Raw genomic sequence first — 72,089 nt, forward strand, 5'->3', positions numbered from 1 at the left:
ATCCAAGAATCTAATGCATAACACATAAAGAACAAATAATTGTACCTTTGAAGCGTGATTCCATGTGCGATCGTGCAAGAACAAAGGGAGATAAAGAACCCCAAGCGTGATTCCTCTACTTGGTCCACGGGCACAAGTTAAGACCTCCACTAATGCTAGTTAGTTGCAATTGAAACCTTCAATTGACCTTCTATGGAGAAGAGCGACAAACTAACCAATAACCACCACGATAACCACCACGAACCACCACCTATGGGCGGCGGCCGTACATACGTGAGGGGAGAGAGAGCCGCCAGTTAGAGAGAGAATTAGGGTTTAGGGATTGGTTGCCTTGATGTCAAAATTCACTGTGTGTGAATTATGACTGCTTGCTACAAACCCTAGGCATGGATCTTATTTATAGATCTCATCTCTAAATAAGAGCCCATGTCAAAAGCCCAAAACCTAATTCCAATCTAACTATGCTAGCCCAATCCAATTCATGATTAGTTAATTGCTCATGAGGCCCATTAATGGGCCTCTTACTTGCTTAACCCAATACCCTTGTGTGTGACCAATATAGGATCCATTCTAAAGGGTTTTGGACTATTTGACTAGTCCAAAGATCATCTCTCATAGTCTAGCAACAGAGGATGACGCCCCAAAAGAACGAACTTATTATCTCCATAATAGTGATCCTTGATATATCTAGTAATTGCACTTATCGAAGACATAACTCCTTTAGAGAGCACAAGAAGCAAGAGTAATTTCATAACTCTTATCTTTATTCAATTAGTTCCTTCAACTGGTACTGACTTAAGCGTTGGAGGGCCGTTGGCTATGCCAACGGCCACCTCTAACCCCTATGATGCAGGAACAACCTCAATGGGCAAAGCAACGATAAGCCTAAGCGCCAGACAACGTAGATTCACAAAACCAAAGGAAATACCAAGCATCGTCACAAGTCAAAGAAATCAAAGCAAAGCTAAGGTACCATAGAATTATCTAAAGAAAATCAATGTTCAAAAGTTCTTAGCAAAAGATGATTCAAAGTTTAAACCCTCGTTTCCATAAACGAAGTAAAACAAAAGTCCTAGAAAATAAAAGATTATTCTGATAACAAAGCTAAAAGTACTTAGAAAGCTGGGAACACTAGGAACTAAGCATCAGGCATAAGTTCATCTTCAGCCCTCTTGGGAGGAGACTTACATGATGACCTGGAGAAGACTCAGCAGTAGATTTTGTAGCTTCAGGTTCACCAGGATCAGCCTCCTCAGATACCAAATCCTTGATATAGCCAACAGATAGGTAGTCATCAACCAACTGACGAGGCTTCTGAGTACCTGCATCACCTTCAAATTTCTTCAGCAAGAAGCCATTAGCCATATAAGCCTTAATCTTCAAAGTGATCTCAGCTTCTCTGTCTTTGAGATCATCCTCAAGGTTAGCCACCCTTTTGTACAGATCACTCACTTCCTTATCCTTCTCCTTCAGCTGCGGGTCCTTAGCCTTCAAAGCTTCCTCTTTCTTTGTCATCTCTTCTTCAAACTGCTTCTGCTTGCTCTCCAGCAGGGAGTTAGCATCATCCACCTTCTTCTGGGCTGCATCTGCTTTAAGCTGCAGTTCCTTCCTAGCCTTGTCAGATTCGTACAACTTCCTCTCCAAGCCATCAAAGTGATACTTAGAGTACAGGATGTTCTGGAAGCCCTGCCAACGATCGCAACATACTAAGTCATCATAAGACTAAGCAGAAAGTAAGTAAAATTCAGCCCAAACAAAGAACAAACCTGTAGAACCAGTTGGGCCCCGTCAGCTAGAGCCAAAGAACCTCCCAGGTTAGCCAAACGCTTAGCTACTGCTGGAAACAAGAGTTTCTGAGCATCAGGCCAGATCCCGTTATTAGAACCCTCTTCAGCTAGGAAGTCAGGAGGAAGACTGACATCATATGTATCTGGGATGACCACAACTTCAAAAGGGTCAGTAGTGGACCTAGTACGATGAGCCTTAGGAGCCTCTCTGTTAGTCCTAGAAGGGATGTCCTCAGCTTGATGGACAGTAGTGTCAATAGAACCTCCAAGTGAGCCACTACCTCTCTTCCTCTTCACACGATTAAGTGACTCTTCACGTGACATAATACCAGCCTTCCCTATTGAAAACTAATAAACAAGTACCCTTAGCACACCACTCAAAGAGTTACACAACTAAGAAAGCCAAAAAAGAAATAAATCTTACCTGATGTCATAGTAACACTAATGGTAGTAGCAGAAGGAACAGAGTGAGTATTAGTAACCTTCTCAGGAACAGAGTGAGGAACCTTGACAGTGAGTTCATAACAGATTCTGAACCGTCCTCTGGTTTGATGATGTCCAAACGCAGATCTGAGAAGAAAACACCAATTCAAAACACTTAGTTAATATACCTCACTCCAAAACCCATCACAATTAGGATAGAGAGTTTACCTTTGTGCCAACCACTCCTAATCCACCTTCCAGATTCCCCTAGAGAATCCTTTAGCACAAAGAAAAACCTCGATTTCCATGACCTGTCTTGGGTTTCATATCCAAGGAAGGGGGGAGGGTTGTAGGCTCTCTTGTATATAGTGACCCTATCAAGGTCTTTCTTTCTCAATTCATAACACCTTACGAAATCAGCAGCAGTCACCCTAGTCTCCCACTCGGCAGTGGCCTCATTCACAATTGCTATCAAATTCCAAACCGCAGGCATAAGTTGCCCAGGACTCAGGTCGAATGTTTCAAGAATTTGCCTAGCCAAGTGAGAAAAAGGGTAGGTAAAACCATGTCTAAAGGGGTACTCATAGAATACAATGTTATCATCATTGCAAAACTGTGGCCTATCATCTTTTCCAGGCACAACGAGCACAGCAGATTCAGGGAACCCAGTTGTTGCTTTCAGCTCTGTCAAATCGGCCTATGTAATTCTGCTAGCTTTGTCCTCATCAGCTTTCCCCATCTTATTTTGGTTCACTCTCAAGTTCCTATTCGTATGTCTATGGCATTTTTTCTTAGCAACATGCTTAATTTTTACCATAATTGAAAACAAATTTCGCAAGAAAAATTGAGAAAACAGCAAAATTGAGGAAAGAGAAACTCGATTACTTACCAGGACAGAGGAAATTGGTGAAGTTTGACTTCCCTGCAGTAGGATCCAAGCTTAAATCGTGCTGCCTCTTCGTTGATCTGATTCCCCCAATTTTCGCAAAAGAAAACCCTAGATTTTCTGAGATTATGTTTATCGTAAGAAGAAAAGTGGTTGGAAGATTCTTGTTTATCTATTTATAATGCATTAATGAGTCTAACGGCTTGAATTTATCTTTTCAAAGAGTTTTTATCTGTTGAACCAGATTGAAGATTATCCTCGAAATAATAAATTGAATTTTTATCTTTTTTAGAAAAATGCAAATTCTTTGGAGCTTGCCTCATAGAAGTCACTGGAACATCTAAGAGACAAGCAGGGGGCGAACTGTTATGCTAAAATTTTCACCTGTAAATTCATATGTTCTACAGGTAGTCAGGTTGCAGGTTACAGGTCAAACGAAGCACAGGTTCTCTATAGCTATGAAGCTGATGTCCAACAACTAAGTAAGCTGGAAGCAGCCTTGAAGAATATTCTCCAGAATCTTCGAATCAAGTCTTTACCCGAGTAAATAGGAGCCACTTTCTACAACCTAACCGTTGGAGAAGACCAGTTCAAATTGAAGAAGCCTTTGACCAGGAAAGACGGAGAAAAAGGAGGAACCACTCCAGCCCTCAACCCCGTGATTCTAGGAGCAGTCAAAGAGTGCCTTTGAAGGGAACTTAGAAGGCTGATGAAGCATATAAAGAACAGGAGACCATCATAGAAGGCATCATCACAAATAATATAGCTATAGTTACAAAATATTACCAGAGACTTATTGTTCTAATGATTAAATTGCGATTTACATTGTAACCTATAAACCTTGAATATCTAGTGGATTGGTGGACTCATAACCACCCGCAGTTTTTACCCTTGTTCTTGGGGTTTTCTGCGTCACCATCTTGTGTGTCTTCTCCCCATTTTCCCTTTTTCGTTCTTGTTGATTCTAGTTTAGCCAATTTCGTCCTTGCAATCTAGCTGTAGTTATCGCAACCCAGGTCGAACCTGGTGATCAGTTTTTTGACCAAAACATCAACCAAACAAGCCCTTAATGAATTTTTCAAATTAAAATGTTTTTGAGGGCTTTCATTTTTCAATCACATATCGACGATCAAGATTTACTGTAATTGTGAAGGTAATCAACTGTAGCTTAAATGTAGTCGATGTTTGCAATAGAGGTGGGAAGCTATGCCACTATCCGCCCCTCCTCCCGACGTCTACCAAGAATATAATACTGCAAAATATTTTGCAAAACTTATACGCATCTACCGACATATCGTTAATTTCATTCATTAACAAAACTACATTAAACATGTAATCTATTTTTCCGAAAACCTGTAGTGTAAATAATATACAAAAAAATAATATACATGAATAATACTTGGGCTATACGCCCTCCTCTGTTCTGTTAAATGACAATTGTGTCTCTCACCATCCTTTTGTCAGGTCGACTTGAAAAATACAGTTGTGACCCCAACACATCTGGAAACATGAATTCCACATCAAAATGTGTTAATAGTCAGAAGTTATAAACAAGATAACGAGAGGCGTGAAGATGTACGTAGTCTTATACCTACTCAGTCGAGGTATAGTAGGAAACTAGGAATAATAGAGACACGGGATACAACATACAACTCAAACATAGAGAAACATCAAGTACAGAAACAATGGAAATAGCTGAAAAGTGGAGTGGACATCAGGCCATTTTGAGTCACCAAAGGAAAAAATTAACTTGCAAATGTTTGAATTCAAAGCATAATTCAAAATTCAACTGGTATGCTATTAATTTTATGCACAGATATACGACTGGGGTACAACGTAAGTCTCAAATTGGGTTAACTTGCTGTTTGTATCCTTAAAGACTTGTACAAATTAACACTTCACCAGGTACACAACAGCTAAAGAAGCTCTTTCAATCCAATGAAAGCAGAAGGTACCTGATGAGGCACATGAAGCCACAGGGACCTTGGTGAATTACCAGACCTAATTCTTAAACACAGTAAAAATAATAATAGGATTTTGGATTACCAAAACAGCAGGATCACCGAATGAATTTTCCTATCAATCAATGACACTAGGTAATACCCGTAATTTTAAAAATAAAATAAATTAAAATAAAAACAAAGCAAAAAAAAAAAAAAAAAAAAAAAAAAAAAAAAACAATATTTCTTTCATCAGCAATGAATTCAGGAAATGTATCTTTGCAAGTCTCCATGCAGACTAGGTTGAAATGTTTAAACTATAGACTAATGAATATACTAGATTGTGGACATAGGATGCTGCTTGATATGGAGAGACTCATGTCAAACATTTCATATATGCATGTCTTGTTCACAAAACATCTGGAGAAATAAAAATAATAGATTTCGCACACGAATTATGTTACCAAACTTACTGTGGCAAAATCCTTGGGTCTGTTCTACAACTAAGTGGAATTATGTTGTTAAGCAGGCGGTAAGGACCGGCGACAGGTTGGACATTCCATTTTTATGTCCATCCACCTTTGTAAACATCCAGAATGGAAGAAATGATCACAAGGGGTCACCTGCAAAACGAAAATCCTTCTCTTGTTATGCCAATTCATAATTATGTAAACACCTTGACTCAACTGAACATAAACTTTACCATGCAGTCATTAGAGTGCTCAGAGAGATCAATGCCAGTCATGCAAATGACACAATCAGTGGTACGATTTGCATCTTGATTGAACCGTCTATAGTAACTGTACTTCTCAGGTAGGATCTGCAATAACATAGAAAGTGTTCTGGTCAAACTAGTAAGCATGAAGTACAAATAATTATAAAGACAAAATAATTAAACCCAAATTAGAAACTAATCCCAAGATGAACAAAATCTAAATCATCAAATATCCATTATTAATTTCCATCCTCACTATGATAATATTTTCAAAGATATGTACAACCCATGGAGCTGCAGAAAGTAGGAGATGTAGAGCTATATCGCCTATATGAAAATTATTTGTGGAAACATTTGACACTCCACTGTTTTAAAGTAACAAACCACATTTCTATTTCAGGAAGTACCAAATTAATAAACTAATTTCTTAATTTAGGGACCTAAACAAATAGCCCAGCTTCTAAAGTGAAGGGGGAAAAACAAAAATCCCAAGTTATCATTATATCCTTGTCTCAAAATTCTGAAGGGGGTTGTGAAGTAAAATTTGAACTAGAAAAATGTTTTTGCAATGATCCTAAAAATGACCTCCAATCAAATATTGCATTCTTTTGGGGTAGACAGCACAAAACTTTCCCTTTACAACATGGCAGGTCAATTTGCAATGTACTGGGTTATCAGTTCTAATTACCAACGTCAAGCAGAAGATTGTAGATTGGTACTTTGCTGAAAGGAATAATCTTTCTGTCGCTTGACCTATGGTGGCTTTGGAGGTGACTTATCGTGTTGCCTTATAGCGAGCTGCTAAAATTCCAAAATATATTATAGGATCTCTGCAATTCAATTCAGAAACGCAAGGTAAATTTGGTTCTACAGAAGTCACTAAATAAGTCAAACAGAACAAAATTTCATACGTGTTTGTAGGGTTGCACCTCTAGAGTCGGGTGACAAAGCTACAAAGCAGACTCTAGGACTACCGGGTGACGAAAAGTGAAGTATTCATATCAGTCTTCGTCTCAAATTTTGGTTTTTGTTTGGCTCTTTGCCTTGAGATAATTGCACTTGCAAGAGTTTTAGATCACGTGTGACAGCTTGGTTTAAAATAGGTAAAGTTATAACGGATAGGGACAATGCAATAAGATTATGAATTAAGGAAAACCATTGCTGCGAAGGGAAGAATGGAATATCTTGACAAAACAATCTTTCTGAGAAGCCAACAAAGCTGATGATTGGTTGGCCAGAAAAAAGAGTTGTGCAAGAGAGCATTCACTATCCTCATCGGCAAACACTTTTTGTTCTGAGGTTCTACTCCTGAACTAGCAAAAATTATTAAAGAAGGCTTAGCCCCTCATTCACAGCAAATTCACTTTTTCCTAGACATCTAACACATTCACATTTCTAAATGGTTCATAATCCACCACAACATATTCTGGGCCTAGTCTATTATTTGATTAATCAAGATAATGAGAAACACATGCTAGCTCAATTCATCAAAAACAATAACTTTGTAACATTTCAACTTTTCGAGCACATAGAAGTCTAAAATGATTCAACTACGAAGTATCTTATTTTAATCTAATAATTTGACACAGAGATTGTAAACTTAGGAATTTGCAGGCCAAAGCTAAATCAGAATTCAGCTGAACCAATTATTATACATATGAATCCAGCTTTAAAATGGAAATTATCATTGAATAGAATCAGAAATGCAGTCTTAGATACTGCCTGCTTCCTGTTAGCAGGTGGTTTTTCTTTCATTATATTCCTTTGCTATTGGGAAAGGGAAGAGTTGAAATCGGTAGGTATCCTTTGGGCTATCTTGAACTACAGAAAGGAATGTCACCTAACAAACATGTAAAAAAGCACTCAAAAAATCAGCAAATAAAAAATAGATACGTATCAAACCTGACGAGGTATAAAACATCGTGACCCAAGGTAGTGTTGAAGTAGGAGGACCAGGGCCTGAAGCCCCATGAATGAGCACAAGCATATACACCAGTTCTTATCAGGCCCAATTCGCATAAAGTTGTTAGGGCAGCCAAATACATACAATGGAATTGCTAATCGAGTAACGGTCATGCCTAAGATGTAATGTGGGTGAAGCGATTTTCTTGAATCACGAATGACGTTGGTAACAATTTGAGGTATCCAAAAGGAATACATAAGCAGAAGGATAACTCGCAGAAAATTATGGAATTCGTACATAATCAGAATGCCTCCCAACAATATCCCATCTGCAAACAATGTATGAAAGTTGAATTAGCCATCAATAGCTGACCAACATCAACAACATATTCATATAATTCCCCTCCCCTTCTCCCTATCAAAAGAGAGAGAGAATAAAATATTACTCCCTCAGTCCCTTTTTGTTTGCTCCATGGCCCACTTGTTTGTGAGAGCTTTATGAGTCATATGGGGCAAAATAAAAGGGACAGAGGGGAATAAATACTAAGATACATGGAAGGTATCACAATAAAAGGGACTTAGAAGAGTAACATACTCGGGTGCAAGCCATTACGAATTTCACGCACAGCTATACCCCACAATAACTATTACAAGATAAATGCTGGAAATAGAACAGAAAGTTAACACCATACTAGTTACAGGCACGCAAAAAGGGGATAAAAAAACAAATATGCGCACACACAAACACAAACACACACACACACACACACACACACACACACACACACACACACACACAAAAAAAAAAAAAAAAAAAAAAAAAAAAAAAAAAAAAAAAAAAAAAAAAAACCTATGTCTGGATCAAATAGAAACGCAGGATAAACAGATACTTCAGGACAATCTGATATTCTAAGCCAAATTTAGGCATGCCTGACAGAAATAGAACAGAAAGCTAACACCATACTAGCTACGGGCAGAATAAAGGTAAAGAAATAAGATCAACTAAAGGGAAACTGTAAAAGCCCTATATCAGACACTTCAGAGAGCATCATTTTCCAAAAGTGGAAGCAGATTAAGGGAAAGGATAGAAAGCAACAGCAACTGCTGGAAAATGGAAAAGCAAGATAGCACATAGTATTCACACTTCATAGATGAACAAGGTCAGGATCAAAAGCAAAAGCAATGCAAAATCAACCATCTCAAGCTTATTTTTTCAAGAAAATGTTTCTTTTTAATAAGGAAATTTTGTTAATTACTACCTCAAAAAAAGGGTATTTGTGAATTACTACCCCTAAAAAAAAAGTTGTTAATTACTACCCTAAAACTGATTAATTCTATAAATTGCTACCATTTTCCCTAATCAGCCCCTAATTAGGTGATTTAATCTATTAATGATATCATTATCCGGCGAATTTGTAATTAGTTGCTTTTAAACGTTAAATAATTAATTAAACCCTAGAACCACCTCCATACCACCATTGCACCACCTCCGCCACCCTCCACCCACTACCGAACCTACCTCCTCCAACTCCCCACCATGACAACACCCCTTTCTTGGTCTGCACCCTAAAAACACCATCTGCCCACCCTAAAACCACCTTCCTTTCACGATACCCCCATCCCCTACCCGTGTCGGCCCTGACCCCCTACCCCTCGCCGGATAACCTTGCTCGACCATCCCCAATCTTCCTTTATCCCCTTTCCCCCTAATCACCACCCTAGGGTTTCAATTTTAGGGCTTTAGGATTTTAATTTAGGAACATTAGGGTGGTGATTAAAAGGGGGAAGGGGGTGGAGGAGGCTTAGGGAGGGCCTAATAGGGTTCTATGGCAAGGGGAGGGGGCTAGGATCGCCGGTGGGTGGGGAGGAGGGATTTTTTCGAGGGTTGGAGGGATTGTTGGGGGGTTTAGAGGTGGTGCAATGGGTGGTTTAGAGGTGGGGTGGATGCCGAGGCGAGGGTAGGCTGCAGAGATGGTGGGGATGGGGTAAGGGGTCGCCGAAGGTGGTGCACTGGTGGTGGTTTAGAGGTGGAGTTAGAATTTATTTAATTAATCATACCTTAAAAATAACTAATTACAAATTAGCTGGATAATAATATCATTAATAGATTAAATCACCTAATCAGGGGCTGATTAGGGAAAAGGGTAGCAATCTATAGAATTCATCTGTTTTAGGGTAATAATTAACAACTTTTTTTTTTTAAGAATAGTAATTCACAATGACCCCTTTTTTAAGGTAGTAATTAACAAAATTTCCTTTTAATAAAATAACAATAAAATAAAAATATAAAAAGGGAAAAACTCAACAATATACAGTATGAAAAAAGACACTCACAAAATCGGCTGTACAGTAGTGATAATTCACGTCTCATGGCTTCCCAGCCTTCGCCACTGTTTGCCGGTCTACTTGCCTTCCATATTGCCAAGAGGTAACGCATCTCAAATATAGAGAACACAACAAACTTGAAGAAGGCCGCAGTTGCAAAAGCATTAAACAGGGATTCTGAGTGCATAAGAAAAACGGAATACAATCTTAAACACAACAAGGAATATTAACAATCATGATGATTTAAGGTTGATAGCATACCACAAAATTGCAAAAGCAAAAGAATAAAATACAACATAACAGTCACAACCGTTTTACATGTATTCAATCTTGTATGAAAAGCATATAAAGACTAACAGCAATCACATGATTCACGATTTATGCCTCCATCATTGCATACACCTCTTGAAAAGAGGACAATGCCATAAAGAATGCATTCTAAAACCATGACTGGAAAAATGTTAGCTGCTTTGACAGCATCCTGCTGACATTGGACACAGTTCAGCATACTACATTCATATAATTAAATGAAGCATTTTAACTTTTCATGATTTCTAATGTAGTCAAATTCTGATTTGAATTTCTAGCCAACACAAGCATGAACCACCTCCCACTCCCACTCCCACACAAGAAAATAGTTGGGACAGCCAAGAAAGTAGAGGAAGGAAAACAATGGGAAATTCAATGTATAAAAAATTAAAAAAGGCTTAAGGCGCAATAAAGTGATGAAGGTCCTAAAGCGCCTAGGCGCACCTAGGCCGAGCCTATTTGAAGTGAGGTGCACCATATAACACATTTAAGGAAATTTGCCTATGTGTGACTTAGGTGCACCTCCTTATATGTGCCACACTGCCTCGCCTAGAGCAAAAAAGGCGCTCTACCCTAATCGTGTAGCTCCTTAGTGCCTAGGCGCGCCTTTTTATACACTGGGAAATCAGCAGCACATGACCAACAATCAGCAGCTGTAACTAGTAGCCATAGAAGAAAAGTTGTGTCAACTTCACACTTACCTTTTTTGCCTTATAAATTAGGGGGAGGGGGGGGGGATAACAAAGTTCGCCCAAACCCTTCACAAATGTGCCCACACTTTTTTCACATGAACCAAAGAGTCATATCTCAAATTAGGTTCGCCCAAACTAGTTAAAAATTCGTCCAAACCAGCCCTTGATTCAAGCACACTTCTTTAAAGCCTTGGAATTTAGGGGTTTTGCCTAACCAAACAAGCCATAATTTTTTTTAATTAGCCGGGTGTACAATGTTTTATTGTGAATTAATTGAAAAGTTACCCTAATATTCATAAAAGATACCTAACTTTTTATTGATCAAGTTTCCCTCTTTAAAGGAGAAAAAACAAATAAGAGTGTTTTACAGTTAGTATATTATCCTTATAATACTTATCCCATGGCCTATTTAAATTTAAACTATCATGTTCAAAGTTACCCTAAATTTTTTAAAAAATTACCCTAAATTTGTTTAAATTTACCTTAAAACTGTTCAATGTACACGACACTAAAATTATTGTAAACTTGATACACAAAAACTTTTGAATGAACATACCCATGGTTCACTAGATTTTAACCCTAAATTCGGTAAAACCTACCATCTGTTCATACAAACTTTCTATCGACATCCGTTCATTAAACTTCATGGGATACTACTTAAACTTCACGACTTCCCTTGTAATAAAGTTTTTTTGGACCTTTATAATTTGTTAGATTAATTTTGCCACATCGCTTTACATGAACCACAATGATTGAGAGTAGTACTAGGATGGGTGACCTCTTAAAAGATTAATTTTGCCACATCGCTTAACATGAACCACTTATGGATTTAAGGTGTTCCGAAAAAGAAGAGAAGTTAGAGAAATGAAATTAATTAAGGCTACTTTTGAGTACCATAAGATTAATGAAACTTCTTAGTAATCTTTTCCCTTTAATTTTTAATTAATTTTGTTACCCAATAAAATCTTGACAATGCAAATGAAATCAAATAATTTTAATGATTTTCTACTCTAAATACTTCAAAAAGAGTAATCATGTGGGATCTACTTAGATTTGTCTCGAATTTTAATTTCCAAATATATCTAACTATTATAAAAACAAAAACATTGTGTGCACCAAAAGAAAATAAAAACAAAACATTGCTGGCATTATAAACCCTCAAACTATCCTACGTGTCATCCTCACATTAAAAAATTTCCCTCCAATTCTATATGTGATGTCATCAATTATTAATGATTTTTTTGTTTTAATTTTAAATCTACACTTTTAAATTCAATGCATAAGTATCTATATATAATTAATTAACCAAGTTTCTCTTCTAAATAATAGTTTCACATGCTTTATTTGATTGTGATCGTGGTTTCAAATTTTTTCTTTCCTTAAATGTAAATGATTTTTGTATCTAATTCTACTCTACATATACAATGCAACAGAACTTAAATAACAAGAAAAATTAATTCTAATTGTGCATCATAAGATAACCTAGTAAATTTTTACAAATAATTATTTCAAAAAATCCCAACTTCGCCCAATTTATTTTTTATAATCCAATTTTACATTATTATCTAATAACGCGAACAATAGGGGTTTGCTTTCTTTGGGGTTTGACAAGTTGATGGTTGATCTAATGGGCAGCCTTGCCACGTGTCCGTCTATAATTGGGCTAATTGTTTTTTTCCCCTCTCCTCCCCTTCCTCATGGCAGCCACGGTACCTTTCTCTCCTTCCCTTCCATGGCAGCCGTGGCTGCCTACCTCCCTACCACCATCCCCAAAACGGCCCCAAACCCCTTTCCCTCCTGAAACCACCCCCCCCCCCCCCCAAAAAACCAACCCTCCCTTGTCCCTTCCCCCACAAAACCACCTCACCACCAATCAATGGAAGGACAGCTCAAAATGACCTTCATTGGAGGTGAAATCTGAAAGCTTCAAAAAAGCAATAAGTGGAAACTAACTTACCTACTAGTATTCCAGCTGTCAGATGTAGAAGACAGAAATAAGCATCCATAATAGCCTGTTGACCAATCATTAATATAGAAACTTTGGCAGCCCCCTGACAAGATCATGATGTCATACTCAAAGAGCTAGCAAACAACAACTCACAGTTGTAAAAGTAAAATTAAATAAAAAAATTAAATAAATAAATAAATAAATAAAATCAATCTTACAGATTGGGTATTGCTATGCTCCATTTGTCTAATCAGTAAAAGAACTTGGAGAAAAGACACCTGACGCATGATATAGTCAAGGGAACCAAACCATACAAGTGAAAATAATAGATGCAGCGCACAGACAGATGACAAGAAAATCAAATTTAACAAGGATACAAAGGTAACCATCAGTGTATAGTTGACAGCTTTGTTGTAATAGACCTCTATATTGACAGAGGTAGCATTCAGCAATAATGGAGAAAAGCAGTCTCCATCTTCTTCTGCTGATGGAGATTCCATTAATCCCTCTATATGATACCGATCATGATCTCCATCTACAAGTAGACACCAAATAATTCGGAAGCTCCATAAAGTTGACATCAACAATATCTAAACTGTACACATAAGACTATAATTAACCCCTAGTGGACACCATTAACAACAGAATACCTAGAGAGAGAGTGAGAGTTAAGATGACATGCAAAACAAAATAATAATAATAACGAGGGCCACCACATATGCATTAGCAGGACAGCAGAAAGCTCATTCGTATGGTCTCAAGATCAAACAATCAACATGGTGATACAATTATTTAAAGCAGAGGATCTTTTAACAACAAACAGTAGGAAGAGTGGAAGACACCAATTTGAATCTTTAGAAACATGCACATCATTCAAACTAATAGTTTTATAATTCAGATATCATCATACTTTGAGCTTTACACTGTAAAAAACGTCAATAAATGAATCAGATAATTCAAATACAACCTCCGTTTTATATTATTTGCAACGATTGGACATTTTTCCTCTCTACTTTATGTCAAATCGTTGCAAATAATATGAAACAGAGGTTGTAACAACGTTACATTGGACGGGATTCGATTCGAAACGTGGTACGGAAACGAAAATGCGGAACGCTACCCGTGGTGAATCCGGTATAATTGAGTACGAAATAAGTAAATTAAAAAAAAATTTATATATATAGGTGATTTTTATTGCTAGATTTTATATCTAGGTGAGTGGATTGCTAAAATAAAGTACATAAAATTAAGAGCCCAAGTTGTTCATTTACAAAAAAAAAAAAAAAAAAAAAAAAAAAAAAAAAACAAGTTGTTGATAGAGGTTTAAGCTTTTTTCCAATTACAACAAAACCCTAGCCGTCACCCTTAGTGTGCACAATTTTTTTTTTTAAAAAAAAAATTTTACTGCTAGGTAAAACAGGAGAGGGAGAAAAAAGTCAAAAACTTCATCTATAAAATAAGTAAATACACGTGAAAGAAGAAAGAGAGAGAATATTGCATCGAAAATGTCGGGAAACAAGCCGGGAAAGGTTGTAGAGGAAGAACAACCGTGCTTGCTCAGCCACAACTAGGAGTCGCCACCTTCAGTGTTCTAGTTTGTTCCGCGTTACGGTTCACATAAATCAGTTTGCTGCGATCCGTGGCTCTGTACCGCGAACCTTGTAACGTTAGGTAGTAATACCACCATTTCAATAAGATGTTAACACTCTCCAGTCTCCACTTTAGTATATTTCATAAGGAAATTGTCAGAAAAATCCTTAAGCAACCTTTTTTTATCAGAAAAAACCCTTTATATTATTTTGACAAGCAAAAACCTGATTTTAAATTATTTTTTGTTAAAGACCACCAGCCCCAACCTTTTGACGTTAACTGTGTTTTTGTTGCGTTGACTCACCATTTCTGTTGTTAGAAGACAACCAACCCCAATCTTTGTTTCTTATTCCCACCCCTTTTCTTCTCCACCCCCCCCCCCCTCTTTTTCTCTATTAATACCACTCATTTAAACCCGTCACCATTTCATCAAATATCCATCATCCGTCATACAAAGGTCATTGAAGGGTAGTTCCTTTTTTTACAAAAATTGAAGCCTTACTTATTGAATTCAACCAAGGTGATTGATAATGTCTTGTGTAATTTGTGCATACTTCGTTGAGTTGAAGGTTTTCAAAAGTTAGGGTTTCTTCCACTTTTCTTTTTTTTTAATTTGCGATAATGACAATTGATTTTGTGAATCATGCAACAATCGTGGTTCCATTTAAGTATTTGAGATGTGAGTTGCAGTGATCCTATTGCAAAGAGGACTTCATGGACCCATGGCACCATGGTAGAGTAGGCTGCAGATGAAAGAGTAATAGGGAAAAGGTAGAAAAAAAGAAGGGGGGGGGGGGGGGGTGGGGAGTGGGTGAGATTAAGAAACAAAAAATGGCACGTGACTTGCACATGAAGAGTTAACACCGGATTTAAGCAAGTAAATGTCAATAAATTGGGATTGGTTGTCTACAACAAATTAAATTTTGAATCCGCTTTTACCTTGTCAAAAATTTTAAAAAAGTCTTTTCTGATAAAAAGTTACTTTAAAAGTTTTTTTAAGACAAAATTTCCATTTTAAGGAGTTGTTTCTAACACTTTCACTTTATTCCAAATATTTTGGAAATGTTTTTTTTTTTTTTTTTGACATATATATTCCCAAGCCTATCACAACTTACGCACTTAAACACAACCTACCTCAAAATCTTCTTTTCAAGTAATTATCAACCAGATTTCATCTAGCTCCCTCCGTCCCCAAAAGATTCAAAAACAGATAGAGAGGGAAAGTAGGTACAAGTACAACCAAAAAAACATTTCTTGCCAAAAATTGGGTATACGACACGAGCGTGGGGACGGCTGGGGACTGCTAAATTGCCTAAATATCTTTATGGTCATCCACCTTCACAAACTTGAAAATTCATTCCAAAAAAAAAAAAAAATTTAAGGAAAACATTACTTGGACAGATCTGGGGCAAGCAGGCAATATTCGTTTTACATAGCTTCTCCCCAAAATAAGAGAGTGTTGCAAGTAAGGTTTGTAAAGATAAAGTAAGAAAGAGTGTGTTGTAAGTAGGATTTTATAAGAAAAAGTAAGAACACGTAGGATGTGAGATATGTGCAAGAAAAAGTTTTCCTAAACAAACTCAAAGTAAGAGTGTACCAACAAAAAGGAACGGACAAAAGTAGAACACAAAACACCAATGGAAAATCAACAAAAAGCATAGAGAGAGATGATATCACTAAAATCATTATATTATTAAAAAAAAATAAAAAATAAAAAATTCCTAGAACCAACAGTTTTTAAATTAAAACAAAAGAGGAAAAAAAAAAGAAAAAACTTTTTTGTTTGGTTAATTAATCATAAAAAAATATACTTCCTTTATTTCTTTTATTAGCAACACAACCATTGGGCATGTGTTTTTTAGGAGTTGATAAGAGTAGGTAAATAAGTGAATTTATCATTATATTTTGGAATATAGTTTAAATCCCAATGCCCAATTAACTTAAAATAATCCCAACTTTCGGTTATTCTACAAGAATCTCGACTTTCACATGCGCTATATTTCTTCAATCCTAAACCGGTCAACGAAAGTTAGTGAACTCTTATTCTAGGTAGCTTGACACGTGTCAAGTTGTAATTTATACAAATAAATTTTTTTTAAAAAAAAAAAACTAATAAAAAATTCAATTTAATAAAAAAAGGGAAAAAAAAAAAAAAAAACCAACCAAGCCAGGCAACTCCCCCCAACCACCCCCTCCCTAGGCCCTAGCCCCAACCCTCCAAAAAACCGGCCCCCTCTACCTCCCCCCACCGCCCAAAACCAGCCATAGCCAAAACCCTTGCGTCAAAACCGCCACCAATAAAACCTAAAACCACCCATAACCAAGGCCCACGTTCGTCCCCATCCCCTTCCCCCACCCCCAAAACCACATGTAACACCTGACCCTTGAAATCACCTCCACCACCCCCCAAAACCACCAAAAACACCTCGCAAAACGCAAACAAAGGGAATGAGGAGAAGGTTTCCGCTGCAGGGAGGAAGGGAGGTCGAAAAAGTCAGGTTGGGGGATCGAAGAGGGCAGTTTGGGAGTAGAGTTTGCTGGTTGGGGTAGGGAAGCCATCAGTGTGTAGTGCCTGGTGGTCTTTGGATTTTTTATTCTTTTTTTTTTAATTAATTTATTTTTAGTTTAGTGAACCAATAAGCCATTCTTCAAATAAATTGTTTTAAAAAAAAATTTAACCCATTCTTCAAGTAATCCAGATTGAAGAAAGAAAACAGAGGTGAAAATTAGGATTGTTGTTGAATAATCAAAAGATGGAATTATTTAAAGTAAATCGGGCAAAGTTGGGATTATTAAACTGTATTTTTCCTATATTTTAACATTGAGAATAGAGAAGGGTTAGGAACCACGTGTATAAATTATTTTGATTGACTTGTCCATTAACATTCCCTAATTTCTTCCTCAAAGTGCATGCAATGAACGTGTGTTGCACTGTTGCAAATAAAGGAAAACAGAGGAAGTAGATGATACTAATAAAACATCAGGACGTCCCCACCATAGGTCTATACAGACATAATGCAAATAGAACTTGAATATAAATGCTCATACGTTTAGAATTCACAATATAGCCTCAACATTTTAGCCTACATCTGAATTATCTTACATGAAGTCAAATGATGCTAATAACTTAAGGTTGTTTAGATCCAAGGCTCCTAATTTCATATGATACTTCTTAATAGTTTTTGCTTTATTCACATACAAAAACTATCATAAGAATTACAAGGGTTCTAATACTGAGGAATATATGTACATCAATCAATCAATCAAAGCCTTAATCCAAAAAGTGGGGTCGGCTAACATGAACCAAATTTGACTATTCCGTGTAGTCATCAACATAAATCTTCTTGAGGAATATATGTACATGTCTTTGTAAATATAGTGGTTGAAAAATCTAATTATTTGGCAAAATAGCAATAACAATAAACAATCGCAACCGGTGAATCTATAAGAGAAAGAATACAGCTAACTGGTTTCCACATCAAATAGAGGAGGACAGAAGTATAAAGAAAGACAAACAAATATTGGAAAGAAAGATGTCTAAAATAAATCAGATACCATTTTGCAAGGAAGCAACACGTGAAACTTGAGCTGCAATTTCAATATTGCAGTGTTTCTCTATGTCATAAACTTGAGCTGCAAAAAGGAAATGAACATACACAACAAAAAATCAACAAGTGTCAGTATGCATAGGGCCATACGCAACATAAGTGATAAATAAGAGAAAGGCTAATTACATTTTTTTCTTCTCCAAATTTTATCACGTGGTGAATCTTGAAATACTTGTGATGAGAAAACTCCAAGCTGCTCAACAAAAAAAAATAAATAAAAATAAATAAAAAATAAAAAATAGATAAAAAATAAATAAAAAAAAAAAAACATGTTCAGATTCTGGTAAAACAACCTTACCCCAATAGACAGCAATCAATAGCAGCAGTGGCAACAACAACAATTGCCACTCAACATGAATAATATTGTTAACAATTCTAGTCATCCATTATCATACTCAATTACTCAAAACATAGGGTTCTCACTTCGTAAACCTAAACGCCCTTTAAAAACTAAGGTTTTGTTCGCTTCACCTTATTATTGCTGAGCTGAAATTATTTTTACTAAAATTAAACTATTTTTTGCTGAACTTATATTTTATATCAATTTTCCTGATTAAAACTTATTTTTAATGATTCTCGATTATATTTGTTCTTTAAAGTTACTGATTTTTACTGATGAAAACATATTTTTACTCGAAGATGGAAGAGTGGGATTATGGAGGGGTAAAACAAGGGAGAGGGAGACAGAAAATGACTTGGTTGGAAGAAGTTAGGAAGGATATGAAGTATATGGATTTGCATGAGGATGAAGCATTGGATCGTAAGGGATGGAAGAGGAAGATTTATGTCGATGACTACACGGAATAATCAAATTTGGTTCATGTTAGCCGACCCCACTTATGGGATTAAGGCTTTGATTGATTGATTGATTGAAAACATATTTTTCCTAAACTGAACTTGCTTTTGCTGAATTTGATATTTTTTATACTAAACTTAACTTATTTTTACAGAATATGATATTGAATGAGGTGAGAGAACTAGGCCTAACTTCATAAAACTCCACCAAGGATAGGACAAAAAATGATATAATTTTTGATACACAAGCAAAAAAACTCTCTTGCACACTTTATGGCAAAACACGTTTTTAGATACTCATAACAATTGCAACGAATTTTGTACATCAAATTTGAATTTTAGAAACTCTTGAATTAGGAGTTTATCCCTTCCATCATACAAAAAACTCCCACAAGATATTATGAGCCTAGATTAGATCCACCTTTCAGCTTTCGGAATATGAATCTCCCGACAAAAGCAAAAGGCAAGATCCCTTAAAAGGCCATCTCTGACAATCAACATCCAGCCACTCATCCCAAATAAAAATATGAAACAAAAACAATGAGATTGTAAATTTAGAGAAAGGATATGAAGGTACCAAATGATATGGATTAGATAACAGGTAGTCTTCTTCTGGACCAAACTCGCCATCTTTTCCGCTGCACAAGAAACCATTAGAATTTTTTTAAGGTTACTAGACATATTACCCATGTGATTCTATTCTTTTTACAGTTATACATCCACAATATATATCAGTGGTGGAGCTGAGAGAAAAGCATGTCCAAATTAATCTCTGAAGTGCATTCACATAGAATATACAGATCCAGTTACAGCATAGATAGATACCTGTTTGCCACCATTCTTAGTTGCCTAAATGGCCAGATATATACACCTTCTACCCGAATTTGAGCACCACCTCCTTCATGATCATCATCAAAAGCATCATGAAATATAATAACTCCCTGCAAATTGAGTTAAGGCTTGAAAAATCAGCAAAATGATGACAAGTAGAAGATTGTAAATACATTCACAAAAAATCATTAAACACCATCTCATATCCAGAACTTTAGAGGATTGATCAGCTCCTACTGTTTTCTATAGCTTATGGTTAAATGGATATCAGTAAGGGGGAACCAAACAAGTAAAGAAAAAAAAAATTGCAGCACTAATATACTTCCTCCGTTCACTTTTTGTTGCAACATTTTGACTTAAAGTGCATGAGCTTTTTATCAAGCTAAATGTGAAAGGAGGAACTTATATTTTTTTCTTCGAAAATGGGGGAAAAAAAAAAATATTGTGAATAAAATTTGTAGAAATGGTAAGGAACAAAACCTCCGACATGATAAAGTAATACAGCCACTATCAAGTACCCAGTTAACATACTAACTAGGGAAGTAAAACCTCTGGACAACAGAAGAACATTGTGCTAAACTACTATTGCATCAAGATCAAGGATCTCAGGCATAAATTATCTAGGAAAATATGTCAAGAATAAACCACAGCACGGTCTTCCAAAAATGGAACCACCTTTAGTTTATCTTAAAGCTTACAAGTTAGCTGGGTTAAACTTAGCATTAAAGCTTTGAGTGTCACTAACTCACACTTAAATCCATAACAAATGGCTGGCGCTTATGAAATCCAGTAGTTTGTTGCCTGACAAGTCGCCAGAATAAGTAACAGAGAAGGAAAAAATGATGAAAGTGAGAACGATTTCTCATTTCACAAGGAAAGAGCCAGAACTTCAAATATTGTGCACATTTTCTTAAGAATAACCCAACACCAGTTACAATATAATACTATATAGAGCAAGGGGGAAAAATATCATTATTTTTCCTGGCATCATTCACCTGTTAACTATTAACAAAGTGATTTAGATTTGTATCCCATAGGCACATACTATGTTACTTGGACTCGGGTACCCATGTCCGACACGGGTATGTGTCTAAGTGTCCGACTCGGCTTTTTTTTGAAAAATTTCCATGATTTGAACTAAAAGTGAAGTGTCCGGTGTCATACCCATGTCCGAGTGTCGAGGGTCCGACATGGGTACATGAGGTGAAATGAAGAGTCCAAGTAACATAGGGCACATATGAAGCACAAATATATATATTTACACATAAAACATATAGATTCACAAATCGGTTGTGTCATTGCAGAAGGCTAATAATAATGGATTTGGATTTGACAATACACGAAATCTCACAATACAACACCGCGCAGAGATTAGTGTAAAGATTAAATTCGAATGGAGGGAGTAGTTGTTGGTCCAACGAAATTGCGTGTAATTAAAGGCAAGTTCAAGCTGAAGTTACTCTATGACAATACCAAGGTAACAATTGAAATTTAGAGGGTATCTGAATATGATAGGGAAGGAACCGAGAAGCAGAAAGTTGCATGAGCAGATGAATTTGGGGTATATTAATTGTACCAGACAGGTTTTTCTGGTTGGTTAATGGCTTTGTTGCCAACAGTCAGACTGCATACAAAGGAATATGTCCTGAGAAAATTTCTAATTTAGGGAAGGGTGGAGGAGACCCACCAGGCCACCATAACTTGTTCTATCAATTCTGTGAATGCTACTTCAATTTTTTCAGCCTGGTTATTATTCGTATCTTTTCAGAGAAAACAATTCCTTTGTATCTCTCCTATCAAATAAAAAGGAAAGCACTTGCCACCTCTTAGCCCATAAAGATGCCAACAAAATTACCCTAAACAAAAAACCTCAGGATATGCAGCAACTCCCTCAAAAAATTTATGACCATTCCTCTCCAGCAACCTCTCTTAAACAAATACTCCACAGAATTACCATCATACCTTCAAAGCAATTTCTTCTCTTTCTCCCTTCCAAGTTCCAATTCCCACAAACAAAACTTGTGATCATTCTTCAATAATATAAGAAAGATCCAATTTCTCGATATGCAAACAAAAAAAAGAGTTATCTTTCAAAGATTGCTTAAACTAACTAATATAAGAAAACCAACCCTAGCCTCTACTTATACAGTATATCATTCGTGTTGATACAACCTAGACTCTGAAAGTGAGCGTTCACACAAAATGTCTCACCATTAAAGCCTTTAAAGGAACTTTAGCCTTAAATAAGACGTCAAAGATGGACCAATATACAGAAAAATGGCTTAAGGAGCATCAAAGGCAATAGGGATTTCCCTGCACCCTTGGCGTGCCTATGTGCGCCTAATGCACTTGAATCTGGGATCACTTAATTATCAATGAAAGTAAGTATGGAAAATCATATGCACGTCTCTAGCTAAGCCTCAGTGCAGGCTTCTGACACACCTCATCAAATTCACCACACCTAAACCAGAAGAGGTGCATGGCCTTGACTGTCTAGCACCTAGGCAAGCCTATTTGTACATTGGCATGAACAGTTATTCAAGCTGTAGCACTTAATCGTGGAATCTTGAGGTGGATTCAGAAACGATGAAAAGAAAGTTAAAGAAGAAGCTTCTCTGTGGCAGTTGAAAATTGCAACAGCTGATTACATATGGCAAGCAAGAAATGATGTTCTTTTGAGCCATTAAGACCTACATTAAACAAAATATACAGCTTTACTTGTTAAAACTTAGAGTAAAACTACCAAGGAAAGTAACAGCTAAAGGAGTGGTTTATTTCATCGAAGTAAATTATAGTGTAAATAGGACTGATTTCATAGGGCAATGAGTCCTAAGATTCATTGATTGTAGTTTTGGAAACTCAAGTTGTTAATTTGATCACAGCCATATAGCTTTGACACTTTCTCATCAAATACTTCCTCAATTGTTTTATTTATTATTCATTTGCAACACCTAGGAAATGCGCGGAACTTTAGAAACCCATTTGATGAGGAAAGAGATATAGAGAAAGAAATGAAATCTGCGCTGATGAAAGCAAGAGAGAGATAAATGGTATTTATACACAAATAAAGAAACATAGCAACAAATATTAAACTTCTATAAAAAGAACATGTTACAAGATTAAAAGCGCAGGGAAGTTAAAAAAATATGGTCAGATTTTTTACCTGAACATAATGTACACCAGTTATTTTTGTTGGGGTACTCATCAACTCAATTACAGAGTTTCCATCTGATCTCTTGAAATCTGGAAATCTAGATGAGAAATTTGCAGACTCCAAAAAATTCCAAGTACCTGAATGAATGCCAGAAGAGCATCAGATCACACCCAAAATAAATAAACAAAACAAAAAGGAAGAGGGAAAAAGGATGATGAAGAATCCACTTGTTTAGTCTGCACAAGGGCTAGTCACAAGTCTCATAACTGATAATTTTATAGAAAGTAATGTCCGATATGCTTTTTTCAGAAAACACTACTTACTTTCTTGTAACTCCAGCATAAATATAATGAACATACAAATTCTATCTTTACATTTAATTTCCAAGCTCCCTAATCCACGGACTGTCCCAACTCCCTTGTGTAATTTCAAAAAACATAGCAGTTGGCAATTTATTTTGATAGAAAAATCTGAAACAGAATGCCGTATGCAGAACTCTGTCTCTACTCTCTAGGGAATTCAGTAGAATATACTGGGGGAAGGAGGTGGGAGGCTAGCGTTAATGATTGTAATTTGAAATGTAAACAATAAATTAAAATTGAAGCATTGAATAACTGAGATCTGAAAATCTTTAATTGCAAACAAAGTTTATATCCCAAACTTCAAAATGTATACTAAATCTTAACCACTGGAAAAGAAGACTACCAAAGACAGAATGTGCAAATGGAGCTTAATGACAAATTTACGTAATTATGTTGCTAAACACTAGATTTGAAGTTAAGTCCAATTAGGTGGGGCTTTCACAACAGAGGAAGTGATCAGAAATGGAAACATTCCACAAATGGGGATGAAAGATATGGGTTGCAATTCAAGGATCTGACGGCATTCCAGGTTACGTTGGTATACAAAACAAGTACTGAAAATATGAGTATGCATAAGAAGAAATTGCTTATTAGACAAAGGAATAAAATTAAAACCACTAGACTCGTATTTAAGTGGAATTGTTTAACCAACTTCAAAGAATATTACAAACCTCTGTAGGTTCCACTAATGTTCCAGCTAGAAAAGGGTGCCATATTGCTGTCTTCTTTTTTGACAAAGAGCCACTGAAAAGTAACATCAACAATCAATAGTTAAACACATGATTAGAGAAGCACAGCAGAACTTTCTAATTATGAATGTAAAAGTGTGACCGTGTGAGGCTGCATAAGCATAATTGGCTGCACGCAAGCAAACTACAGTAAGCAATAAAATGTACAAAAGCATTAGCTGCTTTCTTAAATTTTAATTGGAGTAGCGTAGCACAACTTTCTAGTTACAAATGTACAGTTATGAAGCTGCATAAGCATAAATTGTCTGCACACAAGCAAATTAGGCCTTGTTTATTTCACCTTATTTTTACTTATTTTAGAAAAAATCAGATCAGATCACTGCAGATCACTGTTTTATGTCAGTTTTTTATCGCTAGATATCTTTAATTTCGTAATTAAAAAAATTCTGAAAATCCCATATTACACATTATTACGAATCTAACAAGACCCCACTTAATACATTTTTCCGTATAGATTATCGTATATATAAGGTCAAAGTTTGGTCAAATCTGACATTCACATCACATCAGATCACATCAAATCACACCAGATAAGCAAATATAAGGCGAACTAAACAGGGCCTTACAATAAGCAATAAAGTGTACAAAAACTAGCTAGCTTGCTTTCTACTTACTTCCTCCATTTCTATTTAGTTGACGTGTTGATTTAGGCACATATATTAAGGAGAGGAGAGAGAGTGAGAGAGGATGAAAAAGCAAGTGGGATAGCTTGTAAATGCAAGGTAAAAAATTTACCCAAAAAGGAAACTTGTCAATTAAAAAAAAACTTCCTAAAAAGGAATACGTGTCAACTAAAAAGAAACGGAGGTAGTATAACCTTTACTAGACTGGCAGAGTGAAAATTGAAGGCAGCATAGCCATACCAGGAATTAAGGCTTTGATTGATTGATTGATTGATTGATATAGCCATACCAGGAATTGATCTCTAAAAACATCTCGTGTGTTCAATATCCTTCCCCTTAAAAAGCTACGTTACGCTGACACGGATATATAGATCCAAATACCAGACTCAATTACATAATGAAGATTCTTCATTTTCTTGGCTAAATTGAAATGTCAACAGACCATACCCATATGTAAGGAAGCAGGTGCTAGGAATTAACTAGCCTGTAAGTAAACTCAGAGTATAACAAAAGGATTTAGAGGAAGAAGAAGGATAAATTGTATTGATGTTTAGCAAAGATCAATCAATACACCTTTCATTCGAGAGGAAAGGAGCTCTCACAAAACTAAGCCAAGCTCAACAATAATTTTCTGGATGATGATTAACCCTCCTAATGAGTCCTATTTATAGAAAAAGTCTCATAACTAACTCTAACTTATTCCCCAAGACACTACTAATAGGCTATGACTAATTTGCCCCTCCCTCAAATATTGATTCCTTGCATTACCCGCCGCCCAAACATTCACCTTGTCCTCAAGGTGGTTTATAATCGGAACTGGATTCCCGGCCTTGACAACAATGGTCACTGGTGGTAGAAAAATCTAAATAATGCACCAGCATGTAATGAGAGATCAGTGAATTTTTGGTAGAGTTGGTCTTCGTTGACTTGTGCAAGTTGCTGAGAAATAAAGTATAGCTTGGTCCTTGGATCTGGTTGGAAAACGTTTGAGTGGGTGGGGTTGATAGAGATAGGAATAGGCTGAAAAATCAAATGAGAGGAGTGGGATAAGTAATCTGGTCGTGAGAGAATGGGTTGTGAGCATAATGTTTTAGTAATGGGCCTTGTGAAAGATGAGCCCATTTCCTCCCTTTTACCCTTTTCAGAAACCCATTCAACGTTATGGTATGAGAAGGGCCCCCAAGGACTTTCCTCAGCCATGATATCATAAGCTTGGTAATTGAGAAAATTACCCTTACTAGCATAAATCATTTTTGACTTCCTCTCCAAGCCAACAAAGGACCCCAAGCTTCTCTCATACTCCATTGTTACTGGAAGTTTCTGTAACAAATTCCATGGTTCCTTGCCACCCACAAAAATCGCACCACCGGGCCACCACCAGATCCACTCCCTCCGGCACCACCACGCTCGAACACACCCCCTGGTGAATTTCTTGCGCGACCATTACATCCAGTACCCGATTTCTCGCCGGCAACACCTTGACCACTGCTTTCCAGTCCAGCAGATGCTCCGGTGGTAAAACCACCTCCACCAGTAAACTCGATGTTACCACTGCCACCAGATCTGTCGTTGCCTCTGCAACCACTCACCGTCAATCTCGGGCCCTGATTTGAGCTCTTCGACCAGAAGCCAATCATCCCACCACCACTACAATTTTCGACACAATCTCCTGGACCACCACCCGAACCACAACATCCGGCGCCACCTCTCTCAAATATTCCACCATACAAACCACCAATAAAACCACCTATCTTATTACTCAACCCACAGCTCTCAAAGTCACTGCTAACACCAATCGCAAAAGGCACACCACCACCGGTAAATCCACCTGCAAACTCACCACGGCTTCCACCAGCACCTCCATGACATCCTCCACCCAATTTCTCCACCATCACGCCACCAGAGAAGCTTCTAATGATGGAACAAAAGTTTTGCTCACATCTGGAAATTTCCTCACCTATGGAAATGGTGGCTGACTGCAAATCCTCGCCGGTGAAGATGTTCTCTGGAACTTCCTCCTCCTCCATTAAATCTGCTTGGTTCTCTTCATCCTCAAGCTCTTCTTCCATTTCCTTCAACTCCAATTTCATGGAAGAGAAAATTGGAGAAAATACATCATCAAAGATTTTCTCCAGATTTCTTTGAAGGTTATCAACAATCCTCTTCGTTGATTCCTCCATCCTTTCGGAGGCTTGCTCAAGTGACCAAATCGGAGCTCCAGCGACCTCCATTCTCTGTTTATTTTTTTTTTTTTAATGGCAGAAAACCGAATTTCAGGGGCTGATTCTACCAGGACAGAACTGCTCTGATACCATTTGCTAGGAATTAACTAGCCTGGAAGTAAACTCAGAGTATAACAAAAGGATTTAGAGGAAGAAGAAGGATAAATTGTATTGATGTTTAGCAAAGATCAATCAATACACCTTTCATTCGAGAGGAAAGGAGCTCTCCCAAAACTAAGCCAAGCTCAACAATAATTTTCTGGATGATGATTAACCCTCCTAATGAGTCCTATTTATAGAAAAAGTCTCATAACTAACTCTAACTTATTCCCCAAGACACTACTAATAGGCTATGACTAATTTGCCCCTCCCTCAAATATTGATTCCTTACAGCAGGATGGCCAAACCTTTTTTTTTCTAACAATTCACCGAGCCTAATATGCAAAACCAAGCCCTTCTTATTAAAACTTACTATTGTTCTAATATTACTATATTTACAAAATATTTTCTTTTAATGTTTCTTTAACGAAAATTAAAATGCACCTCATATACAAAAGGTCACCTTGCGCCTTACACCTAGGGCCCTAGGCTCCTAGGATCCTTTACCCCTTGTACCATTTGAAACTAAGAGTTTACAAAACATGTATCCCTCTAGATGAATCCAAATCTCAACAGCATCAAACGTAGCAAAGTATCTTAACAGTCAAACAAATGGATTATCCCTCCGCGGAAGAGTTACAATAATAGACAACTTATATATCATAAAAACTCTTATTAAGTGTAAACTCCCCAACACAATTTCAAACAAATGGAACATCCCTATATCAGAGATTCCTCCACTGAAGAGTAACAGGAATAGACCACGTATTGATTAGGGAACTCCAATCAAATGTATTATCTTCCCTAAATAGATCATCTCTATTTCTACTCTCTAAACCCCTTCCAGATTGAAAGTAACTTAGTCTTTAAGTCTGCCAAAGTTTGTCAATTTTTCTAACACTTGCATGCCATGTAATGCCTCATATAACCAAATAACATGAACTACTAATCCACTTTACCCGACTTATGAAAGTCTAAGATGTGGGAAGGCACTGCTGCCAAAGTCATTAGAAAGTCTTAGGTGAGACATATTTAATGATGTGAACTAAGATGGTGCAGTGGGCACTATATGGCAAGCTGAGACACATGAAGACGATTAGCTGCATACCAGCATGCAAGGACTCAACCCAGGCCCATAATCACTTACAGTCGAAGGAAGGCCAAAAAGAATGCACCAGCCACTTGAATGCTGACCTGGAGAATTCGGTTACCAGTTTGTTAGAGTTTTGGTGGCAATTAAGTAATTTGTGGCAAAAGTCGTTATTCTCTATTTTGCTAGTTTGTTACGCAAGTTTCCTGTAATAAATAGATGAGTGATAGGAGGGAGAGGATATTCAGAGAATTGTATTCAGAAAAATTGGGAGAGATTTCCTTCATCTCGAAAGAAGGGAACCTGTATTGTAGGTTACTCTGATCTTCAATACAGATTATCTTTGGGGCTATTTTGGTTTTTCCTGTCAGCTTGATCTGATTCCTAGCACAGCATTGATATCATTTAATTCATGTCTGCAACAAGGTTTTACTTCACAAATTATTATTATTTTCTAGAAAGTGCTCTTTACTTCAAACACGCTGCACCTCACTGTAGTGCTTTTCGCCAAGGCTTTAGGACCCCAGCGAGAGTAACTCCAATGGTGGCTTTCTGTAATAGTTTGAAGTTTATAGCTAGATGGAAGAGCTTGTCTGAACATCAAAGAATATAGAAGTTCTTGGTTTACCTCAAATTAACAAATATAGCTAGATGGAAGAGCTTATTTGACATAAGTGGTCATTCATGTTACATGTTTTTGTGACTCACCATTAGAGAATATGATAGCCAAAAAGAGCATACACATGGTTATACCTAACCATCAAAGATGCCTTAATTGCGTTCAAAGGCTTAATTGACCACCAAAAAATTTAATTGTTCATAGTGGGAAATTTGTAATGTATAACTTAGATATATCTAATGCTAACTTAAAATAAATCATTTTTTTACCAAATAGTAAAATGGAAAACAGCCATTAGAATGACACACATTTCAATGAAAGATTTGTCAAGACGTGATTTTGACATCAATGCACAAACCATGTAATATACGCTATTCATCTTAGTACATAACTACATACTCATCCTATATTTTTGTTTTTACTCACTTTGAAGTGTAGTCTCCATTCATTTTTGTTCTACACTTCTACCCACTTTGTTTTATTCTATTTTAGACCTACCCCTTTTCCATCTTAACCCCATTGCCCCGCAATAATCACTCTTTTTCACACATTCTCTTCTACATTATTCATCTTTTTCTTACGCCCACCCACCTTTTACAATATCTCTCACATTATCCTACTTCATTTTACACCATATACAATAAATAGGTAGAACATAGAAGAATGGAGGGTGTACAATATATATTCTCTTGTATACAATATGAAGATTACTATAGACCATATTCATCCTATTATATGCAATAGCGGAATGCAAAGATATGTTTTCCTCGGTTATACTTTAGGCACACCCCTATTCATAACATACAAGTATATTGCAATGGCAACGAATTTGAAGTTTAGTCAAGAAGTAAGACTTAACTAATCATTAATCCATAGCATAATAAGCGTTGGTTTAACACCGTTAGACATAGTAATTCGCTTATAAAGTTATAGACACAATGAAAACTTAAGCAAATTTGCTTACTTTCACTGAAAATAACATATGATATGATACATTAACTTCCAAATAATTTCAAACAAATACTTCTATGAAATTAAAATCTGACTTTGTAAGACTAACCTCATCTCCCCAAGACCTCGCTCGCTCTCTCAAGGGTCTCAAACTCGTAGCCGGTCCAAAAAGCGCAAAAACCACGAATAATCCCAATAAAACTTTGGCAACAAACCCTAATTTCCACTTTCTTTGAAAACCCAACATACCCAATTCGAAATTCAAGCATTCCGCCATGAAATTTGTCCTCAGAATCGGAAAATCGGAACGATTCCGACGTGCCGACTCGGCTGCTGAATACAAAAAATGAAGCAAAAGGAAGAACAACCCATAAAGCAAAATGAATAATATTGCTTAAAAATGGAGTCAACTAACCGAAACCATAGAAAAAGACGTGCGATTTCGAGAGCTCAACTAACGAATTTCAGCAATTAGCTATGAACTAATTTAATATATTAATTGAAGAATTATTAAACAAATGATCCGACAAGAAGAGGAAACTTCACCGGTAGGTTGAGGTTGAACTGTAAACTAAAGGAAAAATGATTAAAGTGTGGGATAATTTGTTGAAATTATGAAGAATCTTAAAATTAAGGTGATGTTTTGTTAGCTGGTGGGAGTGGATGTTGCTGGTTTGCGTTGGGTTGTTGTTTCTATAGGTGTCCAGAGTAAGGGAGAGAGAAGAGGAAAGAATGGAGGAGGTCAACTGGATTATTAAAGTCTTACTTGACGGCTTAGTTTTAAGAGGCGCAAGGCGCACCGAGGCGCATTATGTCCCCGGAGCCTAGGCGCAAGGCGCAAGGCGAAGGCGCACGCCTTGAGGTGGTGAGGCGCACTAAATTTTCTAAAACTTTCATTTTTGAAAACTAGATCATATATAATATTCAAAATAACATATAATCATATTATAAATGCATAAATGACATAATAAAGCATAGTTCATATTAAAAAAGACGGTAATAGTCTAAAACATGACATAATGAAAAGAAAAGAGGGTAAGAAATGCAAACTTGGTCCTCCAAGCTCTTCTTTTTTTGCCCTAAGCCCCTAAGTACTAGAATAATCCTAATAACCTAATCCAAATCATACTCATCACCCTCATTATACTCATTGTCATCCTCATCTCCCAAATAATCTTGATCGCCACCTATGTCTTCCTCCACTTCATCATCATCATCATCATCTAACCCCATAGATCTAGGAGGAACACTTGGAGTAGAACTAGCACTTGCTTTTCCTTTTCCTTTATCAACTCTTGAAGTTCCCGAGGTATCTCTCCTTGATGATCTAGTAATCACACGCAAAAGTGCAAAAGTTCAACAAATTAAATGACTTTTAAACTTTGACATCAAAAATATTGAAGAAAAGAAGAATAGAAAGAAAAGAGGGAGAAAAAAAAAACGTGAAACAGAGAAGAAGTGCAGAAGAACAGTAAAAAGAAGAGGGAAAAAAGAAAGGAAAAAAAAAGGAGAGAAGGAAAAAGAAGAGAAACTTACCGGTGATAGGTGGCGGCAGAAGCTCCGGCAGATCTGCTAGCGAGTGGAGATGGCAGCCAAGGTAGGGTTTGCTTCTCAAGTTCTCTGACTTCTCTCTCTTCTTTCAAATGTCGATCTATTTCCCTTCTTCTATCTTCTTTTACTTTCTATTTTTTATTTTAATTATTATTTCTATCTTCTTCTATAAGTTTCTATCTTCTTCTTCTATATATCACGTGACCTTTCTTTTTTTTTTTTTTTGAATTTTAAAACTGACTTGCGCCTCAAGTCAATAAAACGCGCCTTAGCTGCGCCTTGCGCCTGACAAAAAAGCGCACAAAAGCGCGCATTTGGAGCGCCTTCCAGGGGACCCTGCGCCTCGCCTGAAAAAAGCCCCAAAACTGGCGCCTAGCTGCGCCTTGCGCCTAGGCGCGCCTCAGGCGCGCTTTTTTAAACTAAGCTTGACGGTATAAGCTTAAATCGTGCATCAAAAGAATCAATAATACCTAGGGGCGTCAATCGAGTTTACGATTCGGTTTATCGGTTTTCGGTTTGTAGCAGGTCGGTTTATAACGGGTTGAAATTATTATCGGGTCAGTTTGAATCGATTTTATATAATTTCGGATTTGTTCGGTTTGGTAACTTTTTATTACAGTTTCTTTATGGGTCTGGTTGTAATTTGTTCGGGTTAGTTTAAGGCGGGTTTTGGGTCAAAACATATTGGGTCCTAATCGGATCGGGTTGTAATCGGTTCAGGTCATAATCGGTTCGAGTTGAACTCGTTGGATTTGAAAACGGGTTTTACCAGTTTAAAACGGGTTTCGGGTTAAAATCTATCGGATCCTAATAGGGTTGGGTTGTAACTGGTTCAGATCATAATCGATTCGGATAGCACTCAATCGTTTAAAAATAAGTTTGGCTCAAAATAAATCGGGTAAAATCGGTTCATGTCATAAATAATTAATAAAGACTTAAACAAGTTACATTGGTCAAGTAATGAATTTGAACGAGCCAAGTTGTAAATTTGTAATTTGTCGGGTCATAAACACGTTAGAGACTTATATTAATAATAATCACTTCATGAGTTTGTTGTATACTTATATTTATACTTTATTTTTTACTAGCAAGTTACTAAAAATAGTAAGCTAGTAGTTACTTAGTTATAATTTCTTTATTACAAGTAGTTTATATTAATATATAACTATTAATTATTGACTATATATTAAGTTATAATTCTTAGTAGTCGCTCAATAAAAACACACAGGCCACAATCCAAATCCCTCATAAAATACTCTCACAACTATGATTGATTAAACTCATCTTTAATCCAATGCCTCTCATTAATTAATCTCCCCAAAATCACTAAAACCTAATCAAAACGGGTTAAGGATTATAACTATTCTCATATCTCATTCCTCACACTCACCCGTACTGCTTTAGGCAACACACTTTATCTCTTTGAATATTCTCTCATAACGAGTTATGGATTTACGGGTTATAAACGGTCGGTCATTGCCGGTTACGGGTTGTAAACGGTCCGGTCATAACTAAGTACTGGTTATAAACTGTTTGATCCTAACCAGTTACAGGTTGTAAACAATTTGGGAATATTGGGATTTTGTCGGGTTTACACAGTTTTGGTTTACAATGGGTCAGGTTGCAATCGGGTTCGGAAGTTTGGTTGTTCCCGGTTTTGGGTTGTATAAGTTCGGCTTGATAATGTGTACGATTCATTAACAATTCTCAAACATTGGGATCGGTTTAGTTTCAGGTTTTAAAAAATCGAGTCGGGTCGGTTTACAGTTTAACAAGTTCTTAGCGGTTCTATTCCTTTTTGGAATAGATAAGAACGGTTCAATTCACCCATACGGATCGATTTTTAATAGATCTAATAATACTCTCTATGTTTTATTAATGTACTCGTAGTAAACTAGAACGTACTTGTACTTATATATTTTTTATGACGAAAAAAAATATTTAAATAACTTTAATTTAATAAGTAGTTATGGATGGTTTTAACAAATACTAAAATATTAAAAGTCATATGGAAAAGAGAGAAAGATATGTGAGACCACTTTTAATTGCACCACTAAAACCTTATATAATACTATTGGTTGTTTAGTGATATTATATATGCACGTAGTCAGTACACTGAATGCATACATAGTATCACTGAAATATTCAATGGTATTATTTGATCACCCAATGATACTATTGGTCACTCAAAGGTAGTACTCTAAAATCAGAATATACATTACGTGTAATTCTACTCTTACCCCTCGTTATGCAATTGTTTATGCATAACAATACTCCCTCGTGTCATTTTGACTTTGCAGATTGTCGGTTTGACTCTGACCAACGTCAACAGATGCTTCTAAAGCACTTTGATTGTCAGTTAGTTTTGTCAGGTTGACTTTGTTGATCATCCTCTCGAACTTCATCTAGTTAGATTTTCCTCCCACTTGTCATTTTGGAAAGATACTCCTTTTCCAAAAAGACACCATCTCGAGCAACAAATACTTTGTTCTCATATTAGTTGTAGAAGTAATACCCTTTTATTTCTTTTGGATATCCCACAAAGAAACATTTGTTAGATTTTATTGAAGTTTGTCAGAAATTAATATTTTGACATATGCTTTGCAATCCAAAATCTTGAGAAAAGACAACCTTGCTTTGTCCATAATTCATAAGGAGTCTTTTCGACAGCTTTTGACGGAGCTCGGTGCAGTGTTAGTGTCACAGTTAGAAGTGCGTGTCCCCAAAAAGAGATAGGAAGATCACTAAGATCCATCATTGAATGAACCATGTCTAACAAAGTTCAATCTCTCCTCTCGGACACTCCGTTCCATTGTGGAGTTCCAGGAGGTGTTAACTCTGAGTGAATACCATGTTCTTTTAGATGATCATCGAATTTGTAGCTTAAATATTTACCACCTCGATCCGATCAAAGGGCTTTCATTTTCTTGCCAAGCTGATTTTCCACTTCACTCTGAAATTCTTTGAATTTCTCAAATGATTCAGATTTGTTCGACATAAGGTAGACATATCCATGTCTACTTTAGTCGTCCGTTAAGGTGATAAAATAGCGATAACCATTCCTTGCGGTCGTGATCATTGGTCCACATACATCCGTGTGTGTGAGGCCCAATAAGACACCGGCCCTTTCTCCTTACTTGGAAAATGGCTGCTTCATCATCTTGCCTAATAAACATCCTTTGCAATTTTCAAATGTCTCTAAGTCAAATGAGTCAAGAATACCTTTTAGTGGAAGCTTCTTGATGCGTTTGATGTTAGTATGGCCAAGGCGACAATGCCACAAGTATGTTTGTTTCGACTAAACGATCTTAGCTCTCTTGGTGCTATCATTAATTTTTCAAGGGTTTTAGTGTCCCTCGGGAGAGTTATAAGACCAATATTTGATTCTGGTTGCCTGTACTTGCAAAACAACGAAGACTCTGAGTAATAGGAGTTCTGCCTCCGACAATCAAGTTAGTACATGTACGGAGAATGTAAAAAGGTGCGGAAAGAGTAAAGTGAGATCTTCTCGGATTCCGAGATCAGGTGTTTTCTCTGATGTGAGAAAATGTAATATATGAACGTATCCCCAAAATGGGAGAATTTTCCCTATTTATAGGGTCGTTAGAAAATGTGCCCTCTCTTAGGTCACAATGACCTAGATTGGTGGGTTGCGCCCTTTTCGGGGCGGGAATTGGGATGTAAAGGTTGCAATTCTCTTTATTGACAGAGGATGCCGTGTTTTTAGCTGGCGAGTGGTCTAGGTTGGACCTATCTTGGGATGACACGTGTCCCTATCTGATTGGGCCATGTAGCAAGGGTTTTTTTTACCCAAAACATTTGCCCCTCACAGATGTGATGTGGCGCGCCATGTGGCATCTATGACATTTGTCACTCGATTATTGGTGAATCAGTTTTAATTGTTCACCTTATGGGGAGATTATCGGGTTGCCCTTGGATTTACCCCTCTATAAATATGGGTTTTACCCCTCATTTTTACGTATTCACGAAAATCATTTGAGAGAGAATCTTTGATTTTTTGAGAGAATTTGCTTTCTGCCGCTTGCGTTTGGTTCGCTTGTGCTACAACTAGTCCAGATAGTCGCAACAATACCATACATACAAGGTAATTGCCCTCTTTTCTCTTTTTCATGCCTTTTATTTTCTGTCTGTGTTTCTTATTCCTTGTTTTTCAAAATGGTTCACAAACATACACGGCACGACCTCGGATAGCTGTCAATCAATCACCTAGGACGCCTGAATCTAGGACTAGGAGTGCCGCTTGCGCCCTCCTACAAACATTTGCGAATTCGACCGTCTTTGTGTATGTGTTGTACACTATGGTTAGAACTAAGAGAACGACCTAGGGTCTTAGTGATGATGAGGGCGACGGTCCAATTAGGGTGCTTGGAAGTGAGATCTTTTACCATCCACCTGATACCCCAAGCATTCCAGATGATTCCATTTTGGACGAATCGAAGGATGGCTCTAATGATAGAGCGCCCAGTTCAGAGCAAAGTTCATCCTAAACGGACATCTCCTCAGACAGCTCTAATGCTGAAAAGAGGCTGCTTGAGGTTAACGAAGAAACCAAGGGTTCTGATTCCCCTTATAAGTTTGAGGGAGAGGCCGCCTCTACGAAAAGAGGTCAAGGAGTGAGAGGCGTCCTCCTCTAGAGTTTACCCCCTACTTTACTCACATATCTGCGCGGACCCACAGGAACATGCACAAGAAATTAAATTATATACAGGACACCTATGTCACGGGGTCTAGATACAAAATAAATGTTCCTGTGGGTCCAAAGTTATGGGAATACTAGCTTCGGATGCTATGAGATAGCCATACAGGCGGGCTTGAGGTTCCCTTTGGATCCCGCAGTGGAAAAGATTTTAGACGGGTACCGCCTAGGGGTGTGGCAGTTTGTCCCCAACTCTTGGGTGAACATACTAAGGTATGTGGCCACTTGCAGGATGATAGGGGTAGAACCGTAGAACCAGTTTGAGGCTTTTGCCTCTATGCATTATTTGAGCAAAGCTCCCAAATCAGCTAGCCTCGGCTGGTATACCCTCACATGTCACAAGGGATTTATGATGACCCTTGGAAAAGAGTCCAAGTGGAAGGATTAGAGAAATAAATTCTACATCATCTCTTCCCCAGATACTACACAAAACAGGAAATTTAACTCTTGGAATCGAGACTCATATCTCCTAGGTTAGAAGGCGATTCTCCCGCATGTACCTGAGGAAGGCTGGGATCAAATCTTGACGACTGTTCTTTTTAAAGTTGAAATTAAAACCGTAGAAGGTGGGGCCGAGAGAGAGATAGTCCCCAACTATTCTATCCCTAGGTTTGAATGGCTTAGGGATCTTGTCTATAAGGCCACCAAGCAAGAAGCCAAAAACTTTACATCCGCCTAGCGCTAGATGATACAGTAGAAGAGATAGATATTCAAAAAGTATTAGCTCAATCATGTAAGCATCCATGCATCCGTTACTGTGGTACAGGCGGATTACTCTGTTTTATACTAACAACCATTTAAAATTTTCCAAGAAGGGTCCATCAAGCCGCCTGTTCTCCCCACCTTAAGTAAGAGGCCTCCCAAGCAGTCGTTTGCTGATGATCAGACTCCCCCCCCCCAAGCGAAGAAAAACAACAGCATAGAAGAATGTCTCTGCAAGAAGTCCGACTCTCACCTCTCTATTGGCGACAAGTCGCCTACTACCCTGGATGCCCTAAAGCAAGCGAAAGAGTCCAAGGAATCAAAGGGAGTTAAGCCTGCTGCTGGAGGCTCTACTGGTACAAACGCTCTTGTCATCAATAAACAGAAGGACAAACGTACCAAGGAACTAGTGATTGAGATCCCAGGTTGAATATGCTAATGCTGCTCAGAAGCCAGATCTTCAGCTGTTCGCTAAGAATATGCTCAAGGCCGTCCCTGCTGAAGAACGGGACTCCGTGAGGGGAGTGGGCACTCTCAATTTCTAGGCTATACTCGCTCTGCTTACTAAGGTAACCTGTTTTAAAGTTAGAAAATCTTTCATTTCTTCACAGGCTGTCTATATACTGATATCTTTTCTTAGGCCGAATATAGGCCATGCTGAGGGTGAATGGACTGAAGAAGCCCTTCTACTATAAACAGAAAGAGGTAAAGGTTGCGAATAAAGGTGGGCCTCGTGTCGTGCTGTCGCGGGCCGTGCTCGTTCCGTGCCGAAGGTGGGCTCGTGCCGTGCCGGCTTTGCGACGAGTCGTCTTGTGTCGTGCCAACTTTTGGCACACCCCAGCCCATAGCACGGCACGACACGCGGGCCAACACGGGTCTGCTATGTTTTTATTTTTATTTTTTTGTAATCTATACTCCCTCCGTTTTTAAATACTTGCTCCATTTCTATTTTTTACACTATTCATTTGTCCTACTTTGACTAATGTTTGTGATTTATACATAAGAAAAAATATAGTCTTGTGGGTACTTGTTGGAATCGTCTCAATGAATAGATTATTAATTTTTAATTGTTAGATTTTATACTTATTGATAATTAAAGATATAATTGATCAAAGATTGGCATTGGGATACGTGTCCAAGAGAATTGGAGCAAGTATTAAAAAACAGAGGGAGTATGTATTAATTGTATATTTAAAAAAATCGGTATATATATTTTTAGTACAACTTAAGTTTTTATATATAAAATTTATTAATTTATGTTTATGTAATAATTTATGTTTAATTTTACATAAATAATTTGTTTAAGTTACATAAATAATTTTATTAAATTAGCGAAAACAACAATGCATATAATAATAAAAAAAAATTGCAAGTGCAATAAGCCGAAAACACAAAAAATTGATGTATAACTTATTTTATTATATGCCAGTAGTCGGTACGATAATACAAAAATTAATGATAATTAAAAATCGTACAATAATTGGTTAATAACTTTATTTTATTATACGGAATACGAGGTTTGATAATACAAAAATTGTCAATAGTATCTAATGTAAATGTGGAATTATTATTCTTTGTCTTCGTCTTCGTCTCCGCCTTCTTGTGGTTCAAGTTCATCGGCCAATTGAGTTGATTGAGAACTAACAGAACTTGACGTTCCTTCATCATTGTTGTTTTGTGCATAAGTACGATCTTGAGATCGAGTTTCGGCATCCAACCAATCCTTAAAGCAAACACACATTTCAAGTGTTTCAGGTTTTAGTCTTGTTCTTCTATCGTCTAAAACCGTCCCGATGCACTGAAAGCTCTTTCGGAGGCAAAAGATGAGACTTGTGTTTTGGGTGTTTTTGTCCCTCGGGAGAGTTACAGCTCGAAGACTGTTCCGGAGCGGCCTGTACCTGCAAGACAAACGGAGACACCTGTTGGTCGGTGCTCCGCCTTCGACGATCAAGTTAGTAACTTGAAAGGAGAGAAAAAGGTGCGGAAATTTAGGTGGGGATCTGCTAGGATTTCTAGCTCAGTTGTCTCTATCAAAGGGACAATTTGTAATAAATGGAAAAACGTGCCCTCCAAAAGAGGGGAATCTCCCTATTTATAGGGTCCTTGGGAATTGTGCCCCTGATTAGGTCACAGAAGCCTAATCAACGGTGGGCTGCGCCGCATTGCGGCTTTCTCGGGATTTGGGCCTGAAGGCCGACAGTTTCCCAAATATTTGGGATGACACGTGTCAAGCAGGGATAGGTCCACTTTGGACCATCCTTGGGCTGACATGTGTCGCCCTCTAATTGGGCCACATGGCGGGGTAAAATTACCCTAAACATTTGCCCCTCACAGATGTGACGTGGCACGCCACGTGGCATCTGTGACACGTGTCACTCTTTGAATGGTGGTAATTTTACCGCCAAAATTTTACTGTTCACCTTCTGGGTAAATTACGGGAATACCCTTTCATTTACCCTCTTTATGTAGTCGTTTACCCTCATATTTTTGGTACGTTTCACAAAAATATTCAGAGTAAACTTAGAGAGAATCTTGAAAGAGAGAGTAGAAGTCATCCGTCTGAGTCAAGCGCAAGTTTAAGAAAACTCAGCCTCTTCAACACAGGCGGACCCGTCTACCTTCAGATCTCAAATCTAAAGGTACCGTCTCTGACTCTCTCAGCTCTTTTTTCATTTTACCGCTCGTATATATTCCTTGCAATAAATGGATTCATCACCAACACACACGGCACAACCTAGGGTAGAATCCAGCTGTTCACCAGGGACGGCTGAGTCAAGGACTGGTAGTTGATGGGAAGGAGAACGGTAGGTCGTTGGGCTACCACCCCACCCAATCAAACAAAATTTGTAACTTAATAAACCCCTATTTAGTGCAGTGGTAAGTCAAGGTCGAACCCAAAGGAATGGAGGTCGAATGCACAATGCCTACGTCAAGCTATTTCGAAGTCAAGTAAAGGGGGTTTATGAAGGAAACTAGAGCTAGAGCTAAATGATGCAAGAACTTGTATGATATCAATCTAAAGACACTAGGGCAATGGATCCACATGTAATCGTAATGGAAAATGGTAATTTGGGAGGTCAAACCGACTAAGTCAAGTGATATGAAGGAAGATCATCATGTATCCAAAAGAGCATACCAAGATAGTTCACCTAGAGGTCTAACTAGCGTCAACTACGCTAAACACTACCTAGGGAACATCACTAGGCACCTCAATCGTGAAATTGCAAGTTACTAATCAATGGTCCGTATCATAGCAAGCTCACAATGCAATCTAGTGTAATAATCAAAGATGGCCAAACTTCAATTAATCACACACATGCACATGAATTATCAACCAAGTTTAATCATATCATCAACTCCATCAATTATCCCCAAATTACTCTAATCCATCACTCAAACATGCTTCACCATTTCCCTAGCTAATAAACTACTCACTAGCCATAGGAATCAAAATCAAAACTACAACAATCACCAATTTCATCATCAACATAATTGAAATTAAAGATTAAACCAACAATCAATCAAAAATCAATTAAACTACAATCAATCATCAAATAAACTTCAATCAATCATCAACAACATGGGAAACAAATGAAATCAACTAGAATCAAACTTGTATGAAATCAAGAAGAAGATCCTTACAAAACTTTGATCTAAAGATCAATAACAATGAGGAATTCTTGAGCAATCACCAAAAATCATGAGTTTCTCTCTCTAAAGTTCTTGAGTTTCTCTCTCTAAAATTTTCCCAAAATCTAACTATCAAATTCAATCTAAAAAAAACTTCTTGCTAAAAATAGGAAGAAATAACTATGTATACAAAGAGGAGGTCGGTATTGACGCCCAAAAATAGACCCTCGTAGGTGCGGGCGCTCGGAGGAGAGAGAATGGTGCGCACGGGACACACCCAGATTGGTGCGCCCGCACGCACCAGGTGTGCGGCCGCACCCGACCAATGTGCGGCCGCACACCACCTTGGTGCGCCCGCACATTTCTGGGTCTTTCCCCCTTCTTCTCTTCGTCCTAGCTCAAGCGGTGCACACGTCCTAGATGATGATGATGGAGGACAAAGTAGGCAGAAACTTTCTTGAATTTCTTGAAAAGTATAAGCCATGAAGAAGGCATATACAAAGCCTTGAAGCTTGCCTCTTGGGTCCACCTTTGACTTGAAGCTTCTTGCACCATCTTTAGGCATGAAAACAATGAAAGCTCATAGAGAGGAAGCTCGGGAATTCTTGGACAATCAATTACCACCTACAAACAAATGATAAAAAGCAAGTAAAAGAGAAAAATAACAAGTAAACTAGAAAAAGCATGAAATAGAGAAACTAACTACAAAAAGCATAAAATGAAGAAAACAAGAATAAAACTAAGGAAAACTAAAGAAAAGAGAGATAAAATGGAATAGAAATCATCCAAAAAGGGACCAAATGAGTGCCATTGTAGGGAATATTTCAAGCATTATGATAACCCCAAACTTGAACCCCACTGTGATCATACACTAAAGTACGGTGGCGTTCCAAAGGGAAAGACAAAGAGCAAAAAGAGTCGCCAACAAGTTTTAGGAACTTGTAAACCCAAAAGACAATCCAAAAGGACCATCAACTACTCCATAAGGTCTTGAACCAAATAGGGTCCGGGGATGAGGGTACGAATCCAATCTACAAAAGAAAGGAGCCGCCCTATAAAATAGGCCTCTACTTTGTTCTGCTCGTATTCATGCGCGCTTTTCGAATAACATACAAACATTATATTAAACCTAACCTGTTTATCTATGTTGGTTGAATATTAATGCACAAACAAGACTATTATTGGCGATCACTTGAGTTAAAATCACATTAGCCTAAACCAAATTAATAATTATCTTATTAAGCGTGATTTCACGTACAAATTCCCTTTAACAATCATAAAAGGCGTGATCAAGCAATAACAATAAAATATATCAAGCAACATAATAATAAATCAAAATAACAATAACAATGATAATAGCATGATAAGGCATAATAAAGCTTAAAAATAATAACAAGATCCTAGGCATGATACTAATAAGATTAATAACAAATCCTAGCATGTCATAAGCAATAAAGATCAAAGCTTTCAACCTAACATGGTACTAAAATGATATTAGAAAGGAGTAAAGGCACCCTAAACATGATACTAGAAAGCATAAAATAACATCCTAACATGATACTAGGAATTATAAACAATAATAAGCATGCAATCTACATTGTGAAAGAAATAGGGAGTAAGCTAATCTACTTACTTTGAAGCCTCGTACCTCTTTCTAATAACAAAATACACAAGTTAGTAAACTTCAATGAAAATAATAAAGAACAATTAAAGAATTAAATTGAAATCAAATTAAATAAAGTTTAGACTAGTTTTGGACCAAACCCTCAGAATATATCAAACCTTGCACGTCTAGGGCGAAGGCAACTTCGAACTTGGCTAGATGACTCTAAGTCTAATAAATGCGGAATTGTGTTTGTGAAAAGCTAGTTTAGAAAAAGAGGGAGAAAGAAAGCATATATTGCTCAAGAGAGAAAAGAGAGAATTAAGGAAGAGTTAATGAGAATTGATGATTCTGAAAACAGGAATTCGGACGCTATTTATAATGAAGATAGTCCGGAAAATCATAGAATTTGATAAGGAATAAAACTCCACGCTGTCGCCAGGAATCAACTCTGTCGCGACGCGACAATGTCTGTCGCGAGGCGACAGGGTCTGCCGCGCGGCGACAGGGTCTGCCGCGCGGCGACAGACTTGTCGTTTGGCGACAGCTTGTATTAGCGCGTTTTTCTTCACGCGGAATCCGATCTTTAATCAACTTGATCTACGGAATCCGTACAGAAGATAAAATATATATTTTTAAGATGACAAAACAATATTTTATTCCAAATAAAAATCTTTTAAAGATAATTAATTATTAAATCTAACAATATTAGAATTAAAAGGAACTTTCTAGAAACTTCTAGAAAACTATAATTAATCCTAATAAGAATAATAATTAATATTGGGCCCTCCTCTAGATCATTGGGCCGTATTAAAATGAATAACCGGGCCCAGTTTAGTATTTTGGCCATAACTTCCTCAATATTCATCGGAATTGGGCTTATAATATATTGTTGGAAAGGTCTCTTCGAGCCCCATCCATCTACACCATTATTGGACCCTTATCATGGACCAAAATAAACTGAATTGGACGTTTTCAAATAAATAAAGTCATTTTCAAAAACAAAGAGAAAAGAATTTAATTAAAACTAAACCGCAACACTTGGCTTTCAAATCACTTTCACCTAATTCGATAATAACACAACGTGCAAGACATTCATCACTGGGTTTGGTTTTGGGGAGACACAAATGGGTGTCTACAGCCATAAATGTCACTCATCAAATTCCCCCAAGCTAAACTTTTGCTCGTCCTCGAGCAAAACAAAGCAAGAAAGATTAAGGATGAAAATTTTATTGAAAACGAAAAAGAAAGACTCAATATAAGAATATACACTAAAACTCACTGTCGTAGGAATCACGGTTTTTTTTAGCTACAACAAGCCCTTTAAACCCCAAAGTCGCCTATGAGGACGAGTGAGGTCTCGTAAGGGTATCCTAAGAGTTTGACCCATAACTCTCCACCAAACATCAATGAGGCAAACCATAAAAAGAAAGGAAAATAAAATGAAAGCAAACCTTTGCGAAATGAACTAACATAAAGACTATAATGCAAATGAATGACAATCTTTCTCAAGTAGTTAAGGTATGCACGTTTCAATATATCCAAGGTTGATTGAAACATAGGGTATGCTAGGCATAGGAACTAGTTATCACAATTCACTTTCATCCCAAACAATCTTACCGCGTTCTTCCCACTAGTCTCAAATCTCCCCTTAGTGAGTGTCACAATGATTCCTCGAAGGAACCAGAAAAAGAATTTTTTTAAGGCTACTCGACAATCTTGACTATGCATCCCTTTTCCTTAGGCAATGACCCATGATGCCCTCCCCCGAATAGTGACTCAACTATCTAGGTCGAAAGGTCTTTCCCCAAGGTTGTAATGTAAGGCATAAAGGGTGAAGGTAGGCTAAAATTTAAAAATTTGGTGATTTTCCTAAAAAGTGAAGCAAAAGGGTGATCAATCCTTAACACCACAATCAAGAAATTACCAAACAAAAACAACACCCCCAAGCTTACTTGAAGCTATACTCACAAAAATATATACAAAAAACGTACACGCTTCTCCCCCAAGCTAAATGAAGCATTGTCCTCAATGCTTAGAAGGAGAAAAGAATACATCAAAATATTTTTGAATTATTCACTTATTCAACTCTTTTTTTTTTTTTTAATTATTTGGAGAATATGCAATGTCCTTGCCTTTTACTTAATTCGGACGACTTTTCCTATATGCAACTTATTAGTCCATGCCTTTTGTGAAGTAGGACGGCTTTTTCAGAAATATTTGCCATTATTCACAAAGAAAAGGAAACACAAACTTGCTTACATAAAAACCAAAATTTCAACTTATCCACCACAAACTCCATCGCAAATGATCATATTGCTTCACAAAAACCAAGAAAATATAGAAAATGAAACAAAAGGTCAAATAACTAAAGATGTGGCTTGAAAAGAAGGGATAAGGCTCAAATGGTAGCAAGAAGGCAAATGTAAACCCAAAAATAAAGAAAATAACAAAATATAACAAAAATGAAAAATACCACCCCGAAAAATGTGCCTTTGTCCTTCCTAGATAGTTCGGTCTCGTGTTTGAGAATCATACATCAAGCTTTATTAGATTAGGTTTGCATAGTCAAGAATCCATGCCGCTCATACAAGGAATGTTGAAGGCTAGAAAAACAAGTAACCTCACAAGGTTGCGGCAAAAACTCACTAGTGGTGTCAAATCAACTATAGGAAGCAACTACCAACATGCCTCAAACAAGTAGAATCCGGCTTCATGATCCTCCTAGTTCAAACCAACTACCCTAGCATACACTATCCTAGAGTCAACCGAACATAGTCTCAAACCGTGCATACCTTTACAACATAGGAAGAAAATCATGCAAAAGACAAGTCCAAAGTACAAGGTTCATTCCATAAGAAAAAAATGAAAAATAATGCCTCAAAATCACATCCAAAATGAAAAGAAAAATAAAGGAAAGTAAAAGAAAAAGTAAAATAAAAGAAAGTAATAGAAAAGATACGGAGACATAGAAAAGGAAATATAGGAGAAATAGCATGCAAAGGATAAGAAAGCAAGTTAAACACATAAAATTCCCAATCGACAAACAAGTGATCGATCGACATCAAAGTCATCGATCACAAACACATTACGTGTTAACAAGCATCCATCCTCGAACCATTCAACTTCTCCTAAACTAATCCTATTCTATGCATCCAAGGAAAAGAAAGAGAAAATAAGAAAGGTCTCACCGGGCTTTCAAGCTTAGCAAAAATAAACGAAGCGATTAGAAACCACCTCGTAGCATTCCATATCCAAAAGCTCTTCAAGGAACCAAGTGAGAAAAAGAAATAAAAGAAACTATGAACAAAGAAAATGGTTAGTGGGAATTGACAAAGAAACTATGAACAAAGAAACTATGAACAAAGAAACTATGAACAAAGAAACTATGAACAAAGAAAATGGTTAGTGGGAATGAACAAAGAAACTATGAACAAAGAAACTGTGAACAAAGAAAATGGTCGCCAAATTGTAGGCGTCGCTCGAAGTGCGCCTACGTAAAAGCATGTTGTGAATATGCTTGGCACTCATAGGAAGTGGGAATTGACATATACGATTAGGGACGGAGAATGATTTAAGACGTTCTGCGATCCTAAATCACTCTATAAACGCCGATACCTGCAGAAAAATGTTAGTTCCACAGATAAAAGAGTAAAGAGATAGAATGCGTATCTGACACCAGTGTATCGGTGACAAATGAGTTTAGTAGCTTCCTATGCTTGAAGGAATCCACCGGATGATACTTTCCATGCTTGAGGAAAGTCGACAGACGATGTTGGCAGTTTTCTATGCTTGAAGAAACCCACCGGTTGAGAAACTTTCCATGCCTGAGGAAAGTCGATAGATGACAATTTTCCATGCCTGAGGAAAAACCTGTCTAATGATGAAATTGCAAGTCTCTGTGTATCGAGAACCTTGCGTCGTGAATCGTCTTCGCTTGGGAGATGATCACTAAAATGATGATGGTTCGATTGTCCCCGAACGTGGGCTGTAGTTGGTCCGCTTGTCCCCGGACGTGGGCTGTAAAAGGATCGCTTGTCCCCGAACGTGGGATGTAAATGGTTCGCTTGTCCCCGAACGTGGGCTGTAGTTGGTCCGCTTGTCCCCGGACGTGGGCTGTAGATGATCCGCTTGTCCCCGGACGTGGCTGTAGTTGGTCCGCTTGTCCCCGGACGTGGGCTGTAAATGGTCCGCTTGTCCCCGGACGTGGGCTGTAAATGAGACCTGCAAAATAAAATTTGCCAAGGGACTCGTCTATAATGATTGACTTGACTAAATAACTTGACCAAGTTTAACTTGATGTGACATGACATGTGTATGACTTGTGAGTGTGTGTGTGTATATGTGTGTGTGCAGACACAAGCAAACGAAGATGCAAAAGCAAAAATTTTCCGTCAATTTTGTCATGAGTGGAGGGTACCGACTTTCAAATTGTAGGCGTCGCTCGAAGTGCGCCTACGTAAAAGCATGTTGTGAATATGCTTGGCACTCATAGGAAGTGGGAATTGACATATACGATTAGGGACACGATTAGGGACAAGGAAAGTAGGGAGCCGCCAACAAGTTTTTAAGGAACTTGTAAACCGTTCACGGATCATAAAAGGCAACCACGAATAAGGGACAACGATAGGCAACAACGATTGACCCGTGAAGGTTACACCCCATTCATAATCCATGAGATTACTAACTCCATATGGTTCGGAACCACGAAAGGAGGATCGGGGATGATGGTACGAAGTGAGTCATGGAGTCACATTCGCCCGTATTGGCCTCTACTCGATTCTTATTGTGAAAAGTATTCCTATGATCTCAAAGGCATGCAAACAAAATATTCAATTTGCTCCAAACTATTATTAAGCTAAATTGGTTGAATATTAATGCAACATATAATTCTAATATATTGTGATCACTTGATTAAACAACAAGATTAAAAAGAAACCTAAACAGGTTGTCCAAATTATCTTATTAGTCGTGATTTTCAATTACATATTCCCTTTAAATATGCTATATGGTGATCATAATAATAATATAAACATTAATATTGGAAGCAATCTAACAATAATAGTGTTAATCAAATCAAATAAAAATAATCCTAATCATGATATTAGCAATAAGAGAATAAAATAAGTAATTAAATTAATTAATTACTCACACTCCGCGCGCTCCTTTAAATTGCTACATCATGAATAAATTGTTAGTAACTTCAATAAATAATAAATCAAATGTAAATTAAATTAAAATAAAAAGTAGAGTTGATTTGGTCCAAACCCTCAGTTAATTCTACCTTTCACGCCTTGGTTTAAGTATAAAACTTCGGGTATTGTATGGACTCCTTAGAGTGCTTAAGGGATATAAAATGAGAGAATAGGGTGGCTAGAGTTTAGGCTAGAGCAAAAGAGAGAGGAGAGAATATTTTTGGTGTAGGGAGAGAGGAGAGAATATTTTTGGTGTAGAGAGAGAGGATGATTTTTGGTGATCAAGCTTGTTGATCACTGAAAAAGGGGAGATATGACCTCTATTTATAGGGAAAAAGAGGGGGTCGAATCAAAAAAAGATAAGAATTCGAATCGGATAAAACTCTTGCGATAAACAGCAGTTTTTGCGGTTTTTGTTTTTATCATATCTTTTGATCCAGAAATCGGAATAAGATGAATAAGATGTCGTTGGAAAGCTCTTGAAGTATACTTTCTAACCCAATTAGAATCAGATTAAAATAATTTGTAGAATAAAAGATATAGCCGAAATAGTGGGACGGTGTCAGTTTTGGATAGAGTTTCGTATTTCTTTTATATCTTTTTCGTTGTAGCTCGGAATTAATATTATAATATATCATTGGAAAGATAATTTCAAGAGCTATCCAACCATTTAAGAATCAGATAAAAAATATGAAGCACGAAAATAATATCTGTCAATCTTTGAACGTCTTTCAATTCAAATTAAATTACTAAAGGAGTTTTATTCTATTTCAAACTCTTTAATCTTATCTTTTCAAAAAGGATAATTAAGATCTTTTAGAAGCTTATAGAAGCTTCCAATTAATCCTAATTGGATTAGGAATGAGATTAAATCCTTTGGACCCTCCACATGATCATTGGGTCGTAGGTAAGGTGGGCTTAGGTTCGGTTTGAGCTCAATTTAGTATTTTGGCCATAACTTATTCGTTATAACTCGGATTTGGGCTTATAATATATCGTTGGAAAGCTCTTTTCAATCCCTATCCAAATATTTAACAATTGGACCCAGATTATGGACCAAAATAAACTGGTCTAAACGTTTTTATAAAAAGGACACGAAATGAATGATTTTAATGGACAGGAAATGAATTATTTTGGGTTTAAAGGCACAAAATGAGGAAAATAAGTTATGATTTGGGAAAATGGGCTATGAATTGGATTGATTTATGAAATATATTGAATGGATCATGTATTTAAGCACTCTAAAGATTACATACTCAACCCGACCAATAATGGCGGTAAAAGGTTGTTCATCATTGGGTTTGGTTTTGGGGAGACATTTTTAGGTGTCTACAGTTAGTAACTTCAAAACAAATAAAAGAAAACAACAAATAAAAAGAAAAGAAACCAATCAAAAAGTATAAACAACCAAAGAAAATAAAGGCTAAACTAACCAAAGAATAGAAAGAATAAAAGAAATAAAACTAAGTAAACAATAAAGTCTAAACTAACTAAAGAACTACTCTAAACTACAAGATTTGGATTTAAGGGATTTGGATTAAAGGGTTTTGGATTAAGGGATTTGGATATAAGGGATCATCAACAACAACATGCGAAGCGAAACATCACCACAAACAACAAGCATCCAAGCAAATTGGGCACACAAGCTAGCTACAAGGAAGGTAGCCTAGAGATCAAGAAAATGAGGAAATCAAACAAGAGGAATAAAAATAAACATGCAAACAACTAAGGTATGTACACAACAACAAAATTGGTCACCGAGCAAATTATTAGTTCCCCCAAGCTAGATAAAAATACATCTCAACATCCCAATCAAAACAAAACATGCATCAAAAAATATAAGGGATGGAGGCAAAAAGCATGAGAAGCTAAAGGGAACTAATAACTACTACCATCACCACCACCACTCCCACTCGGCCCGGCCCCATCGGGGTCCTTGTTGCGCTCGGGGTCATCGAAGGGATGAGGGTAAGGCTCCCATCCTCCGGTGAACCCCTCGGGCCACCCATAATGCCCCTTGAAAAGATCTTATTGCCAAGAAGCAAGAGGGGTGAAGTTATCGGGCAAAGTGAGTTCGAAGGGGTGGTTGGGATGGACATGGGGGTAGTTAGGATCACCCCTATAGTCACTACCACCCGGAGCCTTGTAATTATAGTTACCGTGCTCGTCCGTATAGTAGCGACGCTCAGTGTCGGGGTTAGAAGGCCCCGACCAATAAGGATGCCCATACGAAGGTAGAGGACCTTGTTGGGGCGGGAAGTATGGATAGTTAACCGGGGGAGTAATGTTCCCACGGTTAACTTCCGCCTCATAAATTTGTTGTTGTTGTGCAAACATACCTTGTTGCATCTCTTGAATACCTCTTAGTTGCTCATAGATGACCCCAAAGTCTTGATCATACATGCCATCCACGTGGATTTTCAATCCACTCATTTGCTCACTAAGAGCCCTCAAATCCGCATTGGCATAAGCATGTTGCCCTTGCTCTTGCTCTTGCTCTTGCTCTTGAGGAGCTTGTTGTTGTGGAGAATGTTGTTGTTGTTGTTGTTGATGTTGTTGTTCCTCTTCATCATCCTCTTCCTCATCCTTATCGGAGTCGAAGTTAGGATGCCGAAAGGACTTGGGGACATGCCACACATTGTTGGCGATCCGAGCCAAAGAAGTCAAGCCGGGGTTAGGCAAGTAGCACCAATGCTCGTTGCCCCTAAGCCACTCATATCTCCCTTCGCTATAGCCCTTGGAGATGAATTGGATTTAACCCAATTGTTGCATATCGAGGTAGATGGAAGTACTATCCCCGATCTCCTTACAAAATGGGAGATAAGCATCGAGGTGAAGGCGAGTCAAGAGCCTAGTTACCATGCCCCCGCATGGGATCTCTCCCGTACTCCTCTTGCGAAGGTCCAAACAATATTGGGAAAAGATATACCCCAAGTTCAACCGGCCCACATACTCCGGGCGGGTAGACAACCATAGGACCTTGAGCTCCAACTTGCTCAACTTCCCCAATTCTTGTTTGGGGAACAAAACATAGCCCAAAAGACGGTGTACAACCCTAAGACAAGGTTGGTACACCGATGAGATCTTAGCCCTGTTGGTGATAAACTTGGTACCACCTGAGATGTCTTCCCACCATGAGTTTTGATCATACTCCGGGAAGATGTAATGTTCAACGTTGACAATATCCCCGTAGGGATCAAAATCCAAAGCGGCATTGAACTCTTCCAATGAGTGGTCGAAGATGTGGTTAAACAATTAGAAGCGCACCCTATATACCCCTCCTACGGGTACAAGCTCCAAGGTAGCCAAGAACTCCAAAGTAGGCTCCTTGTATCGGTGATGAAAGAACCCAATCGGAGGTTTAGGAGCAACGACCGCACATCATTATCAATTCCCAATTTCACCATATCGGGTTGGAAGTAGTGGCGGGTTTGTTTTAGGGTTATTTCTTCCTTCAAATTTTGGTAGAAGGTCTTTTGTTTGTCGGTGAAGTTTTTCTTTTTGGGTAGAGAGGTTGGGGGTCGTGTTTGAGTGGAGGAGGGGTTGGAAGTACTAGGCCTAGAAGATGTACTAGGCCTAGAGGAGGTACTTGGGCGAGGAGGTTCATCGATGCTAACATCGGTTTTTCGTTTCTTGAGGTATTTAGACATTTTGAGAGGCTTAGAAAGATCACCAATATCCAACAAGGAGCAAAACCAATGAACCACGAATACCACACCCAAATTCACCACTTACTACCAAACTCCAAATTCACACTTCTTTTCAATCAAAACCAATTCCAAACCAATCAACAACACCAATAATCCAAGAAAAACTTCCTTTCAACAATCCAAGAACAACCACAAGACCAATACCAAGATCACCACATACTACCAATACTCCAAAAATTCAACTCACAATATATCAACCAAAAATGATGAGAATCACTACAAAATCAACAAACAATACAATGTTATGCAAAATCAATCAATAAACATCACCAAATCACAACCAATATCAAGATCAAGCATCAAAAATCACAAAATCGATACTACACTATTCATGCTCATATAAATTATCAATCTATGCAAAATTATGATATAAATGGCAAAATTAAAGCAAGGATTAGTGATTATACCATAAAAGAAGCAAGATTAACCAACTTTGAGCAAGCAATTTGAACCCCTAACAAAAGCCCCAATTTTCGGCCACCAAGAGTAGGAGAGAGAGTAAGTGAAATTTGGGTCAATTTGTGAGGAATTTGTAGTGTAGTAAGGTTTGTGAGTGATTTTGAGTGAAAATGGAGTGATTTTAGTGAGGATTTGAGTGATTTTAGATGGTGAATGAGGAAGAACAAGGTGCGCACAAGAGGGTTCAAATGAGGGGAGCTCGTGAGGACGATGAGGGAAAAAGGAAATGAAGGGAAAAAGGAGGAAGAAGGAGGATATATCACCCGTCCAGCAATGTGCGGCCGCACAGAGCTGGTGTGCGCCCGCACACGCAGGCTGTGCGCCCGCACATGCCTCGTGTGCGGCCGCACATCCCTGTGCGTGCCCCTTCCTTCCTTTTTCTCAAAAATTTGATACTTACTGCCTATTGTGGTGCGCACATGAATCATGATGGTGATGAGGAACAACATAGGCAGTAGCTAAAATCATTTTCAAAGCCCTCAAAGTTGAAAATTCATGTGTTCACCACAAAAATTCACTAAGTATCAATTTCCTCCAACTTTCAAAACATGAATTTCCTATCTTACCTCTCTAAAATTCTTACCCTTTTACCTCAAATTTCGATTAAAATCGAACAAAATGTGATTTGTGCCATGAACACCTTCCATTCATCATGCATACTTGTAGAATTCCAATCCCGCAAAAGGTCATCCTAAAAATCCAATCAAGTAGAAAAGTGAAAGAAAAGACAAAGTAATAAAAGAAACAAAAATAAGAAAATTCAAAAATCAAAAGGAAAAGTTAGAAACTCCGGGTAGCCTCCCGGGAAGCGCTTGCTTAAGGTCCTAAGCTCGACCCTTCCTCCAAATCATGGAGGGTCAAAGAACACCACCTTCTTCAAGGTAGTTGATAGAGCAAAATTTTCTTCAATTTTGAGCAACTTCTCATCGTTGCTTAATGAAACCTTCAAAAAAAAATTTTCAAATTCTTCCTTCTCTTTTCTCAACTTCTTTCTTTTTCTTGCTTTCTTCGAGTCACGGGTTTTTTTCTTCGGCTTGACTTCGACATCTTTAATCATGGAAGCTTTCTCTTCATCTTGAGAATTAAGCTTGAACCAATTTGGAATCTCAATTTCTTTCTCATCCCTTGGCTTTTGAATTACAAATTCTTCTTCACTAACATCATCAAGACTTGCACAAACATCATCAACAATCTCAAAAACATCGTTAGTAGAAGAATCAACCATGCACACATCATCAATGGAACGAGAAAGACTAGCACATGCTATATCTTGCACACAAGATAAGGACTCATGCATTGGCTTCAACTTAAAACTCTCTTCCAATTTTCCACATCTCAAAGTGATTTGCCTCCCTTCACATCTATTAAGGCTCCCGAGATGGCTAAGAAAGGCCTCCCTAGAATGATTGGAATATGCTCATCCTCCTCAATCTCCAAAACAACAAAATCCACGGGAAAGACAAACTCTCCAATCTTTAAAGGGACATCATCAATTCTTCCCTTAGGAAGCTTAATAGAGCGATCGGCCAATTGAAGTGTTATATTAGATGGTTGAAGCTTACCTTGATCAAGCCTCTTGAAAACCGAAAAGGGCATAATACTCACACTAGCCCCTAGATCACACAAAGCATTCTCAAAAACCATTTTCTTGATTTGACAAGGGATTAAAAAATTCCCCGGATCTTTCATTTTTTCCGGAAGCTCACCATGGATAAGAGCACTAAAACACTTCCCTCCTTCCACCGAACTACCCTCATCAAAATTTTCCTTCTCCTCTAGTATCTCCTTAAGGAACTTGGAGTACTTAGGCATATCGGGAATTGGCTCGGTAGAGGGTGTGGAATCATGGACTTCCTTAAGAACTTCAAGGAACTTCCCAAATTGCTCATCCATTTTGAATCTCAAGTATTTTTGGGGGTATGGTAGATCGGGAAATCTCTCTACCTCACTCATCTTTTCAACAACACATTCTTCTTTTTCCTCAACCTCACAATAAATTTCCTTGGACTCAACCCTCTCCACTTCATTCTCCATAGCACCACTCTCATCTCTTTCCTCTTTTGAACAAGAAACTCCCTTATTAAAGTCATTTCCACCACTTGTGGCAATAGAGTACACGGGTTTCTTTGGTTCAACACCTTGGGAAGGAAAAGATGAAGGACTAGCATAATCCTTAATAGTGCTTGCTAATTGGGTAATTTGGGTCTCAAGCATCTTATTGTGGGTCATCATCTCATTGAATTTCTTATCACTAACCGCCATATAGGTGTTAATGATCTTGGTTTGATTATCAATCAATTCCTCCAAAGTAGTCCTAGGAGAAGAAGGTTGTGAATAGGAATTTTCACCTTGAGTCTTTGGAACAAATCCGGGTGGGGGACCTCTTTGCGCATTGTTTTGAAAATTTCCCCTTCCTTGATTGTTCCAATTACCCCTATTTTGATTTGAACCATAACCTTGATTATGGTTACCACCACCATGATTATGGTTACCATTACCTTGGTTATGATTTCCATAACCTTGGTTTTGATTACCATAGCCTTGGTTTTGATTACCATAATTTTGGCTTTGATTTTGGCCACTATAACCTTGGTTATGGTTACCACGAGAACCTTGATTCCCTTGGTTCCTATAACCACCACCATGATTATAGTTGTCAAAATTGCCTTGGTTTTGATAACTCCTATTCCATTGGCCTCTTTGATTATCAAACCTTTGAACATTGTTGTTTGACACAAAATTAACATGTTCACACTCATTGTTGTCAAACTCATCAACACATTCATTGTTGCAATTGCTAGAATCATGGTCATATGATCCACATACATCACAAAACAAACATCCCATAGGCATATTATGTGAAGTAGAAGGAGTTTGAGAGTTAGAAGAAGTACCCCCCCCTTGATTTGGGAGGGAAGATTTGGAGCTTGGGAAGAGGAAGAAAAACTCTCCAACTTGGCCTTGATCGCCGTCATCTCCTTTCCCAAGTTTGTCATTTGAGAGGAAAGATTGTTGATGGCATTGAGATGGTCCACCGAGTACAACGAAGATTGCTTGCTTGAAGAATCTCTTTCCCCATCTTGCCAATCTCTATAGTAAGTCACCACATCCTCTATTATGTCCACAACTTCTTCTTCGGTTTTGTTCATGATTGGACCACCGGCCCCTCCATCAAGACATGCCTTGCCTCGAGGACTCAAACCACCGTAGAAGATTTGGATCAATTGATATGTTGGAATTCCGTGGTGAGGACATTCTCTTTGGTACTCCTTGAATATCTCCCATGCTTCATAAAGACTCTCATTTGGCTTTTACTTAAATCCTTGAATTAAAGCCCTTGCCTCCACCGTTTTCTTTTGAGGATAGAAACGGGACAAGAAAGCTTTAGTGACATCATCCCAAGTTCTCAATGAATTGGGCTTCACCTCTTTGTCTAGCCATTCCAAAGACCTTCCTATGAGGGAGAAAGGGAACAACTTAAGGCGGATGAATTCTTGAGACACTCCATTAACCTTGATCGTGTTGCAATATTTTTCAAACTCCTTAAGATGGTTCAATGGGCTCTCGTTCTTTGCCCCACTATATTGTCTCCTCTCAATTAGGGTGATCATTGCCGGCCGAATTTCAAAGTCGTTTGCCGGTGTTGTAGGTGGAGCTATGCCGCTCTCGAACCTATATGCACCGGGTACTCCCAATTCTTTCAAGGCAACTCTTGGTTGTTCTCCCATGACTTTCTCTTGTTGAATCTCTTCTTCGCTTGAGGAACTATAATCCAAAGTCTTGTTTGCTACTCTCCTCCTTGAGAGAGTTCTTTCAATCTTCGGGTCAAAGGGAACAAATGAGCGATCTCGGGACCTATGCATACAAAACTCAAAGAAAATATAAGTAGCACGGCTACAAGTGTAGCCTAAAGTGTAAAATCTTTTTCTATTTTGCAAATGAAATAAAATAGAATCAACAACAACATGCACTCAAAGCACCATTCCCCGGCAACGGCGCCATTTTGATGGGAAGGAGAACGGTAGGTCGTTGGGCTACCACCCCACCCAATCAAACAAAATTTGTAACTTAACAAACCCCTATTTAGTGTAGTGGTAAGTCAAGGTCGAACCCAAAGGAATGGAGGTCGAATGCACAATGCCTAAGTCAAGCTATTTCGAAGTCAAGTAAAGGGGGTTTATGAAGGAAACTAGAGCTAGAGCTAAATGATGCAAGAACTTGTATGAAATCAATCTAAAGACACTAGGGCAATGGATCCACATGTAATCGTAATGGAAAATGGTAATTTGGGAGGTCAAACCGACTAAGTCAAGTGATATGAAGGAAGATCATCATGTATCCAAAAGAGCATACCAAGATAGTTCACCTAGAGGTCTAACTAGCGTCAACTACGTTAAACACTACCTAGGGAACGTCACAAGGCACCTCAATCGTGAAATTGCAAGTTACTAATCAATGGTCTGTATCATAGCAAGCTCACAATGCAATCTAGTGCAATAATCAAAGATGGCCAAACTTCAATTAATCACACACCTGCACATGAATTATCAACCAAGTTTAATCATATCATCAACTCAATCAATCATCCCCAAATTACTCTAATCCATCACTCTAACATGCTTCACCATTTCCCTAGCTAGAAAACTACTCACTAGCCATAGGAATCAAAATCAAAACTACAACAATCATCAATTTCATCATCAACATAATTGAAATCAAAGATTAAACCAACAATCAATCAAAAATCAATTAAACTACAATCAATCATCAAACAAACTTCAATCAATCATCAACAACATGGGAAACAAATGAAATCAACTAGAATCAAACTTGTATTGAAATCAAGAAGAAGATCCTTACAAAACTTTGATCTAAAGATCAATAACAATGAGGAATTCTTGAGCAATCACCAAAAATCATGAGTTTCTCTCTCTAAAGTTCTTGAGTTTCTCTCTCTAAAATTCTCCCAAAATCTAACTATCAAATTCAATCTAAAAAAAACTTCTTGCTAAAAATAGGAAGAAATAACTATATATACAAAGAGGAGGTCGGTATTGACGCCCAAAAATAGACCCTCGTAGGTGCGGGCGCTCGGAGGAGAGAGAATGGTGCGCACGGGACACACCCAGATTGGTGCGCCCGCACGCACCAGGTGTGCGGCCGTACCCGACACCTTGGTGCGCTTGCACATTTCTAGGTCTTTCCCCCTTCTTCTCTTCGTCCTAGCTCAAGCGGTGCACACGTCCTAGATGATGATGATGGAGGACAAAGTAGGCAGAAACTTTCTTGAATTTCTTGAAAAGTATAAGCCATGAAGAAGGCATATACAAAGCCTTGAAGCTTGCCTCTTGGGTCCACCTTTGACTTGAAGCTTCTTGCACCATCTTTAGGCATGAAAACAATGAAAGCTCATAGAGAGGAAGCTCGGGAATTCTTGGACAATCAATTACCACCTACAAACAAATGATAAAAAGCAAGTAAAAGAGAAAAATAACAAGTAAACTAGAAAAAGCATGAAATAGAGAAACTAACTACAAAAAGCATAAAATGAAGAAAACAAGAATAAAACTAAGGAAAACTAAAGAAAAGAGAGATAAAATGGAATAGAAATCATCCAAAAAGGGACCAAATGAGTGCCATAAATGTCACTCATCAGTAGTGCCGTCTCAGGGTGTTGGGACCACCCTCATGCTTGGATTCCGACCATTTGCGCGTCTGTGCAGGACACAATGGCCCGGACAATGCAGACGGCAAAGGACCCAAACTATAGAAGCGAAGGCTCAGGCGGCCAAACGACTGAGGGAGAGACGTCTGGCTCTGAACACCAGACGGCTCCGGAGAGATCCCCTCCGTGTGGCCCCCCAACTCCTCCTAACTCATTTTTGGACGAGTGTGACCAAGACGGGGAGGAGGCCGTCGACCAAGGCGGGGAGGAGACTATTGACCAAGGCGGTGAGGAGGTCGCCTCAGCTTTCGTTTCCCAATCTGGGGAGGAGACGGGAAGCGGACTTGACGTCTCTTCCTCAGAGAGCAGCGACGATCTTCCTCCGCTTGAGGATAGCGAGGAAGAAGAAAAGAAGAAATGGAAGGAGAAGGATGATCCCTTCAAAATCCACGTCTCCCTCAAAGATAGAGACCTTATGGAAAGAGGTCTTGAAAACTTCTTGAAGATGCACCCAATGGGAGACGGGTGGAAAATAAGGGTGCCTCCCCCAGACGGCACCATTTCATGGGAAGACACTAAACGAAACGCAAACGGCTACTTCGGCTGTTATGAAGCGACGTTCAAGGCAGGTCTTTGCTTCCCCCTTCACGAGGCGGTGAAGGCAATTTTGAGAGGCTATGGCCTCGGAGTCTGGCAACTTACCCCCAACTCTTGGGCAAATATTCTAGGGTACATTGCCGCCTGTGAATTCCAAGGGATTCACCCCGGCTGGGAAGCCTTTGCTAAGATGCATTATCTTAGCCGAAACCCAGGCGGGTATAGAGCGTGGTATACTCTAACCACGTTTCCTCAGTACATGATGACCTTAGACAAGGTCTCAAAATTCGACGGCTTGAAGCACATATTCTATCTGTTGACGGCTCCCACCAGCCGGGAGAACTTTGAGCTCTGTCAATACAATAAGAAGCCTGACCTTCTAGGTCGGAAATGCTGTCTTCCCCGGATCCCGGATGAGGACTATGACAAAATAATTGAGGCTGACTTCTTCGGCCTCACAGACGCCACATTGTCAACTGGGGAGACAATAAAAGTCCCCAAGAACTGGATCCCTAAAATCGCCTGGCTTAGGGATGAGTGCTTCCTAGCCGCCTGCGGGCTAGGGCACATGTTCGACAGACGTATGCGCCTGAATACCTTCCGTCTGTAGTACTTTTGTGTCGGAAATGTTTTTGATGGGGGACTAATTGATTCCCCTTTTGTTTTTGCAGAAGAAGCGTTGAACATGTTGCAAGAAGAGAAGACCCCCAGACGGTCCTCTGCGCAGATCCGCCGTGACTTGGCGGAGGCCCATGCGCGAGAGCTTAAGGCCAAGGTAAACGCCTGACCATTTTTGTGAGTTTACTTTCAAAGTTTTCTATCTTCATCTGCTAACATTACGTTGTTATTTTTTCAGGGAGGAAAAGTGGACAAGACGTTTGAGAAAACCCTCAAACGGGCTAGGGAAGAGACCACCGCCTCTAACCCCAGCAAGTCTTCAAAGAAGGCCACCTCCACTGCAACTCCCAGCACCCCAGTCGGGAGACAAATGCGGATAGGGGGAGAAAAGAGAAAGTGACTGGCTCTCTTGGCCTTGACTTGGCCAACCCTTTACCTGCAACCGGGCTGTTCTCTACGCCTGCCAGCGGCTCTCGTCTGGCCGGCTCTGCAGGTAAGAACCTTTTTGAATCCCCGCCTGAGCTGGGATGGCCGTTGCGAGTGAAATCACACTCCCAGCAGACGTCATCCACAGACGGTCGAATCCAGATAGGCGCTGCTGGTGCAGATCAATCTCCCCGTTGGCCAGACGTCCAGAAGCATGCCAAGGCCATGCTGGATGCTGTCAGCAAACGGGATAAGGATACTATCCCGGGGATTGAGACGTTTAACCTTGAACGTATTCTGACCCTCCTGGCTGAGGTAGTATACTTGATCAATTTTTCAATAACTTTTTCCAAGTTTTTCTCCGCCTGCATTATTAACCTTGTTTGCTTTTGCAGGCCTTACTGCGGGTAGACGGGCTCAAGCGTCCTTACACCCGCAAACGGGACGAGGTAAGACGGTCCAAGCAGGCCGCCACTGACGCCGATAATGTTGCTTTGTACTCATGTATAGTTAACGATCTTGAAACTAAAGCAACCCAAATGACACAGGCGGCCAGGATTACAGAGCTAGAGACGAGTCTGCAGGCGGCCAACAAAAGGGCTGAGGATGCCGAGACGACCCAAAAGCAAGCGGAGGTGGACCTCCCTAAACTCAGGGAGGACCTCAAGAAAGCCCAAGAAGGCCTCCAAAAGCTTCAACGAGTCTCTTCAGAGAATGCTGATCTGAAGAGTAAAATTGCTACATTGGAGGAGGAGGCGGCCAAAGCTCAGGAGAACTTCCGAGCAACTCTCAAGGCGGAGTAAAACCGTCTGGTTGCTGAGATGGCCGCCAATAATGAGGCTATGATGAAGATCGCCTGGGACGCCTTGTATCCCAACAAGAATTATGGCGTCTGGGCTCTGGCTCACAAGTATGCTGATGAAGTTATATACTTGAGAGAGAAGGGTGAGCAAGAGCCTGAATCCTTCCTCGCCTGGGCTGAAACTGAGCATCCTGAGCCTGAAGCCGAAGCTGAAGCCGAGGCTCCAGAGACTGAGGCTCCTGAAGAAGGGGAGAAGGACCAGGAGGGGCCGTCTGCAAGGCAGTGATTGCCTCCCAGTTTGCCTCTTCATCATATAGCATGACTCTGAGAGTCGGCTCATAGTGTTCAATGGGCAAGACGGCTTCAGTACCGTAAACCATGAGAAATGGGGTTTCACCAGTTGACCCTTTGGCAGTTGTTCGGATGGCCCGTAGGACATGGATTAATTCCTCAGCCCATAAGCCACCGGCTCTTTCAATTTTCTTCTTTATACCGTCTGAGATCAGTTTGTTGAAGGCTTCAACTTGGCCGTTTGCTTGGGGACGGCCCACTGATGCAAAATAACTTGAGATCCCTTGATCTCCCAACCAAGTTTTAAGCTGAGGCATCTCAAACTGAGGACCATTATCAAACACCATGGACATAGGAACCCCATACCAGGTGATAACCCCAAAATGTCCATGCCCCATTTTGCAAACGGGATTGGGCTGTGGATGGCCGTCAGATCAGTAGCCGGACGGTGAATAAGTTTGCCAAATTTCTGGCACTTGTCACATTTTCTCACCAATTCCTTGGCGTCTGCCTCTAGGGTGGGCCAAAAGTAATGTCGTCTGGCTCTGACGGCTAGAGATCTGCCGCCTATATGGGAGGCGCAAAATCCTAAGTGCAAGTCTTCGAGAACTTCCTTCCCCTTTTCCGGGGTTACGCACTTCAAAAGAGGCTTAAGAAACCCCGCCTTGAAGAGCTCTCCGTTTCTCAACTCAAAGCTTGCGGCTCGCTTTTTCAGAACGGCTGCCTCCTGTGGCGAATCAAGAAGTGTTCCGTCTGAGAGATATGCCCGGATGCCATCCATCCAGATAGAGCTTCGGTCTAGGACTCCAATGGGATCTTCATAGATACTTCTTTTTTCAAGTACTTCCCAAAAGACTGACCGAGGCGTATCATGGCAGGCGGAGGATGCAAGCTTTGACAGTGCATCCGCCTGGTTGTTATCGGACCTGGGTACTTGATTCAAATGAAACTCCTCAAGTGACCCAGCCTCCTCTTTGACCGCCTGAAGATATTTGATCATAGCCGGGTGAGTTGCCTCAAATATTCCCTCATATTGGCTAACGACCAACTGTGAATCAGAGTAGGCGTCAATTTTTGTTGCCCCTACCGCCTTACACATGCGGATTCCGGCTAGCAGGGCTTCATATTCCGCCTCATTGTTTGAGGCCTGAAACTTGAAACGTAGTGCATACTCATATCTGTCCCCTTCAGGAGACTCATAAATTACGCCTACGCCACAGCCGTTCTTTGTAGAACTCCCGTCTACATACACTTTCCAAACCAGATCAAGATTATTCGGAGCCACCGGACGGGTCATTTCCACAATGAAGTCGGCAAACGCCTGACCTTTCACTGCCTTTCTTGGTTCGTAAGTGATTTCAAGACTCTGCATTTCAATAGCCCATTTTAACATTCTATCGGATGACTCCAAGGTAGACATTGGCCGCTTGAGTGGCTGGTCGGTGTAAATCACCACCGGATGAGGAAAAAAGTAAGGCTTCAATTTTTTGAATGCCATGTACAAAGCAAGACCAAAATTTTCAACCACGGGGTATCGGAGTTCAGCATTTTTAAGAACATGACTAATGAAGTAAACCGGGAGCTGAACGCCGTCTCGCTCAGCAAGAAGAACGGCACTGAGAGCATGATCTGAGACGGCCAAATACATGTACAACGTCTCCCTAGGTAGAGGACTGACCAGCCTAGGCAGAGAATGCAGGTGCTCTTTTAGCTTCTGGAATGCCGTCTCAGCATCATCTCCCCATTCAAACCTGGTCTTCTTCCTGATTGCTTGGAAGAAGTAAAGGCATTTGTCACCTGACCGGCTGAGGAACCTTCCCAAGGCCGCCAGACAACCAGTTAGTCTCTGAACATCCTTGACAGAGCGGGGTGACTTCATGTCAATTACCGCCTGTATCTTTTCGGGGTTAGCCTCTATCTCCCTTTGATCAATCAGGAATCCGAGAAACTTCCCAGACTCAACACCAAAGACGCATTTCTTGGGGTTTAACATGACCTTATGCCGCCTGAGGGTGGTGAATGTTTCTCGGAGATCAGCAAGGTGATCCGTCTGTTGCTTGGATTAGACTATCATGTCGTCGATGTACGGCTCCACATTCCTCCCAATTTGATTAATGAAAACCGTAGTAATCATCCGTTGAAAAGTGGCAGGCGCATTCTTCAAGCCAAACGGCATCACAGTATAACAGAATAACCCCAAATCAGTGACGAAGGCCGTCTTCTATTTATCTTTCTTCCAGAGGGGTATCTAATGGAAGCCGGAGTAGGCATCCATAAAGCTCATCAAGGCGTGACCGGCTGTAGAGTTGACCAGACTGTCGATCTTTGGAAGCGGGTAATTGTCCTTTGGACACGTCTTGTTGAGGTCTGTATAGTCAACACACATGCGCCAGGTCCCATTCGATTTCTTAACAAGGACCACATTGGCCACCCAGTCGGGGAAATTACAGGGCCGAATGAACCTGGCGTCTAGCAGCTTTTTGACTTCGGCAGCTGCCGCCTGACTTCTTTCCTCGCCATGGTTTCTTTTCTTTTGTCGGATGGGCTTCTTTTTGGGATCCACGGCGAGTTTGTGGACAGTGAGATCCGGGCTGACGCCTAGCATCTCTTCCACTTCAAAGGCAAAGATGTCTTTGAATTCTTTCAGTAGAAGGTGCAAGCTTGCACCCAGAGTAGCATAAGCAACCGTCCCAACCTTCACCGTTCGCTCTGGACAGCTGTCGTCCAAAACGAGATCAACATTTTCTCCAGCCGGTTGGGGACGGAGCTCGTCTGACCGTTCCTCGGTCAGGGATTGCTATTTTTTCTCTCTCTTCACCTCCACCAGCAGAGGTGCTTTTCTTTTCTTACCAACGGCTGGTGGGGCAGGGTTGGCATCCTTGACATTGTCAAGGTCTATTGGTTCCTTCTCTTGGCCGTCTGGGGCCACAGTATCTTTCACGGCTGAGAGGTAGCATTCCCTAGCCGTCTTCTGATCCCCGTTCAGGGAACCAACAGAGCCATCATCCCGCTCATACTTGATGAGCATGAGAGACGGGATGATCACCGCCTTGGCTTCGTTGAGGGTTGGCCTACGAAGGATGATATTGTAGGCGGTCAACTCCTCCACGACCAAGAACCTGACGACAATATGTCGTCCCTGGCCTTTTTCTCCCAGCCGAATGGGCAAGTCAATTCTGCCGGCTGGGTAGACCATCCCACCCCCAAAACCAACCAAGGGGTGGGTTACCGGATGCATGCTGCTGACATTGTATTTCAGCTTCTGCAGGCACCGGAGGCTGATAATGTTCGACGAGCTTCCAGTGTCAATAAGGATCCGTCCAACCAGTTGGTTGGCAACCTTACATTCAATGACGACCGGGTCGTCATGCGGACGGCGGACGCTGCCCCTGTCCTTCTCAGTTATGAGGACGTCTGGGAAGGTGGAAGAAGTAGACGCCTGCTCATCATCATCCTTGTCCATCTTTCGAAGATGGCTTTTGGTGCCCCGGATGGTGGGGCCACCACAAGAAAATCCGTCTGCTATGGTGTAGACCGGATCCTTGTCGGTTTCCGAACTACTAGTAGGCTGGGGGGTAGCCTTGGAGGACTGACCCTTGTTCTTCTTCTTTGCCCCAGCTGGGGACTTAGAAATGTAGGACTTTAGAAGCCCTTTGTCAGCCAGACGGTCCAACGTCCGCTGTAGACTGAAGCAGTCGTTGGTGTCATGGCCAACCTCCTCATGGAACTGGCAAAATTTATTTTTATTCCGCGACTGGACGGAACTCTTCATCGGATTCGGCTTCTTAATAGACAGCCGGTCCTTTACCTCCATGAGGATGGAGTTGCAGTCTTTGTTAAACTCGTACTTGGGGACGTACGGTTTAAACTCTTTCTTTTTCTTCTGGGACGGCTGGTCAGAATCACTAACCGCCCAGACTTCTTTTCTCTTTTTGCTCTCTTTTTTTTTGTTACCCGGCTGAGCTGACCGGCTTTCTTTTTGTTTGTCAGACTTCTTGGAGTCTGACTGGCTACCAGGCGTGCAGAGGTCGGTAGCTTGTATGTAGCTCTCCGCCTCCCTCAGGGCCGCCTGTAGCGTAAATGCCCCTTTTCGAACAAGGTCGAACTTAAAAGCCGACCCGTCCGTCAGACCCTTGAAAAAGTCTGTGAAAGCCACCTCGTCAGACAGTCCCTAGATCTGTATTCTGACTAGGTTGAACCGCCTGACATATGAGCGTAACCCTTCTCTCTCACCCTGCTTAACGGTGCTCAAATCAAGGCTCGTTTTCTTGGCAGGAATGTTCATTGAGAAGTTGGTGGCAAACAAGAAGGCTAGCTTCTTGAAGCAATCAATAGAGCCGGCTGGCAAGTTGCCAAACCACTGCTGGGCAATGCCCTTCAGTGTAGCCGGGAAACATCGACACCAGGTGGCATCGTCCCAACCCTGTAAGAACATGAGGTTGGTATATGCCATCAGGTGGTCTTCTGGGTTGGTGGTACCATCATAGGTGCCCACCAACACATTCTTAACCTTTGCCGGATGAGCCGCCTCGGTTATATTTGTTGCAAAGGCAGACTCAGACTGTTGTTGTCTCCTCCGATTAATGACATGTCTTGCATCGAAGGTAGACGCCTTTTGTGCCTCCGGCTGGGGTCGCCGGGGCATTAGAATCTTAGACCAGTCAAGTTTTGCGGCTGCCTTCTCCTTTGGATGAGGAGTTGGCTGCCTGTCCTTAACCGGCTTCTTCTTCTTCCCATCATTGGGAGTCTTTTTAGCCGGCTGACTCTTGCTAGAGCCTGCCTTGTTTTGGTTGATCATGGCCTTGATTTCACCTTTGAAAGAGGTCATGAATTTCATGAGCTCATCTCGGGTGACTGGGGCTTGACCTTTAGCCTTCTGGGTTTCCCCTTCTGGCCTTCCAGGTGGGCGCCTACTTGGACCCGCCTGGTCTACATTTCGCTCCAGTTGATCCCTGGAACGAATGGATTTAGAGATGAGGGAGCCATCCTTAGATATGTAGGTCTCCACATCATTGTCTTCTTCTTCTTCCTCCTCCTCAGTGAATACCTCTGGCTGAGGCTGAGGTGGAGGCTGAGGGATTTAAAACCCTTCTAGCTGAATAACCGGTAGCAAGTCGTCCGGGTTACTCGGACGTAGAGAGGTAGAATTGAGAATTGGTACAGAACTTTGAACCATCTTAAGGTACTCTCCCCACAGACGGCGCCAAATGTTTTGGGTGTTTTTGTCCCTCGGGAGAGTTACAGCTCGAAGATTGGTCCGGAGCGGCCTGTACCTGCAAGACAAACGGAGACACCTGTTGGTCGGTGTTCCGCCTCCGACGATCAAGTTAGTAACTTGAAAGGAGAGAAAAGGGTGCGGAAATTTAGGTGGGGATCTGCTAGGATTTCTAGCTCAGTTGTCTCTATCAAAGGGACAGTTTGTAATAAATGGAAAAACGTGCCCTCCAAAAGAGGGGAATCTCCCTATTTATAGGGTCCTTGGGAATTGTGCCCCTGATTAGGTCACAGAACCCTAATCAGCGGTGGGCTGCGCCGCATTGCCCCTGATTTGGGCCTGAAGGCCGACAGTTTCCCAAATATCTGGGATGACACGTGTCAAGCAGGGATAGGTCCACTTTAGACCATCCTTGGGCTAACACGTGTCGCCCTCTGATTGGACCACATGGCGGGGTAAAATTACCCTAAACAACTTGGATAGCAAAAATATCACGAGCTATTGCCGACAAAATTGGATGTTTTGTGGTTTGTGATTTCCACCAATCAAGGATGTCGAGGCCGAACTTCTCTTCATCGTCCATGCCTTTCATGAAGTCGTAACTTAAGTACATTTGCAACTCCAAAACATCGCTTTGTGTTCTCCTAGATGATGATGATTCCGTACCTGAAAACTTAGGCATTATGTTAGCAGCTTGTGCAAATAAACCTTTGGCGCTTTTACTTACGTTTTTGGATGTTCGAGAAAGGGCAAATCGAGACACGGTTCCGTATTTACTTTCATAAACTCTATATAAAGAGAAAAAATCATTAGTCACCTTAGTTTTAAAAGTTTCAACATCATCTTCAAATTCCATGTTACTATAATAAATATCAATTAATAAAAAAGTGCCATCATACTTTTGCCTTGGATCTAAAATAGAAGCAAAAAAATAAATCATAGGAATAGTAGTGTAATATTTACACCATTTCAATTGAGCCTGATTCGTATTAAGGAGTACCTCATTTCAATTAAGCCTGATTCGTATTAAGGAGTACCTTAGTATCTCACCCTTAAATCGCAATCCTCTATAAATTAGCACAAAAATAATCAATAAATCGGCAAAAATTGAAATTTAAACATCAAGTTACATAATAAGAAAAAAAAGCAGTATGAATTGTGAAATTTCACAAAAACTGAATGTAAAAGGAGATAAATTGCATAAATTGAATAAAAATTGTTTCAGAAAACCCTAGCCATCGATGGAGTTGCTTGCAGCACAGTTATGGAGAAGGAGATCGAAGGAGAGAGAAAAGGAAAGGGAAAGCGGCGGTGGATAAGTGATCTGGCAGGCGGTGGCTTCGAGATCTAACCAGCGGTGGCTTCAAGATCTGACCGGCGGTGGCTTCATGCATGTTAGTGCGAGTTTGAGAAGGAAAGGGAGAAAACGAGAGGGAAGCAGATAGATGGCGGCGGCGATGATTGTTGTTGAGAATGAGAGAGAAGAAGAGAGATCTAGCTAGTTGAGGAGAGAGAAGTAGAGGAGAAAGAAGAGAGAGAGAGAATAAAGGAGGAGGAGGGAGGTTAGAGAATGAGAGAGGAGAGAGAAGATGAAGAGGCTAGGGTTTAGAAGTGGAATGAAGAGAACAAAGAAGAGGAGCGTTTTTTTTGTTTTTGTAACAAAGCCACCGGTTCAAAACCGGTGGGATTAATATTTTTCCCCGGTTCGGTTTGAACCGGTGGCAATACTCTTCCCTCAAAATCCCTCCCATTTCCCCCCTTTTTTTCCCACCGGTTTTTAAAAACTGGTGGCCATTGCTCGATGCCAATTACCATTTTTCTACTAGTGTTTCCTCCATAGATGGAAGATATCCATATTAATCTTGTTGTGATCGGTGTTTGGCAAAAGGTTGTGCAAGTAAACATGCATTGCTAAGAAAAGAATGGGAACAAGGATTATATACAGAAGAAAAACAATGCGTCATACTATATAGTAATTGTAAACACTGGATGTATTTTTCACAATTAGCCCAATCATCTTCTAGTAAAGCAAATTGTGGAAATTTTTTTTTATTATAAAAAAGTGTTAGGTGAACCTTGTACTCGATTGCCCGACTGAACATTTCATAGGTGGAGTTCCACCTAGTTGGACAATCCCTTGCTATTTTTATAACCTTTACCCTTTGTTGTCTACAAAAACCTTTCCATTCTTTATATCTCAAGTTAGAGCTATTAATAGACTTAATAGCATTCCTAATTTTGTGATAAAATGGACCAATTGCTTGTGTTTCATCCTTCACACACAAGTTAAGAACATGACAAATGCATCTAATATGAAGTGCATCTCCATCTAATACTAAATTGGTCAATTGGTGTTTAACCGAATTCGCACTAAATGTCCTAGAAGTTGCATTATCAAAAGTCATAGACATGATTTTATCCCTAAGACTATGTGCATCAATAGCTTGAATTAAATGATGAGAAATGTTTACACCGTTATGAGGATACTCAAGCATTTAAAAATGAATGATGCGTTTTTGTAACAACCAATCATTATCCAACCAATGACAAGTAAGAAATAAATAATGAAGTCCGTAACCACTATCCCATGCATCGGCGGTTAAAGAAACTCTACTAGGAAGATTACCCAATTCATTTTCTAATTTCAATTTGTAGTCTTGAAAAGTCTTCATGGCAGCAGATCGAACGGGTTTTTGGGAGATTTTTTTGTGTTTGGGTTGTAGTGCTTGGTTAATGCAATTGTTAAAGGCATCATTTTCAGCGAGAAGAAAAGATTGTTCGGCATGTACAATCATTCTCCCAAGTGCATCCCTATCTCTCTGATAACTGTAAATGAAGACTTGTGGATGGAATTGAGAAATTTTGGGTAGGGTTGGATCACTAGATGGTCTACCACATCTTTTTTCATGTCTACCAAGGTGTCCCGTCCCTCCCTTGGTATCGTCCGAGAAAATTTTACTACAAGTCAGTCACCGGGCTTTGAGTCCATTTTTACTCAATTGATAATGTGCCCAAACTTCACTCTTTTGGTTGGTTTGAGCAAATTCCTCTTCGGTACACCACTCTAATATGTTAGGATTTTGGGTATTAGGCATTTGGTTGGATGGTTCACTCGACCCGGAGGCTTGTGTTTGGCTACCTTGGTTATTAGGAAAAGAAAATTCATGTTGTGATCCATATAGATGAGGTGAGAATTGAGTTTGTTGAAATCCCGAACTAGGCATAGTACAAGGAGCCATATCATCCATTTGTTCGTGCCATCCCGTGGTTTGTGGATGAAAGAAAGGGATGGAAGTGTTTGGAAAGGGCATGTTAGGGGAGTGAAAGGGCTAGGGGAGGGAAAGGTGTTAGGGGCTGGGGGGCACTAAAGTGTTTGGTTTGATGATTCCCTATGTTTTGACTTGGCTTTTCTAGAGGAGGAGGAAGTGTTAGGGTTTGATGCCATGATATTTAATAATAATAACAACAACAATAATAATACAAATAACAATAACAAATAACAATAACAATAATAATAACAATAACAATAAGAATTAGTAAGTAGTTTTTATATAAATTAAGTTTTTAAAAATAATTATTATAATAGTAGATTACTTGGATCAATGAGATCCCAGGTAGGAGAGGTTAGGAACGACGTTGTCTAGAGCCCAAGTCCCGCCTTATACAGATTTCAATGATCCAAATTATCCACAATTAAAATAGAAAGTAGTTTTTATATAATTAAGTAGTTCCAAGAAAACAATAATAATAATAATAATAATAATAATAATAATAATAATTTTTAAGATATAATAATAATAATAATAATAATAATAATACTAACAACAACAACAACAATAATAATAATAATAATAATAATAATAATAATAACACGCACACGTTTCGTTCTAAGTGTCGTCATGATAGGGATGAGGATGTTTCGCCCCCTGATGAAGGAGATGGTATTGTTCGTTTTGTGCTTCATAATTTCACCAAGCCGCAAGCTCCTTCTTCTCCTGCTCGAGTTGGTCATGTGGATGGTGAGGTGCGAGATCATAACGGTGATTTTGATGTGGCTCTCCTTGATTGTTTTTTCTCTAAGGGGTTTCGCACTGTTAAGTCTATCCCTCCCAAGTGTCGTTTGGGGTTTTCTCGGGTTCTGAAAGGTGCTCTTGATAAGGTGATCTCTAAGCCTGATGACATTTCTAATTGGGTCTCTTTGTTGGTGTTACCTCTTTGCATCCTTAAAATCTTTCGCCCTCGGAGTAGTCGTGAGTCTCGGTCTGCGGTAAGACGTCGGCATCAGGAAGAGAGTATTTCCCGTGCTATTTGTTCTTGGAATGTAGCGGGTGGTAATTTGCAGCTTGTGAGGGAAATTTTGGCGGAGGAATCTCCTACTTTGTCGGCGGTTGATGATGAGGACATTGATTTGGAGGAGCGTAATATAAAGCAGTGTCGTAGGAAGATTTGCGATGGCCATTACACTGCTGCAGTTCGGGTTCTTTCTTCTTCAGGCGTTGCTCCTTATAATGACGCCACTCTTGCGGATTTACAGTCCAAGCACCCTTCATCTCCAGCTCCATCCTTGCCTGATATACCTATTGATCACCTTCATCTCGTAACGACTTCTGCTGTTGTTTTCGATCGGATTAAGAGCTTCCCTCGTGGCACATCATGTGGTAGGAATGGTTTGCGTGCTCAACATCTTATGGATTGCTTAAGTGGTGCAGCTGTGGCAGTCTCAGATGAGTTGGTTGACTCTATTACCGGGGTGGTTAATCTCTTTCTAGCTGGAAGATGTCCTATGGAATTAAGAGAGTACATTGCTAGTGCTCCTCTTACGCCACTTGTCAAGCCCGGTGGTGGTATCTGTCCTATTGCTGTGGGTACGGTTTGGCGGCGTCTCGTTTTGAAGGTGGGTGCTGTTATGGTTGGTCAGTCTTTAGGGAGTTACTTTGATGGCCTTCAATTTGGTGTTGGGGTTTCTTCAGGTGGTGAGGCAATTCTTCATGCGGTGAATCTGTTAATTGAGGATCGTGGTTCTGATGTGGGTCTATCTATGTTGTTGGTGGATTTTCAAAATGCCTTCAATCTGGTTGATCGTTCGGTCATGTTAAGTGAGGTACGTCGTCGTTGTCCAGGCATTTTGCGATGGGTTGAATTCTGCTATTCTAATCCAGCCAGGTTGTACTATGGGGACCAAACCTTATGGTCATCTCAAGGGGTTCAGCAGGGTGATCCCCTTGGTCCTTTGCTTATTTCTTTGGTTTTACAACCTCCGGTGTGTAAAATTAGAGAGACTTTTGATGTATGTCTTTAGGCTTGGTATTTAGATGACGGCACGATTATTGGAGACACTTTGGTGGTGGGGCAAGTTCTGCAGTTGATTATTGGGGAAGGACCTCGTTCTGGGTTATGTCTTAACGTGGAAAAAACTGAAGTTTTCTGGCCTACGGAAGACCCTCGAAGCAGGCTGGTGGGTGTCTTTCCGCCTAATATTTCTCGACCTTTGCGTGGTGTTAGGTTGCTTGGAGGTCCCGCTAGTTCCGATTCCGGTTTCAGTGGTGAGCTTGTGATGCAGAGGGTGACCAAGACCATTGCCCTTATGGATAAGGTCGCTATGCTAGATGATCCTCAGTGTGAACTGTTGTTACTTAGGGCATGTACTGGAGTTTCAAAACTCTACTTTGCATTACGTACTTGTCCTCCTAGTACTTTTGAGGTAGCTTAGCGCACTTTTGATGGAGCTCTTCGATCTTCCTTGGAGCGTATTGTTACTGCTTCGAGGCCTGGGTTTGGTGATTGGCAGTGGCGGCTTGCCACCTTACCATTTGCGTTTGGAGGGCTTGGTGTTTATTCTGCAGGTGATGTTCGTCACTATGCTTTTCTTGCTTCTCGGTTGCAGTCTGGCATTGTTGGTCTTGGACGAGCCTTTGAGGATGCGTTGTGTCTGTTTAATGGAACAGTGGAGTCTGACATTTTGAGTAATCCGAGTGAGGTCGCTGCCCCTAAACTCATGAAGAAATTGGCAGATATGTATTTCACAAAGATTACCGCTTCTGCAGAATCTGCTTATTCTTTAACTCCTCGACAATCAGCATTGTGGAAATCACAGCAGGGTGATCACACCTCTGCTTGGCTTCGGGCGGTTCCTATTTCGGGGTTGGGTCAGACGATGAACGCCAAGACTTATCGCTGTGTGTTGTCCTATCGGTTGGGTGTTCCGTTATTCTCTATCTCGACGTCGTGCTCTGCTTGTTCGAGGGTTTTTGCTGGAGATATTTTCGGTGATCACGCGGTGTCTTGTGCTGGTATTGTGGGTATTAAACATCGGCATAATGTTGTTCGGGATACCCTTGTTGATGTTTGTTATCGTTCTGGGATTTCAGCGAGAAAAGAGGTTGACATTGGGTTGGCTGGAGGGAACGACGAGGCCCTCAGACCTGCGGATGTGTTACTTTATTCATGGGATCGTGGTCGCGATGTCTATGTTGATTTGACAGGGTCTTCTCCTTTGACACAGTCAGGGCTATCTGACTTTATTCCTGGGCGGGTTGTGGCTGATGCTGCTCATCGAAAGCGGGTTAAGTATGAAGCTCGATGTCAGGCGATTGGATACGGTTTCATTCCCTTCTCCTTTTCTTCGCTTGGGGAATTAGAGAAGGAGGATGTTGCGTTACTGAAGCGGATTCAGAGGTTCTCGACGACGCAAGACATTGGGGGTCGTGCTGCAGCTCATATCTTCACTAGGGTAGGATTTGCTATAGCTAGAGGAGTGGGGGCCCAGATTGTATCTCGGCTTCCCACTAATTTATTGTAGGTTGTATGACTTTTGTTTTTGAGATATAATAATAATAATAATAATAATAATAATAATAATAATAATAATAATAATAATAATAATAGTAATAACAACAACAATAACAAATTAAAATAAAGTTGAGTTAGATCTTACAATGACGCTTCAATTGCTTTCCCAAATTTATAATTTCCCGAAAGTAAATATAAGATATTTTTTTTTGGTAGTAGACTAATAATAATAAAAATGTAAAATTTATAAGAGAGTAGGATTTTTTTTTTCTTTGCACAAAAGAGAGTAAAATTGTAGGAATTAGAGAATAAGAAAATTAGAAAATAAGAGAGAAGAGATGAGCTGATGAATTGTGAAAATTTTGGAGGAAGAAATGGGGTATTTATAGGGATTTTGGGTGGGAAAAATGGCCAAAAACTAGCCGTTTTAGAGCTGTTGGAAAACGGCTAGTTCCAACGGCTAGTAGGGCGCGGGCCGTGCAGTGCCGAGTCGTGCTTG

The 72,089-nt window shown here is 39.5% G+C and overlaps 1 protein-coding gene and 1 non-coding gene across 5 annotated transcripts; one reads left to right on the forward strand and one right to left on the reverse strand.

Moving 5' to 3' along the window:
- Positions 1 to 4,252: 4,252 nt before the first annotated feature.
- On the reverse strand, positions 4,253 to 30,361 carry LOC145620598 (transmembrane E3 ubiquitin-protein ligase FLY1-like). Of its 4 annotated transcripts, none has more exons than XM_081675297.1 (15): positions 29,730 to 30,361; positions 23,939 to 24,011; positions 22,915 to 23,042; positions 19,746 to 19,861; positions 19,498 to 19,558; positions 18,252 to 18,318; positions 18,073 to 18,150; positions 13,305 to 13,462; positions 13,146 to 13,205; positions 12,937 to 13,030; positions 9,988 to 10,155; positions 7,654 to 7,982; positions 5,740 to 5,856; positions 5,510 to 5,659; positions 4,253 to 4,596 (listed from the first exon to the last, which is right to left on the reverse strand). In XM_081675297.1, the coding sequence occupies exons 1-14, from the start codon at positions 29,895 to 29,897 to the stop codon at positions 5,558 to 5,560; spliced, it is 1,719 nt and encodes a 572-aa protein (XP_081531423.1). In that variant the 5' UTR covers positions 29,898 to 30,361; the 3' UTR covers positions 4,253 to 4,596; positions 5,510 to 5,557. The 4 variants fall into 4 exon arrangements, 3 of the variants coding, with proteins under 3 accessions (XP_081531423.1, XP_081531424.1, XP_081531422.1); XM_081675298.1 differs by lacking the exon at positions 4,253 to 4,596 and having other exon boundaries at positions 5,483 to 5,659; positions 29,730 to 29,950; positions 30,036 to 30,361; XM_081675296.1 differs by lacking the exon at positions 4,253 to 4,596 and having other exon boundaries at positions 5,483 to 5,659.
- A 24,063-nt stretch (positions 30,362 to 54,424) lies between these two features.
- Positions 54,425 to 54,530, forward strand: LOC145621697 (small nucleolar RNA R71). The gene has a single exon (XR_014108508.1). It is a non-coding gene; the product is annotated as a small nucleolar RNA R71 (small nucleolar RNA).
- The last annotated feature ends 17,559 nt before the right edge of the window (positions 54,531 to 72,089 follow it).

The sequence above is a fragment of the Chenopodium album genome, chromosome 27 (assembly GCF_948465745.1).
Source record: "Chenopodium album chromosome 27, dcCheAlbu1.1, whole genome shotgun sequence".
In the NCBI taxonomy this organism is placed as follows: Eukaryota; Viridiplantae; Streptophyta; class Magnoliopsida; order Caryophyllales; family Amaranthaceae; genus Chenopodium; species Chenopodium album.

Bases quoted from the DNA above. Each gene is read 5' to 3' on its own strand.
- LOC145620598 (XM_081675297.1), bottom strand. From the start codon at position 29,897: ATGGCGGAATGCTTGAATTTCGAATTGGGTATGTTGGGTTTTCAAAGA. The intron at 24,012-29,729 runs GTTAGTCTTACA...GTTACTTTTCAG, and splicing joins CGAGGTCTTGGGGAGATGAG to TGGCTCTTTGTCAAAAAAGA. The intron at 19,862-22,914 runs GTAAAAAATCTG...CTCAATTTGCAG, and splicing joins CTGGTGTACATTATGTTCAG to GGAGTTATTATATTTCATGA.